This window comes from Dermacentor silvarum, chromosome 1, assembly GCF_013339745.2.
Source record: "Dermacentor silvarum isolate Dsil-2018 chromosome 1, BIME_Dsil_1.4, whole genome shotgun sequence".
Lineage (NCBI taxonomy): Eukaryota > Metazoa > Arthropoda > Arachnida > Ixodida > Ixodidae > Dermacentor > Dermacentor silvarum.
In genome coordinates, this window is record NC_051154.1 from 322,701,048 (window position 1) to 322,764,551 (window position 63,504).

The 63,504-nt window shown below is 46.5% G+C and overlaps 2 protein-coding genes and 1 long non-coding RNA gene across 3 annotated transcripts in view; 1 reads left to right on the plus strand and 2 right to left on the minus strand.

Annotated features, from left to right (window-relative positions):
- The window catches only part of LOC119442898 (uncharacterized), a 10,911-nt gene extending 2,847 nt beyond the window's left edge, over nt 1-8,064 (plus strand). Inside the window, exons 3-5 of the mRNA XM_049661928.1 lie at nt 146-265; nt 6,437-6,739; nt 8,006-8,064. Coding sequence (XP_049517885.1) covers nt 146-265; nt 6,437-6,739; nt 8,006-8,064 — 482 coding nt within the window. The remainder of the gene's footprint in view (nt 1-145; nt 266-6,436; nt 6,740-8,005) is intronic.
- A 20,404-nt stretch (nt 8,065-28,468) lies between these two features.
- LOC119442905 (protein argonaute-4) lies at nt 28,469-60,561 on the minus strand. The gene is made up of 4 exons (XM_037707967.2): nt 59,433-60,561; nt 57,650-58,573; nt 55,894-56,121; nt 28,469-28,780 (listed from the first exon to the last, which is right to left on the minus strand). The coding sequence occupies exons 1-4, from the start codon at nt 60,537-60,539 to the stop codon at nt 28,469-28,471; spliced, it is 2,571 nt and encodes an 856-aa protein (XP_037563895.2). The 5' UTR covers nt 60,540-60,561.
- Nucleotides 38,810-49,960, minus strand: LOC125942279 (uncharacterized). Its single transcript, XR_007464956.1, has 4 exons — nt 49,812-49,960; nt 47,763-47,890; nt 43,588-43,644; nt 38,810-38,936 (listed from the first exon to the last, which is right to left on the minus strand). It is a non-coding gene; the product is annotated as an uncharacterized LOC125942279 (long non-coding RNA).
- Nucleotides 60,562-63,504: the final 2,943 nt, after the last annotated feature.

Here is a 63,504-nt window from a genome sequence, read left to right on the forward strand (position 1 = left end):
AAAAAAAACACGGTGCCCATCAGCATCACTATCTAACCTGGGATGAGTATCTGGCCATATGATCATGCGTTAAAGTTCCTAGTAAAAGCGTGATAGTAAAATTTGGTGGTGTATGTATACTAACACAAGGTACATCTCCGTTCAGGTCTGGACCTTGTCAACGGATACAGCGTTGAGTATATGCACTGTGTCCTACAAGGTGTTTCAAAGCAGCTGACAGAAACAATTCTATCAAGTTCAAACTCTGATCAGCGTTTCTATTCTGGTAAAGTAACCCTTTCCACTCCCATTTAGTTTGTATTATATTGCTTACATAGTGAAATTACGAGATGCTTGGATTGTAGAATAAAGTGGATTCACACAGCAAACAAAATCAATTGGGATTGCCTGACCATGTGTCATGGGACTTTGCATCATCAATTTGATGCTTCTTTACCTAGTTCACAATTATCATAGATACATCTTAGGTGTCTTCAGTGGACAATTTTGGTGCATAATAATGCTGTAGTCCTGGCTACAAGTAATTCTTTGACATTTGAAAAGGCGCATTGCTGTCTTCATTGCCATTGCAGGCATGTGTTGATATAGGTGCAGTGTTTGTGAGTGCATTAACAGCATTGCATACTCAAGCTGTGGTCTAGGTGAGCTTTCATTTCACAGGATTTTATTCCTAATGAATTCGCTTTCCAAGGTTTTTTGCACTTGTCTGCATTCACACTTTTATCTTCCAGAAAGTGGCAATTGTTAGTATAGGATCACATGGGGGGGGGGTGTGCGACTCTACCTTGGAAAATATCCAATCGATCTGGATTGCCATATTTGCTTGTACATGCAACTCTATTACAAAACTTTTAAATCAAAATAGAACAACCGAACAGGCCGTCATATTAACTGCTTAGCTTCAGGAGCGTAGCCAGGCGGTGGCACACTGGGCAGTGACCTCCCCCTCCCCCCCACCACCCACAAAAATTGCTGGGTTTGTATGGTGCCTGCCCTGATCCCCTCCCTCCTCATACCCGGTCAAGTTGGAGCCGCCTGCCTCTCGTAAAAAAATTCTGGCAACGCCACTGCTTAGCTTTTTGTTTAACATAACACTAGCACTGCTGCAATGAATGACATACTTTTTCATCTATGTTTTCAACCATTTCACTCATGCCCCCCCTCAAAAAATATATATATTGTGGGCTAGCATGTCTGAGGACGCACCACCTTCCACTTCTACCGCTACCGTTCTGACACCACCAGCCACCCCTTACATCCTCAGCAGCCACCAGCGTGACCCCCATCTCTTCGCTGGTCTTCGTGAAGAAGATGTGGAGGACTGGCTCGACGACTACGAGCGAGTCAGTTCCGCTAATCGTTGGGACGACCTTAACAAGCTCCGCCACGTCTCCTTCTACCTGACGGGTGTGGCGAAGACATGGTTCTTCAACCACGAGATCGACTTTACTGACTGGGCTGCCTTCAAGCAGCGGCTGCGCCAAGTATTTGGTACACCGGCCGTTCGTTCTACCATCGCAAAGAAAACCCTCGATACTCGCCAACAACAGCCAGGCGAGTCTTACACATCATACATAGAGGATGTTCTTGCGCTTTGCCGCCGTATGAGTTCATCTATGCCAGAGTCAGACAAAGTGCGCCACATTCTGAAAGGCATTAGATCAGTCGCCTTCAATGCCCTTGCCATTAAGAACCCCGCTACAATCGCTGACGTTGTTACAACGTGTCAGCGCCTGGACGAACTCGAGTCTGTTCGCCTTCAGCCGGACGTTGGTGACTATTCTACTACGGCGGACCCACATCTGCGTGTCGTGATACGAGCAATGATACGCGAAGAATTACAGTCAATGGGCTTGTCGTCACCATCCGTGTGCCCCAGCGCGCCTTCTAGCGCAGCCTTGCGTGACATCATCAGGGATGAACTGGCGTCCTTGACCTGCTCCACGCACGTGCAACCCTCAGTCTCTCGTCCCCTGCCAACGTACGCGGAAGTTGCTGCCACGCCTCCAGGCAACGTCAACTCCACGGTGCCGCTGCGCACGTACGCGTCGGTTGCTGCCGCGCCTCCAGTAAACATTTCGACGATGCCGCCCGAGCTTTCATCAGCCCATTTGACTGCACTGACTCCCGGATCACCTAGCCCCCTGTACTATCCGCCATGGCGTCCGTCACGTCCCACGTGCTATTACTGCGGCTATCGCGGCCATATTTCACGTTTCTGCCGCAAGCGCCAGCAGGACGAGCGTCGGGGATACGACATCTCCGAACGCAACTTTTCCGGTGGAGTCTCTTCCCAACGCCGGCGTTTCTCTTCGCCTCCGCTCCGCTCTACTTCTCCGCCCGCATCGACTGAAGACCGAAGCACTTACCGTTCAGCCAGACGCCGCTCCCCTTCGCCGTTCCGCCGCTCCACGTCACCACTACGGCCCGTCTCCCTCAACTCTAACATTCGTCCGGAAAACTAAGCGATGCAGTTTTTGGAGGACAAACTGCATACGACACCAGGACTGATATTCCTCCAGCGCGCCCGTCCAATATGCTCTCGGTGTTTGTCCAAGGAGTGCCCGTCGATGCTTTGGTGGACACAGGTGCGACAATTTCTGTTATTCACGCTGATTTATGTTCCCGTCTTAGAAAAGTCACGACGCCATACGATGGACCGACGCTAGTTGCAGCCCAAGGAGACCCTGTTCGACCTTCCGCTCTTTGCACTGCCCGTGTTTTGATCGATGATATCCTGCACCATATACAATTAGCTGTGCTGTCCCCGTGCGCTCATCAACTTATTTTAGGGTGGGATTTTCTCTCTTCTGCTTCCGCGGCTATTTGTTGTGGCCAACGTGTCGTCCATCTTACGGACACTGACTACTTACTTGGGGAAGACAGGTACACGCCGTTGCGCCTGCTCGCTGCGGCAGATACCGAACTGCCTCCCGGCCGACAGCGCATTATTACCATTATGTCGACCGATATCGACCATGGTGACGTCTTGGTCTTGCCCTCTTCCCGTTGCCTTCATAAAGGCATCGCTTTTGCGCCAGGTGTGGTTCGATTTTACAATGGCTCGGCGCTTGTCACCGCCACGAACGCGACATCGGAGAAAATTCTCCTTCCGCAAAGCACCACAGTGGCTTGCGCGGCCGACCCAGGGCCTGTATGCGTCGTGCCCCTCACGACTATGTCTTCCAAAGACCCTTCTACTTGTGCTACTGCTTCTCCCTCCGCCCTTACTGCAGCCATCAGCAGTGACTTGCCACCTTCACATATGCAGCAGCTGCTTGCTTTGTTGAACAAACACGCAAATTTATTTGATATCCATTCGTCGACTCTGGGCCAAACCACAGCTGCAGCGCATCGCATTCAGACAGACGAAGCGTCGATAGTGCGCCGACGCCCGTACCGCGTGTCCCTAGCCGAGCGGAAAATCATAGAAGAAAATGTCGCGGACATGTTACAACAGAAGGTCATCCGGCCCTCAGCTAGCCCTTGGTCATCTCCGGTTGTTTTGGTGCGAAAAAAAGACGGTTCCGTGCGTTTTTGCGTCGATTACCGGGCCCTCAATAAGATCACTCGAAAGGACGTATACCCTATGCTTCGCATTGACGACGCCCTTGATTCACTACAAGGTGCAGAATACTTTTCGAGCCTCGATCTGCGTTCTGGCTATTGGCAAATTCCCATGCACGAAGACGACAAAGAAAAAACAGCGTTTGCCACCCCTGATGGACTTTACGAATTCAACGTCATGCCTTTCGGGCTATGCAATGCACTTGCGACTTTTGAACGCATGATTGATACCGTGCTGCGTGGCCTGAAATGGAAAACTTGTCTCTGCTACCTGGATGACATTGTCGTCTTTTCATCCACGTTTCCTCAGCACCTGCAACGCTTAGATGAAGTTCTGACGTGCCTTGCCGACGCTGGTCTTCAGCTCAACACGAAGAAATGCCATTTCGCCAGCAGATCTATTAAGGTCCTGGGGCATGTCGTGAGCAAGGAGGGCATACGTCCTGACCCTGACAAGATTGCTGCGGTCCTTCGCTTCCCTCGCCCAGAAAAGCCTAAATACTTGCGAAGCTTCCTTGGCCTCGCTTCTTATTTCCGTCGCTTTATACGAAACTTTGCCTCCATCGCTGCGCCACTACACAAACTACTTGCTTCCGGTGTACCCTTTCACTGGTCTCAAGATTGTGAAGCAGCCTTTGGCATGTTGAAGGGCACCCTCACGTCTGAACCTGTGCTTTGCCATTTTGATGAGACTGCACCGACTCTCTTGCACACAGACGCTAGCGGCCACGGCATCGGTGCCATTCTTCTGCAACGCAACAACTCTTCGCACGAGAGAGTCGTTGCATACGCCAGCCGCGTACTCACCGATGCCGAGAAGAACTATACAATAACTGAGCAGGAGTGCCTGGCGATTGTTTGGTCCGTACAGAAGTTTCGTCCCTATTTGCACGGGCGTCATTTTACAATTGTTACGGACCACCACGCATTATGCTGGCTCTCCACTCTCAAGAACTTGACTGGACGGCTGGGTCGCTGGGTTCTCCGCCTGCAAGAATATGACTTTGACATTATTCATAAGTCAGGCAAAAAACACCAAGATGCTGACGCTCTTTCTCGTTGCCCGCTTCCTGCGCACCCACTTGACACCTCGGCAACTGCGTCGCAAAGCAGCTCTTCGGATGTCACTTCTGCGCCGGTTTCCTCTCTAGCCACCATAGACCGCCTTTCTCCGGACGACGATCAAACATTTGCATTTCGCCAAAGGGCTGACCCATATTGTCGGCGTATGATAGACCACCTCTCTGGCGCTTCTCGCCCACCTAACGCGCGGCTTCGACGCCAACTCGCACAATTCAAGCTGAACAATCACGTGCTGTATCGGCGCATTTACCACCTGGACGGTCAACGCTGGGTGCCCATTCTACCACGCTCTCTTCGAGCCCATGTCCTCAGAGCATTCCACGATGACATGACTGCTGGCCATCTCGGTTTCCACAAAACCTATGATCGCATTCGAAGCCGTTACTATTGGCCTGGCCTTTCTACTAGTGTGGCGAGATACGTCGGTTCCTGTTCTCCGTGTCAGCGTCGCAAACTCCCAACCTCTGCTCCTGCCGGCGAATTACTGCCTATTCCGTGTCCTGACGCACCATTTGAGGTTGTTGGTATCGACCTTTACGGGCCCCTTCCTGTTACTGCAGCTGGAAATCGGTGGATAGTGACCGCCTTCAACCACCTGACGCGCTACGCTGAGACAACATCAGTGATCACTGGCTCAGCTTCGTAGGTTGCCGACTTCGTCCTTCAAGCTATAATTCTGCGCCATGGTGCTCCTCGAGTACTGCTCAGCGACCGTGGAAAGGTCTTTCTCTCGCAACTTTTAAACGAAGTCCTGCGCGCCTCTGGTACCACCCACAAAACAGCGTCGAGTTACCATCCACAGACTAACGGCTTGACAGAGCGATTTCATCGCACGCTTGCCGACATGATCGCCGTATATATTCAGCCTGATCACAAGAATTGGGACAAAATTCTACCTTTCGTCACTTTCGCCTACAACACGGCCGTTCAGCGTACCACCGGCTACTCGCCATTTTACTTAGTTTACGGACGGTCGCCTACTTCCCTTCTAGACGTTTCTTTCTTCGATGCTCCTGTCAATCCATCTGCATCGTCTAGCGAAGAATTCCTTTCACGACTCGCCCAGTGTCGCCAGCGTGCTCGCGTCAACACGGCGGCCAGGCAACACGACCGGAAGATCATTTATGACACCCTCCATCGCGTTGTGTCCTTCCGACCTGGTGACGAAATACTTCTATTGACGCCCCTTCGCACGCCTGGTTTGTGCGACAAGTTCCAGCCGCGTTTCATCGGGCCCTACATCGTCCTGGAGCAGACATCACCCGTCAATTATCGCGTGACTCCTGTTGTCGCCGCCACAGACCGCCGTTGTCGCAGCGCCGAGGTCGTTCATGTCTCCCGCATGAAACCGTTCACGCGGCGGTCTTCGTCCCCTTGACTTGCGGCCAGGATGGCCGCTTCCACGTGGGGGGGAAATTAGTGTGGGCGTTTATTACGCACGTCTTCTTCATCTGTATATTATCATCATCATCCTACGTTGCGCGATCCTCATCTTCAGTTATGTGTGATCATCATCATCGGGTGTGTGCTTTTGCTGGTTCGCTGCCGAGTACTCGGGCCGAATAAACGTCGTGCCAACAGAGACGCCATAATATATATATAATTTACAACGTATCTCTTAACTGAACTGAGCCCTAGATTTTAATGTGTCCTCGGAATCAAATATTCGACTTATGACAATTTTCGGGCGTGTAATGCTGTTTATTTTGATCTGTTTTGAGCACTTGTTGACCCAGATTTATTGGGTGACACCGATAAAAATAATTAAGTTTGGTGACATTTACAGGTGCACCATCAGCACTTTCCCGAATAGATGCACGGCTGCTGTCCATCAAGCCACCTCACTGCATCACACGACTGCCACGGTCCGTTCAAGAAAGATGCCATTGGAAGGCATCTGAATGGAGACACTGGCTCCTCTTCTATGCTTTGCCTTGCCTTAATGACATTCTTCATCAAGAGTACTGGAGGCACCTCTCCAAGCTTTGCGAGGGTATATATATCCTGCTTCAAGAGGAACTCACCATTCTTGAAATTGACAAAGCTGGTAAGATTCTAAAACAAGTGCCAGTGCATGCGTACAAGCCAAGTTGGAATTCAAAAGCCTATGTGAGCTTATGGTACTGCCTGCAGATACCCCATGCTGTACATTTACTATCAGTCTGCCTGTTGTACTGCAGTGAGCTAACCTGTTAAATTTTTAGGTCTTGTATGGCCAAAGCATGTGCACATAGCAGGGATCTGGAAGATGAGATGGCAGATAAGATGGAACATACCAATCACTGTTTTACTCAGAGTTAGCATAGTGAACATATACATTCGCCTGATGTAGCAAGCCTTCTTACACGTAGGAAAAACATGGCAATACAATTTAATGACATATGGCATGCATAACGCTACAGAATTTTTTTTGCAAGGTGCAAAGAGATCGAAAGGTCGCTAATGCAGCCAGTGGGCCTCAGTTGCCTGAGGCCCTCTATGTAGCCCATTGCTACAGGCGTGCTTGTGGGCGCTGTCTCCGAAGTTTCGTCGTCATCTGATTCCTCCACGTCGCTCTCGGCTCGCACTTCACGATCGATGCCCTCGTCCGTGCATGGTTTCGCAATGGCAGCATCTTCGTCAACAGAAATAAAATATTCCAGCCAATGTCATGGCTCCCCATCTTGGAGTCAACGCACTGCCAGAAATCGCCGCCGGACTGATCCTCTTTGGAAGGTTCTGCGTCGACGAAGCCGCTTTGCAGAAACAGTTGCGCACGCAAGTGGCCATCACCTCCGCCCAGGCCACCTTCACCATCTCAATGGCTGAATACAGTAGAACATGCGGCAAGTTGGTGGCTGGGCAGTCAACAGCAATGGGCGAGCGCTCCATAGTGCGGGGCCTATACGATGCCTTAAAGGAACGTATTATGCCTAAATCAAGAGGCTGGACTTTCGAAATTGTATTGGGCGGCAGAAAAAGTAGAGTCACTGCCGTCAGAGAAGTCAGAACGTGGTGCGCTGAGCAGTTGTCAAGCACAAGCATCACGCGCCTGCCTTGCCTCTGCATGTTGCAGTCCAATTTGCCGAGCCACTCTGCGAATAAATTGTGCATCATCGACGCCTTCGCATTGTGCCTGTAGTGCACGGGCACATAGTTCCGAAAGCAACGCGGCCTCTTTGATTTTGATTTTCCGAACACAAAGGGCACACGCCAGTCGCTGCCATCCATATTAGTGCACAGAAGTGTCGTAATGCACGCTTTACTGTGTTTGCCGCCAGCGCATGAGTCGCCTTTCATGACGTGCATTTTGTCTGGCAGCATCTGATAAAATAACGCAGTTTTGTCTGCATTATACACGTCCTGCTCCGCATAGCTTGCAATGACAGCTCCGTTTGCTACCAGCCAAGTGGCAACGTCTTGGTCGCTTGCTGAAGCCGCCTCGCCGACAATCAATTTAAAAATGATCCCATGCTGCACTTTGAATCAATGTAGCCAGCCATTGCCTGGGCAGAAGTCAGAAAAATCTAGCAAGAATGCGAAGTTCTTGGCTTTGCCCAGCATCATTGGTCCACTTATCGGAATGTTGCAAGCCCGTGCGTCAACAAACCACTTGAGCAGTGCATCCTCTATGTCTGCATAGGTGGCCTTCCGCAGGCGCTTTCTGTTGTCGGCATCGAAGCTGGCGATCTTCTCCTTGTTCTTTAGAATTGATCGCTTTGTTGCCATGTCCAGCACTTTTCGTTTTGTGACCGCGGCAGGCACAGCAGGCTCCCCCTGCCATCCTGAACTCGACTCAAACGCGACTACGACGAAGCGCTCGCGCCACACACACACACTGACGGAGCAAACAAAGTGCTGCAATTGATGGAGCAAATGTACACGTGCCTTAACCAACCAAGCAAGGAAGCATGGAGACTAGTGATGTCAGATGTCGTGGAGTGACACAGCCAAAACGGAAGGATGTTATAGCCCAAAAGTATCCAAACATTCAGTCAGGCATCGTAGCTTGTAGCCAAAACGAAGCCATCATTTCTGCTTTATAGCGTAAAATGGCAGAAGAACGAGTCATCAGAACAAACTAGTAATATTTTTAAAGTTTTCTTTATTTGCAAGTAAATGTGGTAACTGAAATTCTATATTTCGCCAACTTCCCCATGGCACACATGTGAAATCGAACTTACGTCAGCAGCCGGCCGGTGTCAGCTTAAGAATGCATGCATCATTTCTAGCTGGCCGGAGCGCACCTGCGGAGACAGGTGAATGCGAGGGAGTTGTGAGAGAGAGAAGAGGGGAGCAGAGTTTGCGAGGACGGGCAGGACGGCAATCTTGGAAGCCACACGTGGGCAGCGCGTGTCGGCTGGGAGAGGGCGTGCCTGCGGGAAGAGGGTAGCTGCTTTAAAGGGGCACGAAACGGGTAGTTCGCCTGCGAGGAGGCTCGGGAAAACGGTCCACGCGTGCAAAAGGGTGAGAGGCCGTGGTTATATCATGTATCGCAACACCGGGTTTACGTCGTCCTCCTTTCGCTGTAACCGATCGGCAGTGCTCAAAGACATTCGTTGTACATGCAATTTTGTGCCATTGAAATAATGTATAGTTTGACGGTCGCGGGGGGCTGGTTTTGTTCGTTATAAGCGAACGTTTGTCTTAAGTGGCGCCCTTATATGTATGCTCGACTGTATAACCTAACCTTAGATGGAAAGAAAGCCCTGGTTGCATGTGTTGAGACTGTCGAGGCTACATTTTCAAATTTGTAAAGGCACTGTATTCCTCCTAATTATCACTGTGGTCTTTGCACAAGCCCTGTGTGCCTGTTTACATGTCGGGCAGCATGAGAGTACATGTGTAAGCCTTCATGCATACTTTACCTAAAAAAATGCAAAAAACAAACACAAATTGGGTCATGGCCTTGGCTGAATACTATTTTACTTTTCAGAGTCTCTTCTGAAGAACTTCGTATCGAGGTGCGAGGCATTATATGGTGTGGCGTTCATGACATATAATGTCCATGCCCTCCTCCACCTTGGAAACTGCGCCCGTTCCCTTGGACCCATTTGGGCACATTCTGCGTTCGTGTTTGAAGGGGGAAATGGCAACATTCTGCGGCAGATTTCTGCAGCAAAGGGCCTTCCGGACCAAATTATAGAGCGAATCATCATGTTTCAGCAGCTACAGCATGTATTTGAAAGTCCACTTCTACCTTCTGAAGAAAAAAGGTTGTGCAATGGTTTCCTTGGATATTCACCTGTAAAAAACTTTTTCCGTGTGGATGGCCTATCACTCTTGGGCATAGGTAAGAACATAGTGCTGAGCGCTGAAGAGCAAGATGCAGTGTATGATAGGTGTGGAGTGGCTGTATTCACTGCTGTGGAATATGAGCGGTTTGTGCAAAACAAGCAAGTTTTCCATAGCACTGCATTCAGAAGACCGTCAAAATCGGATACTACCTTTGTGCGGACAGATGCTGGGTGCTATGCACGAATTGAAAAGATAATTGTGCTCGAAGAGACAGGCTGTTGTGTTGTCATCTGCAGACCCGTGATTACAGCAGACATTCGTGCCATTTCTCCTCACATAAAGGAGTGCTTCCTTTCATGTGATGGAACACGGAATGTGTTCTTGCCTAATGAAATTGTTGACAGCTGTCTATGCATATACTTTATGCAAGAAGATAAGATGTTCATTTGTGACCTCCCAAATAAGATTGAAAGGGATTAAAGGGACACTAACAAGGAAAACTAATTTAGCTGTGTTAGTAAATAACCGTTCCTCATTACCAAAAACAAAGTGTCTAAAGCTACGGCAAAATGGCAGATCCATAAGGTGAACGCTCTACTGCAACTGCATTCCGTAAAGCTACTCACTGCTTATCACAAATGTATACCACGCCTTCATCACATATGCATACCACCCCTTCATCACATATGCGAGGTGGCATCTGCATAAATAAGAGGGGGGAGGACGGGCTGCAGAGCTTTTTGATGCTAGTCAGTGCTAGCGCAGAAGAGGGCTTGTTATTTTAACGAAGATACATTTACAAGTGGCTCTGGGCATTAAATATGTTATAAATAAAAGGTTAGAAAAGAATAATGTATGTAAAATGCACAAAAATCTGCCTTCAGAAATCTTTTAATGAACAAAAATAATGGAGTACAGGCCCCAACATTTCCCAGGTAGCGGTTAATGTTACAACTGAGGATGCAGCGTATGAAACTTAGGCGGTATTGTTGCAGTAATATATCCAACCTTCATGCTGCAGTGTAGGGTTCGGTTTCCGTCACCTTATTTCTTTGGCTTATGTGTCCATCACAAGGGTTCCCAAACTCAGTTCTATGGAACCCAGAGGTTCATTGAATGGCATTTCATGGTTCCGGCTGCAGTCAACACGAATTGAACCCTGTGTTCCTTTCGGTGCATGTTTACATTAGAGTTTGAAGATTATATGTGAAAGCACAACATTACCACTTTGGTAGTATTCACGAAAAAGATCATTGTGGCAGTGGCAAGGGTCACTTGAGAGAACTGAAGGCGACTATAAGAGCGGCCACCAGAGCTAATTGTTCAAAAAGTGCACTTCTCTGCTTTTGTTACTTAATGATTCTGTTAATTTGAGGATTGCAGTTTCAACTTCGTAGTTGTCAAATAACGCTATGTGAATATATTTTTACGAATCATCTAAGTGGACCAGTAGTGGAGCATAATTGCATCATTGCGATGGGCATGTCATAGTATTGTGTTAAGGGGCACCAAATGGAATGCATATTCCTGTGAACGCGAGCATCAGCGCTAACAAAGAAGATGTTAGTGCAGTGTCAAGCACTTCAATCTACATAGGCTGTGCCAAAACAGGCATGCTGTACTGCAACATGCGGAATAAGTCCTGATGTGAGAGAAACATCTATTTAGCTGTTCAGAGTGCTTATGCTTGATGTATCCTAACCTGAAATAAGGCATAATGGATAAGAAATGTCAGGCATACTTCCATCATAACAATGCCAGATTTGAATAACGTACCTGTCAAGGAATTTGGTGGGAGATGCAGGACTTTGATTTAGTCGCAACTTACCAAGAAAAGCACTCATATCATGAGAAGATGCCGTGTATGCGTGAAAAGATGTAAAGTGGTGATGCTGTCTTGAAATTTTTGCACCAGCTTGCCATATGAGTTATAGATTTTGAAGTCTGTAAATTTTTTTCAGTAAAAACAGATGCATAGTATTCTGAATGAGCCAATGACTAGCTGAATTTAGGAAATTTTAAGAACCTTAAATTTAGTGAATTACAGTGGCTGTAATGCGAACAAACGCTTTGTGATCCGTGATGGCACACGGATGTCTGGCTGTGGCGTTTCGGTGTGAAATTCAAAAAGAAAACGCTCGACATTTTCTCTTCTATTGATTGCTGTCACTGCAAATCAATGAAACTAGTCTTTTCAAGACACTTATCATTTTGAGCTGATTCAGTATATCTCTTTAGTTTCACTTTAGTGTCACAGGGTAGGCCGTGAACTTTCCAAGCAGCTTTATGTACAAGACCCTTTTTCCAGAAACACATTTTTCTTTTTGACACCAAGCATTTTAATGTTTGTCATTTTATTCAACTTTCAACTCCTTGTCCCCATTTTTCTAAAGCGAAGATAGTTCTGTTGGAAAATTTGGCTATTTTGACATCCTTCAAAATCTAGTTTTCTGTTGTTGGGTGTAAATAAGTTTCTAGTAGAAAAGAAAACCAAATAGCGAGATAGGCAAATTGCTAATCAAAAGATTTGAATATTTTTGCATCCCTGCTTGAGCCACCCTGCATGCCTGGTGCTTTTCTTCTTTGAGCAAAGGATGCTATCACTTACATTTTGTTCGTGGTGCCAGCACCACTCGCATCGGTGTGAGCTTCTATAGCTGCTGAGAGATCGAAGTGGTGAAGATTAGATGGTAAAATTAAAAGGTGTATTTTAATTAGGGAACGAGAAGTGGCACTCTGTCGCCCTCAAAAGGAATGCTCTTCTAGAGAAGGCGTGTGCGAGGATGGGCCATGTCAGCAAATCTGATAGTAAATCGCGAAAGTATTTTTCTTTAGGCAGTTCACGTGTACAGTGTCCACTGCATCATCAAATAAGCTGCGAGTGGGAAAAAACAGACAATATCACACATTGCAGATAAAGCGAGCCCTACTGTATTTCCTGGTGTACAAAGCACTCATGACACGGCAAGTCTTCCAAGAGCACAGACGAAACACTTTCGCCCATACAAAGTTCTCCCATTTGGCAATCAAAAGTAGCACCACACAACTGCAAGAAATCAATCCCGAGAATCTAAGCATGGGTGGAATGAAAAACAGCAAACTTGTTAAAAACTTGACCACCAAAGGAGACATCCACATTGACACCAACCAGGTATAACAAGTCACATGTCACTCTACAAAATTTTGTGCTTTGATCCCAACAAAACATGTCCTTGTATCTAAGAAGAGTTTTAAACACCACGCTCATGACTGAAAGAGTTACGCCCATGTCAACTAAAGCCATGGTAAATACAGTGATGATAAGCACATGATCCCTATTCGAGGTGTGCAAGTTGGCAGCAAAGATTTTCCAGTGATCATAAAACATGTTCTTGGCTTCTCTATCTCCCTTTTTTTTGTTCACCTGCTTCATGTTTAACTTTGCACCAGGAACAATATGTTTAGTAAGCCTAAGCACCAACTTGCCCAAGAACAAGTTCTTTTGGAGTACTTTCCAGTGACCTCACCTCCATCGGCTGCACTGTCTCTGTAGCTGCTAATGTCGGTGGCATCTACTGAGTGCTGCCAAGGGGGGTGCACAAACAATGTCTCAGGAGTAAGGAGGGTAGTAGTTTGGGCGAGTTGGTAGCAATCCATAATGAGTAGTTGTGCATGCACAAACTGAATGACGGACAGGAATTTGATGAAGACAAGCACAATTTATTGTATGGTGCAGCATGCTCAGACATGCACAACAGTCTCAGAGCACCACTGATGCACTGTTTCCTTCGTAGCTGTCACCATAGATAACCAAGTTCCTTTTATGACAACTCCAATGAGGCGATGCTGACACACTCGACCCTTAGTTGGCTCATCTCAGTAGCCTCTGTGATCTCTCTCGTCTGATTCCTGTGTTTGGCGAGCTTTGAGCAATTTTCAAATACTGGCAGACACCCAGAATTCCTGCAAAGTACTCTTAAGTGCCCGTGCACTGTTCTGTGTACATTGTTATAGTGTTCATGGAGCCTATCATTTAAGCATCTTCTCGTCTGCACTAAATGTGCATCTTCCTGCATGAAATTGCCTAATCCCTGTCCATCATTCAATTTGTGCGCAACAATTTATTCTCAGAAAGTGTTGAAAATGTATTGTGGCGCCGCGTAGCATGCCTGTGTTGGCCATGGAGATGAGAGGTATAGTGAAGAAAACCAACATTCGACTGGGCTAACCCTGTACCTGTCCAGGACGGCCAGCTGTCCTGATTCACCTGCATTGTATATTTGAAGTAAACACCTTTTGCCTAAAAATATTTTTTGTTAACCCAGTATATTGGGTTTTCAACCTTCCTTGTATAAAAGGAGATGCTACGAATTGGAATTTTACTTGCTTCAATGTTTTCTTTAAGATATACTTATGGTCATTTCCACTACTTATGTCATTGCAGGATGTTTCAGCAATGTATATTGTGCTTTGTATTCTATTGGTTCACTTTTGTACATATTTTGTATAGGCAACATAAGAAAATGTATGGTGCCTACATTTATGTTGTCCCTTGCCTTTGTTATTGATTAGCTGGCCTGTTACCAGCAATACATCCCCGGTTTTGAGTTCTGGAATGTAATACAAAAAGTTCACTTTTAACCCCTTACTTGATTGTAGTAAAACAGGTGTTTCATTTTCTTTTATTGGTGTTTTCATCATGACTGCTCTGTGTTGATAAGACTACTTATTCTTTATGTATTACTTCACTTATTTGCAATAAAATGTAATACGTACTACAAAATGAAAACGACAATTTCTGATACAGAAACTAACAAACCATATGCACCTCTCTGCAATTGCTCCATCTTCAGCTGGCAGTTAACATTGAAAAGTAGCCTTTGAACAAATGCACCAAGTATGTTTCTTTATAATTCTTGCCCCCATTCAGTAACTACAAAATTCACATTGGAATGTCGCTCGATAGTACCTGTGTATAGTGCTATAGTCTTGGCCATCAAGTATCCGGGCTTGCCTTTTAATAGAGCATTTTTGCAATAGTGACTGATACTTGAACAGAAGATTTCAATTTTTTGTGCAAGTAATGTCCACATTACCGAGAAGACCAGATCATGCATTGGAATTGTGCTATCTGCCACAGGCAACCAATATTTTTCTCCGCAATGTTTGGTAATTAATATCTCGAAATTGGTGTCATCCTGATAATTCGTGGATCCGCCAATTGTGAACTCAATGGCTAGAATTTGGAAAATGGAATATGGGACAAAAGGTATAATTATATTTCTCTCGCGTATTCTTTGTTATTAAAAACCCGTCGCGGTATTTTTGTGGCTATGGCGTTGCGCTGCCCAACTGGAGCTGGTATAGTTAAAAACTTCATTAGTGAATTTTACTTGATTATATATATATATATATATATATATAGCTGAAATTAAGCATTTTTTTGCAAGTAATGTCTGCATCTTCGAGTAGACCAACTCGTGAATTAAAATTGTGCTATCTGCCACGGGCAACCTTTAAACATTCTTTAAAGTGTTTGCTGAAACACCCTGCCCATTGACCTCCCACCATCCACCCAGTACACCCACCATTCACCGAGCACGTACACCATTCACCCACTATTCAACCAGTACACCCATCATTCACCCACCGTTCACCCACTATCCGACCAGTGCACCCATCATTCACCCACCATTCGCTCAGGTCACCCAGTATGTACACCACCATCCACCCAGTACACCCACCATTGGGACAAGTCATCCAGTATGTATCCCACCATCCACACAGCATCTACCCAGCACCATCTACGGCACCCACCATTCACCCAGCATACCCAGGATGGTTTCCAGCATGCCCAGCGCACTTTCCAGCATTCCCAGCACGTTTGCCAGCATGCCCAGCATAAAATTAATGATGGGCAATGCTGGGACTTTCAATAGGGATGCAAACCGAACAAATAGAATTATAACGGGCTTACCTCATACGTACGCGTACGCGCAGCGTGCGTACACTGTTGAACATCCGTTGAGGGCAGGCGATCCCGTATCCAAGCGCATACGTGCACCCGTACACAGGACTTCGATGCCGCAGCGTGCAGAGTTTTGTAGACGAAGGGACACATTCCGTTCAAACATCCCCGCGCTCTGACGGCACTTGACGAGCACAGAAGCGTACACCACTCCGCGACAAATTCGGAACTTTGCCAGTCCTAACATGCCGAGAGTCGTACAGCCGAGATTCAAGCAGCCTAACCATCCATCGCGTCTGTTCTTCGCTCACGATGCGTCAATCTCTGTTCATAGGGCCTTGCTCCACTCTTGAGTACAAATCAAGACATATGGCGTTTTTCACTGGTCGATCTGGAGCAGGATTTTTTGCTCCACGGCTGCGAATCCGAATTTCACTGGTCGATCTGGAGCGGGTTCGCGCTTTTCACTGGTCGTTTCGAATCAACTCGCTCCGCGCCGGATCGCACTCACTTGCTCCGCTGCCGAGGCGCGAATTCGGGCGGAAATAGGAGAAAAAGATACGTCACTTCCGCTCGGTGGGGGACGGCGATCTTGGTGGCCATAGAAACATGCAGAGCGGAAGTTGATTTTTGTGATGTGTGTGCGCAGACTTCCGGTACGATCCAGCGCGGAGCATTTTCGCTCTCCGCTGGCAGATTAGGGTTGGTGAAATGCGAGCGCTCGCTCCAGGATTTCGGCGGCCGCTCCAGATCGACCAGTGAAAAACGCCAATATTTACGGTAAACTAACAAACATAAAAAGATAAACCGGCTGGCTACACAATGCAGCTTCGTCAACCGCTCGTCTTGTTACATCCTCCGAGATCGGAAGCGCCGCGCGTGGTTCCACCTGGTGCTGGGAGCGCGGAGAACAAAACAAAATCGGTTTCGTTTTCCCATTTATGCAGTAGTTGTTGGAAGAGTAAAATGATTGCTTGACAAATAATTGAACTCTAGAAGAGGAGATCGCTTTCTCTGCCACAGGGCATTGTATACATTGTATACATTGCCCAAAGAGATAATTCTTTGTATACATTGTATACAAAGAGATAGAGAAAGCAAGGAGAGGAAAGGCAGAGAAGTCAACCAGACGAGAGTCCGGTGAGCGTTGCAATTCCGTGCTAGAGTATAATGCGATGCGTCAATAAGCTCTAGTATAGTGTTAATTTGGACTAGCTGGTGCATGTAATGAACGGGCGAATAATGAGTTGTGCCATTACTTTTACCCACGGATAAAGCTCATGTAATAAATGGTGTTACATGTCGGGTTAAAATAGAAATAAAGGTTGAACCATTATGCCAACTCGGGACATGGCGTTTTTTTTTCTTTTTCTTTCTTTCTTTCTTTCCTTTTGACAGTACACACAGTGCTATATCCCTCATCTTCGATCACCTTCCCATAGTTTGCACACGTATTGGTGCGTGTTCGATGCCGCAGCGTGCAAAGTTTTGCAGCCGAGTGAAACACATTCCGCGCAAGTATACCCGCGCTATGACGGCACATTACGAGCACACATACACCACACAGCGACAAATTGGAACTTTGCTCATTCAAACATGCCGAGAGTCAAGCAGCGTAACCATCCATCGTTTCTGTTCTTCACTCACAATGCGTACATCTGTTATTGTACAGCAGAATTCCGTACAAGAAAGTGTGCGCTCGCCGGTCTTGTTTCAAGATGAAGCGCAAAATGATACATGATGATATACATTAATGACATAGCATTAAATATTAATTCAACAGTTTGCCTTTTTGCCGATGATTGTGTGATTTACAGAGAGATATATGGCTAGCCCTAACAACATTATAACACTGCAATCTGCCCTTAATAAACTAACGGAATGGTGCTGCAAATGGCAGATGCAAATTAACACAGAAAAGACCAATCACCTGAACTTCACTTCCGTTCCAAAGTCTGAAACTAATACTTATATTTTAAACAATAGCATAGTAAACTCGGTTACATCGGCTAAATACCTCGGTGTCTACATAAATTCTAGCTTAACATGGACTGACCATATAAAATATATCACAACTAAAGCGCAAAAGAAACTTGGCTTTCTGAAGCGACGCTTGCATCTGGCCGACAGGGACACCAGGCTTCAAGCGTACACTTTCTTCGTGCGTCCCTCCCTGGAATATGCATCAGTCATTTGGCATCCCTACCAAATCGCCCTTACCAATCTACTCGAAGCCGTCTAGAATAAAGCAGCGCGATTCATCATGCCATCCTACTCCCGATTTCAAAGCGTTTCATCTTTGAAGCTAACACTCAACATGCCGCCACTCGCAATGCGCAGAAAATTCGCCAGATTATGCTTTTTTCACACATTAATCACAGCAACACATCATTTGCCCAGTCACACATTTTACCGTCACCTCATACTTCACATCGCATCGATCATGCCTACAAAGTTAACCCTATCTTTGCTTGGACGGAAAAGTCCAACAATTCACCGTTAACCTTATCAATAAAAGAATGGAATCAGTTACCCTCCAGAATTGCCACGACAACACACAGTCTTCCTTATTTTATTCAGCATTACTAACGTATTTACAATCCTAGCACTTTTAGTAACATTTTTCTCTCCCAGAGCACTTATTCGCTTTCGCTATTTTGTTCTTGCTTCGTTGAGTGTGAATTTTGTAAGAATATTTACCTTGTTAATATGTTTCACGACTTGCTGTACCCCAAAGTGCTGTATTTACCACCCGCGATGCTCCTTCATTTGTGAAAATTGTGTTCTGCTTTATGCCCCCCCCCCCTATGTAATACCCCTGTGGGCCCTTGGGTATCTAAATAAATGAATAAGAATAAATGCTTGCGATTACATCTTACCGCAAAAATTGACAACACTGTCAACAATTGAACAGTGCAGAATATGCGTAATGGGGGTGTGTCATTGAATGGCAGTTGACAGAGATGAGATATTTTGCTAATACTATGGGGCGATTGAAACCAAATACTGTACACTTCAGTAAAACCATTCCACTCCTGAGTTAATTCTTTCTCTCCGTCTAAAATTTCATCTATAGCCGCAGTACTTGGATTTATAGGCCGCCAGTTCTCTTCGCGGCCATTTCTTGTTAAATGTAAACGCAATCGTGGTCATTATACTGCGTTTCGGTACTGATTTAGAGTGCGCACAATTTTTGCATAGCGCACCAATGTAATTGCCAATGCACCAGCACCTGAACGGCGCAGGTTTGTTTACGTTGTCATGTATGGCCACCGCTCTTCGTTCACTAAAACTTATATATATATATACAGTGCTGACACCAAATAAACGTCAGTACAAACACAGGTGCCATTTGCATTGCAATAAAATATTCTTAGAGGAAACTTTGTGAGTACAAGCATTCACGCAGACAGCGTGTATAGTTTTCCTGGCAAAAATTCGGATGATCACACAACAAAAATACGGAATTCTGTCTGTTTCGTACAGAACAGTGTAGTCACCGTATTATTACGGAAAAATGACCGTAAAGCTTTAAACGGGCAGCACTTTCCGTATTTTAACGGAAATTTTGCTGTATTTCTGAAAATGAGATATTTTCCGTATTCTTACTGCAATTTTTCCGTATTTATTACGGAAAATGTCCGTAAGACTTAAAAGGGGGAGCACTTTCCGTATTTTAACGGAAATTTTGCTGTATTTCTGAAAATGAGATATTTTCCGTATTCTTACTGCAATTTTTCCGTATAATGACGGAAATCCTCCGTATATTGACGGAAATTTTTTACAGTGTAAGCAGGTCTCGCGCAAAGCAATGGTGTCTGGAAGGCGGCTTCGGTGGTGCCCACAAGAAACGGACATTGTTAGCAGAGTAGCTAAATTAACGGTAAGGGCGTAATTAGAACCAATATAGCCGAAAATTAGCCACATTATACCGTTGACTCCACAATCTCCAGGATAGGCCTTCCTGTTCTGCTGATGAAAAACAGAAACAAAGGGTCAACCAAGTGCTGACGCTAAAGAAGACAGGGTCGACTTAATTGCGCGTGAAATGCGATGAAATGAGAAATGAGTGAATAATTAACAACAAAAAGGCAAATAAGCAAGACATAGAGGTAAATCCAGCGTTAAATCAATGAATTACTTCAACCATCATGTAATATCGGCGTCGAATTAAACGCGAACAGCGGAGTGCGTGGCCGAAACATAACTGAAGGTACAGTGCACGCCATCGGCCAGTCATCACCATTGTCGGGCGCGCACATCCGGTTCTACCACACTGGGAGACGATCCTCCCCCTATTCGGCGATATTTTTGTTTCTGTTCTGATTCCGTTTTATTTGAAAGTGAGAAAATAAATATCAAAGAGAACAAGATCAAACCGTGTCTCACAGCTAACGTTAGCCAAGCGGTTATAAGAAAAAGAATTACGGCAGAGACCATCTTCAATGATCATATAATTCAATGCGAAGCATTACTCCCCTGTACATGGCGCAAAGACCGAACGAGCTCACGTCCTCCCGGAGAAACGCTCGCTCGTGGACCGCCACATGCGCGGTCCGCGACACCCTGATGTCGGGCGATGGAAACCAGAGGCGGTCAAAGACGCTTGACGACGAATAAAATTCCTACTCGACAAAGTGCTTTAGAAAGTACGCGTCTGCGTCACGCAAGTGGCGGATCTCTAATCGGCGCCGCTTGGTCCCAGCGGCCTGTTCAGCGACCCCTCTCTTGGCGTGCCGCTGTTCTTCGACCGCGCGTCATTTCTCTTGTTGCTCGCGGGCCGCGCGTATCTTGTCGGCCCGTCTCTTCGCCTCCTGCCGCGCCACTTCGGTACGTATCGCATACCTATGTAATCTCTCTAAAGTGTTTGCACTGTGACGCTCCTCATCCGCTTGATACCTTCGAGGGCCCATTGCTGTATCTGCAAGTAGAGGCATATATGCGCCACAAAGTGCAGCTAGCGCATCCGAGCCACGTCTATCAGTGGCGCGCACACCCGTACCGGCGAGAGCGAGCGGGCGCGCGGGAGAGAGTGTGTGCGTGAGCGTGGAGCACGGTGTAAGAATATGGAGAGGTGCTGACACTCTCCCCCCAACGCGCGCGAAAGCGCCGCTCGTTCGCGTTCAGAGTATGTTCGGCTTGGTTGCAGCTGGTTCGGCGCCGTCGTAGAGGGCGCTGCGGTATGCGGTCCCAGCCTCGGCGGGAAGGCGCGTGCTTCGCTGTCTTTGTGCGCCTTGTTCTTGCATGTGCGGCCGTGCTGTTTTGAAGGCACACTTTTTGTTCACGCGCCTTTCATCATCTTGTGCTTGTGCATTGTCGCCACGGGCCCTCGACCAAGGTGGAAGAGGCCTTCTGAGAGTTTGAAATGGGTAGAAAGTGCTTCGTCACGAACTGCAATTCTGGATACTGAACTTGTGCGGAGCGTGTGCCTCTATTCAAAGTGCCGTCCGACAGCGGTTGTCTAGAGCAGTGGCGCCGTGTAAATCTGAGGGCAGACCGAACTCTAATGCCTACCGACCATGTTTGCGCCAAGCATTTTTCAGAGGATATGATATCGACGGCATATTACGCGGAGCTCGATAAAATGGTGCTACTTGACGCGCCAAAGAGCCCTGTTCTGTCTGCAAATACAGTTCCCACCTTATTTCCGAACTGTCCAAAGAACCTCACACGGTCAAATAAACCTCGAAAGCCGCTGCGGAAGAGAGAACCTCCTGTGTGCCGCAAAAACTACTGTGTGCCACAGCAGTCTGTGCAAATTTTGCTGCATGTATAAGATATATACCGGGCGTCTTAACTATCATGCACCAAGATTTAAAAATATGAAAATGTCACATAGCTGGACAGAACCAAGGCAATGCTGTCTGCCGTCTCTTGGAGATACTCAGATTATTTTTTGCATTCCGCCTTATTACATAATTATTTTCATAAATGATTAATCTACTTTTGTAATGCTATAATTAGATAAAAAAGTGTGAACGAGAGAATTGCACAGCAACATGAAAGATTCCCGATAGAGCTTTTTGTTGCTCAATACGTGATACATAAAAGTGTTTTCTGAGCGTGAAAGAAACCCGCGAATAGACTCAAAAATGCCTCGAGGCATTTTTCGTGTATTCGTGGGCTTCTTTCACGCTCGGAAAAATGCTTCTACGTAGCGCGTATTGAGTAATAGAAAGCTGTGTCGGGGGTCTTTCATGTTGCTCTCCAATTTTCTCATTGAAACTTTTAATAGAATTATAATATTTGAGAAGTTGAATAATTAATTAAGACTAATCATGTAATTAGGCCAAATGTAAAAAATAATCTCAGTATCTCCAAGGGACGGAAAACAACATTACCTTGGTTCTGTTCAGCTACGTGACATTTACATGTTTTTAAATCTTTGTGCACACTGTATAATACTGCTGTTTTCTGTGCAGATGTGTGCCTGATTTTCAAATTTGTGCCATCCTGGATACTGAATGTTTTTTTACAATGCGCGTGCGGTGTATATTACACGCTTGCATGTGTTTATTCATTTTTGCATTGTGGGAGTGTGTGAGAGCGTAAGCTTCTGGGAAGGCTTCTGGGATATTAAAATTATCTAGCTGCTTCATGCACATTTTTTAATTATTTTGTCTTTGCAAAATAAAAAATAAAAAGTCTATGAGATTAATGTGTGGTGGGTATAAGTGTAATTGCGGACAGGATGTAGCATGCATTGTCAAATACGCTTACATTGGCTCATTCTCTTACGCAATTTAAGAAAAAAGAAAGTCACCTCCTAGATCCTGCAAGAGTCACTCGCTCCCCAAACGACGAAAGCCAAATGAATATTATACACAGTCTATGTTAAGTGGAATTGAAATAAAAAAGATTTTCACAAGTAAACTGTATTAGTGATATTGTAATCCAAGATAAAACGCGTGCCTTCGTCCCGCCTGATAAATTATCTTTTGAAAGATTTCTTTACATAGCTATGTGCTTTCTCATCATAGATTCTCATGAACACCCACTTTGCTCTAGTGCGTTGCATATCGCAAGCTTGCGCCGTTTCATTCCTAAATTATATCGCGCCCACACTGAATTCGCGTGACGATGCTTGAACGGTTTTCTGAGTTTGAATTTTCCGATGCAGTCACTATTTTCTTCTGATCAAGGGGTGGCACGCGGGCTTACGCTTTCATTTTTTTATGCTTGTATGCATGACTAGATCGGCCGCTACAAAATGTGCGCGCGAGCGGAATGTGAGTGGGCGTTGAGTGCTGCCCGATCGATCCGTGTTCACGTCATTCACGCCCTGCACAATATACGTTCATGTTAGCAAAGCATTCAGCCTGGTAAACTTATCACCTTAATCTGAAATAACGAATTTCCTTCGCGCTTTGAGTTTTACTGGCACCACTATGAACGAAAACTTAGCGGAGGCAGAGGAATGCCAAGCCGGCGGCGCCGCTAAGCTGGGACCGCTGGCCGCGGCGCCATCTATCTGCTCGCAGCAGAGCTACTCGGTGCGCCCGCGCGCGCCCGAACATAATCTGGACGCTCGCTCGCGCGCTGTGTCAACACCTAAATATTCTTCCACCGTGGCGTGGAGCAAGGTAGAGCCGAGCTAACAGCGGCCAGCGAGCGGTCGCATGCGGGTGCGCTCGCTTCAGCGACTAACTCTGTGACCTTGGTCATCCTTGCGTTTGACCTTGGCTACGACAAGGCGAGTGAGTGCTTCGCATTTATGAAGCTTTGCCCGAAGATCGAAGCACTGACTGTGATAGCAAGGTTTTAGCGTTGCTCTTGAGCTTTTCGGACGTTGTTCTAACTATACACGGGTCCGACTAATGTGGACGCGACATATGCGGGTGCGCCAAAATTTCTTGCACCCTTAAAAACTTTGATACGCCCTGCATGGATTGTAATTACATCGCAAAGGCGCCACTACGCTGCCCGTAAAGGTGCGCGCCAGTAAAATTACATCGCTTTCATGTTTGAGCACTGATATTGTTTTGCACTTTTATTATGTAATAGTCTGAGAAGATATGAGACAAAAGGCATGCACTGTGAATTTCATGTCTCATGACATTTCATGACATTTCAACGTTAGCCAAGCTGTTATAAGAAAAAAAAACGTGGTGCAAGATACGGTTAGAGTAATTCTTTCCTTTGGTGCTGCCGTACTGGGTTAAAGCCCCAGGAACGCTTGTGAAGCCATCTGTATCTTACTGCGCGAGACAAGAAGAATTGTATGCTAAAATTCTTCGAAATATTTTTATGCTCGCAAAATTTTCTCTAATACTTGGATATTTCATCATTCGTATCTGCATCAGTAGGCACTTTAAATGATAACAGCTTTGTCACCGCGCGATTCACAACCGATCCCCCTCAATGGGTTGCGCCATTTCACTAGGGATCAAGAACATGGACATACCTACGGTACTCGGTCTTCAGATTATTGACAAACGAACACCGTATTTTTGTAATTGTATCTTGTCCAGTGTTTTTTCTTCATTTTATTGCAATAGCAATTACATGGACACTCCAAGCAAATTTTCACGGCCACCGTGGGGCTTCGCATACATTTAGGTATCTGTGTGATATATGCTTATCCGCGCCGTATATGCGGTTATTTTACTGCACCATTCGATCACTAAGGTTGCTCATACTAGTTTTTACATTCTTGACTAAATTATTCCTCAGAATTCTCAGAATGGCAGCCCAAAAAGAAATGTCATGAGACATGAAATTCACAGCGCATGCCTGTTGTCTCATATCTTCTCAGACTATTACATAATAAAAGTGCAATACAATATCAGTGCTCAAACATGAAAGCGATGTAATTTTACTGGCGCGCACCTTTACGGGCAGCGTAGTGGCGCCTTTGCGATGTAATTACAGTCCATGCAGGGCGTATCAAAGTTTTTAAGGGTGCAAGAAATTTTGGCGCACCCGCATATGTCGCGTCCACATTAGTCGGACCGGTGTATAGTTAGAACACCGTCCGAAAATTTCAAGAGCAACGCTAAAACGTTTCTATCACAGTCAGTGCTTCGATCTTCGGGCAAAGCTTCATAAATGCGAAGCACTCCCTCGCCTTGTCGGAGCCAAGGTCAAACGCAAGGATGACCAAGGTCACAGAGTTAGTCGCTGAAGCGAGCGCACCCGCATGCGCCCGCTCGCTGGCCGCTGTTGGCTCGGCTCTACCTTGCTCCACGCTCACGCACACACTCTCTCCCGCGCGCCCGCTCGCTCTCGCTGGTACGGGTGTGCGCGCCACAGATAGACGTGGTTCGGTTGCGCTAGCTGCACTATGTGGCGCATATATGCCTCTACTTGCAGATACAGCAATGGGCCCTCGAAGGTATCAAGCGGATGAGGAGCGTCACAGTGTAAAGACTAGAGACTACATAGGTATGCAATACGTACCGAAGTGGCGCGGCAGGAGGCGAAGAGACGGGCCGACGAGATACGCGCGGCCGTGGAGCGCGAGCAACGAGAGAAATGACGCGCGGTCGAAGAACAGCGGCATGCCAAGAGAGCGGTCGCTGAACAGGCCGCTTGGACCAAGCGGCGCCGATTAGAGATCCGCCACTTGCGTGACGCAGACGCGTACTTTCTAAAGCATTTTGTCGAGTAGGAATTTTATTCGTCGTCAAGCGTCTTTGACCGCCTCTGGTTTCCATCGCAGGATATCAGAGTGTCGCGGACCGCGCATGTGGCGGTGCACGAGCGAGCGTTTCTCCGGGAGGACGTGAGCTCGTTCGGTCTTTGCGCCATGTGCAGGGGAGTAATGCTTCGCATTGAATTATATGATCATTGAAGATGGTCTCTGCCGTAATTCTTTTTCTTATAACCGCTTGGCTAACGTTAGCTGTGAGACACGGTTTGATCTTATTCTCTTTGATATTTATTTTCTCACTTTCAAATAAAACAAAATCAGAACAGAAACAAAAATATCGCCGAATAGGGGGAGGATCGTCTCGCAGTGCGGCAAAACCGGATGTGCGCGCTCGACAATGGTGATGACTGGCCGATGGCGCGCACTATACCTTCAGTTATGTTTCGGCCACGCACTCCGCTGTTCGCGTTTAATTCGACGCCGATATTACATGGCGGTTGAAGTAATTCATTGATTTAACGCTGGATTTACCTCTATGTCTTGCTTATTTGCCTTTTTGTTGTTAATTATTCACTCATCACTCATTTCATCGCATTTCACGCGCAATTAAGTCGACCCTGTCTTCTTTAGTGTCGGCACTTGGTTGACCCTTTGTTTCTGTTTTTATCAGCAGAACAGGAAGGCCTATCCTGGAGATGGTGCAGTCAACGGTATAATGTGGCTAATTTTCGGCTATATTGGTGCTAATTACGCCCTTACCGTTAATTTAGCTACTCTGCTAACAATGTCCGTTTCTTGCGGGCACCGCCGAAGCCGCCTTCCAGACACCATTTCCTTGCGCGAGACCTGCTTAGTCCAAGCTAACTCGCTCCATTACCCAAAAGCGTGTCGTACGATGGCTTTATCCCAACCTGCCTATATTTATGGCGGTGCACTCTTTAGAGTGCTATAGAGCAATGTGGTTAATTTTTGGCTAGAATGGCGCTAATTACGCCCGTACGGGTAATTGTACCTACTCTTCGACTATAATAATGGCTTCTTTTGTTGAGACGAACGTTTTGATACCACTTGCGACTCGCTGCGACGCTCTGGAGGCGTGACAGGGCCGGTTTTATGTGTGTGCGTGCGGGTGTTTATTAGAGCGAAAGCTCTACTGCGGCATGTCTCGCAAGGTCATTTCTCGCGTCGCAATGACCTTGAACCACCGCAGCGCAACTGTGGCAGGTGTGACGTCACGCCACGTCATCCGCTGCGGAGAGGCGTTGCAGTTGCGCTCGCTCGGAACCTCGCCCTTTCGGTACCACGTGACTAAGCGAAGCTGTAACGGCTGCTTCGCCGCCGCTTAGTCGCTAAGTCTCGCCATGGATTGCGCGCCGACTGGACCATCTCTGCGTGCCTTTCAGCGCAATCGACAGGCTGAATCCAATCATCCAGTAGATATAGGTAGACAGCAGGCTGCGAAATCTCATGCAATGGGAAAGTCGGTTGCTGAAATGCAGGAGCAAAGGGAGGCCAGATTAGCAGGTTATAGAGGAGCTTACCAAGCGTGGAAGCGTCCATTAATAAAACACTATGTGCACAGTCTTCGCAAAACCAAGCCAAACAGACCTTTCGTTCGTGATAACTAGGTTTACAAGAGTTAAACGAGAGCTAAACAAGAGTTAAACGACAAACACTGCTAGCGAAGTGTTTATCGTCTCTGTCAGGTTTTGTCCTTCGCGCTGTGCGTCGTTTTACCAAGAGTTAAACCTCAGCCACTTTTTTTCCGCGTTTGTGCGCGCTGCGTGCGAGCGTGTGCGCGCACTGCGTGCGTGTGTAAGTGGGGTTGCAGGATACCCACGTTCCAAATACGCCAAAACCATGTGAACTCTTCAAGAGGTAGCACACGCATCTTCTGTCTGACGATGAAGAAAGAAGAAATTGCCACGCGACTGGCCGCTCGAGGCGCTTTGCGTTCATCCGCGGGCTTCTTTCACGCTCTAAAAAAACTTGCAAGTATTGAACAACCGAAAGCTGTGTCGGGAGTTTTTCATGGCACTCTACAATTTTCTTTTTGGCCCTTTGGAAATTAGAACAGTACTTCTCGAGTTATATAATTACAATTAATTAAATCTCGGTAACGAATATATTACTAGCCGCTATTCCATTCTATTGGAAACAATATGCGCTAGGTTTTCTTCGAGTAACTCAATTGCTCTCTTTTTCATTTTTTTTGTTGGTGCATAATAGTAGGGACACCCTGTATACGCAAAATGGAATATGGTCACGTATTAACATTACGTTTCAGTCGTGTAGCGCGTGCACGTAATTGTTGAAATTTAGCAGTTGCTTCTTTTGTTTTTGCTGCGTAAAACATTCAGGGCTCGGCTGTCGGCACACTTGCGCCTGCGCAGTCAGCGAGCCTAGTCAGACGCGAGAAAAATTGGTTTGCACCACGACAGTTCGCTTTTGGGAAAACTTTATTGTCCCACTGACCAGAGTGCAACAGAAAAAAAAAAGAACAACGGCGTTTTACGTCCTCCACCTTGCACACAAAAAAAAAACCCAGGAGAGAACTTCCGCTGGGAAAACCTGCAATAAAGGAATATCAGATGTATTGAGGGGCACGTAACTTTAATTGCAACCATACGCGATATGTCTACCTCAATATGTTCGGGTGAACAGCGAATGACGGCGATCTCGATTAAGTAACTGATAAGTAACTAATGAAGGTAAACGTTCGTGCACAATGAAAAAAATAAATGCCTATCACTAGCATGGATGGTAATCAGCATAAAGTGGGAGCCATTCGCGTAAATCCATGCGTTGTTTTAAGATATGTTAGGTAAAGTAGGCAGACTCTGGCCGCAGAACAGCTGGCTCATGCGGTATCTGCCCTTTCGAAGAGCACGATCACGTGACATAAAATTGTATGCGTTGTTGTCTGTCTAGAATTACCACAGTTCAGAGAACTCGAACGAATATGTTGAAAGCAACAGTCGTACTACGAACGATACGAGAAAGCATTGTTTGCGTCAAACACACCAACTCACAGACCTCAGGGCGACGGGAGCAGCAGCACCTCAGACGAAGTACATCGAGGTCTGGAGTGCGTCCAGGACCCGGATGGCCTCAACGTACTGGCTGGTAGCAATCTTGTCCCCACTGCCCCCAGAGCAGTCACTGCTGGAGCTGGACACGTCCACCTTGCTCACGATGTGGTTCTTGGCCCGTGACGCGGCCAGGTGCGCGTAGTAGACGGGCGCAGGGATGCTGACGCTGCGAGCGCATCGGGCGTACGTGTGGCAGAGGTAGTAGCTCAGCTTCTGCAGCTCGTCCGCCGTGAAGTTGGAGTCGTCCCACACGATGTAATAGTGCGCAGGGCGGCTGGTGCCCTGCAAACAACCACGCGAAGCACTTCGAGGGGCTGACCGAGGTTGCATGCTGCTGGCACCAATGCATCAGACACCCGTAACGAATCAACGTATATGTAGCCCCGTGTGTGCTACAATCCTACACATCAGTCCTATACAGAGCTCCGTTACCCAGGAAATTGCGCAGTCAATCAACAAACGGCGCCTAAATGTCGCGGCATCACGAAACTCGAGGTACAAACGAACGTGTAAGCAGGAACAGTAACAAGACCGGACGGCTTTTAATAGTCACTGCTTCTTGCTCTCTACGTTTTTCCCAAGTGCCGATATGTCTTGTTACGTTGTCGTCTTTGCCGAACTATAGACACGGCAATATGCTCAGTCCAACAATTATACGCCATCAAGCACATAATTACTTAATTAGAGCGAATATAGCTATGCCTTTTTCCTGGGGTTTAATTGGCGCATGTGCTCGGTCGGCTTCATGCCAAACGGACCGATCCTATACACAGTCAGTTGAGTGCAATAGTAAAATGTGGTCATTCCGAAGACTGCGTGACGAGTCGGAACTGATCCCGGACACGGTATAAATCGCGGTCGTGTGGTGGGGGTCTGCGCGTCTTTCCGGGCGGGTACGTATTAGCTATGCCGCAGTACGCGTAGTCGACGATGAACAGTTTTATAGCCCTTTATTAACCGCGTCACGAAAAATTCGTTTAACTTCCAAAATGGATTCCAAAATGGATGTTGGACCTCCATAAACTTTCATACCCTAGAAAAGCCTGTTGGTCGAGTTTCCGCTGAAACACTTGAGGTGCTTTAATTATTATATGGTATATATGTGGTTAAGAAATATGGTGATGAATGTAGAGAGCAACTGGAATATGTTTAAGACGACAATTTTTAACCTATAACAGAAATATGCACCTATTCGAGGAATATTCTCAAATAAAATACATCTTGGTACAACAAGTACATCAGCCAACTTGCTAACGAAAAGAAGAATTTGTTTTTCCAAGAGTGAAAATCTAGGAACGTTTCTCATTGGTTATCTTACAAAACAGACGCTTCAGCGTGTTCTTATTTCCACTTAAAATGCAGCAAATTTTCATTTGCCTACTAACGCGACAGGCTTTTGGAGTACGGTAAAACCAATAACACCCCAAAGTAGTGCCTCAATAACCCAATAATATTAACCTAATAATAACCCAAGGTTCTGCGCCTCTGTTTTGAATGATGCTTTCGTTCAGTCATTTTCTTCCGCAACACTTTGTCACATATGCCCAATATGCAGAGTTTCCCAAGGATCCGGTAGTTCTTTTATTCGGTTGGAATCTCAGCACTGATCGACAAACTAAAGCTAAATTCCTCTTGTTAGGTAAATCATATTAATATGAAGTTCTTAAAAACATTTATCAGAGTGCTGCTCAATTATTCTAGAGTATTTTTTTCGCAATCATACGACTCAGGTTATTTACCCGAAGACTGAAAAACAAGTCGAATCATGCCAATTTTCTCACTCAGGACAATGTAACCCGGTAAAATATTTCACATACGTCAGTTCCATGTAAAATTTTTGCATATTTTTACACATCTTGTCAATTTTATATAGAACATAGTTTTTTCTCCACCTTACAACGTGCCTTCCGCAAGTGTTTCTCGTGCAAACTCAACCGACTCTGGCTTTATTGTGGATTGTATTTAGTTTTACCGAACTATTTGATAATATTAATCACTTTGCTGTTACATAATCCAAGTGCGTTAAATGCTGACCCGGAAGTACTTAACTGGATCCGTGAATATCTATCCTGCCGTGTCCAGTATGTTACAGCTAACGCTCTCCTCCAGCTCCTGTCTGTTCTGGCGTAACCCAAGGATCAGTCCTTGGCCCTATTATTTCTCATTTATATTAACGACTTGCCTAATAACATTTATTCCAGAGCTTGTGCGATGACGATTCTGTTATTTACCGGAAATTAACGATTCAGACGTGACACTACATTAGAATTATCTAGGTAACCTAACTCAGTGGTGCCACACGTGGCGCTTGGAAATAAATACTGATAATTACAAAAGCATCCGCGTCACTAGGCGTGATGTTCATTCTCCGTCCTATTTCCTTAAAAATACCTCCCTGCAAATTACATCATCCTATTGCTACCTTGGTGTTTACATATGTGGCAACTTGTCCTGGAAGCATCTTGATGATGATGATGATGACCATCCTCATCAGCCTATTCATGTCCACTGCAGGACGAAGGCCTCTCCCTGTGATCTCCACTTACCCCGGTCTTGCGCTAGCTGATTCCAACTAGCGCCTCCAAATTTCCTAACTTCATCACCCCACCTAGTTTTCTGCCGTCCTCGACTGCGCTTCTCTTCACTAGGTATCCATTCTGTGAATCTAATGGTCTACCGGTTATCCATCTTAGGCATTAAATGGCCTGCCCAGCTCCATTTCTTCCGCTTAATGTCAACTAGAATATCGGCTATCCCTGTTTGTTCTCTAGCCCACACCGCTCTCTTCATCTCTCTTAACGTTAGGCCTAACATTTTCCGTTATATAGCTCTTTGTGCGGTCCTTAACTTGTTCTCGAGCTTCTTTTTTAACCTCCAAGTGTCTGCCCCATATGTTAGAACTGGCAGAATGCAATGATTGTACACTTATTTTCAATGACAGTGGTAAGCTCCCATTCATGATTTGGCCATGCCTGCCGTGTGCACTCCAAACCAATTTCATTCTCCTGTAAATTTCTTTCTCAGGATCAGTGTCCCCTGTGAGTAATTGACCTCGATAAACGTAATCCTTCACAGACTCTAGAGCCTGACTGGCGATCCGGAATTCTTGTTCCCTTGCGAAGCTATTGAACATTATTTTTGTGTTCTGCATAATAATCTTCAACCCCACTATTACAGTTTCTGGGTTAAGATCCTCAATGATTTGCTGTTATTCGTTCCCGTTATTGCTGAATAGGACAATGTCATCTGAGAATCGGAGGTTGCTGAGGTATTCACCATTGATCCTCACTCCTAAGCCTTCCCAGTCTATGAGCTTCGATACTTCAAAGCATGCAGCGGAGAGATTGTGTCTCCTTGCCTGACCACTTTCTTGATACGTATCTTTCTTCTTTCTGGGATTTTACGTGCCAAAACCAGTTCTGATTATGAGGCACGCCGTAGTGGAAGGCTCCGGGTTAATTTTGCCCACCTGGGGATCTTTAACGTGCACTACAACGCAAGCACACGGGCGTCTTTGCATTTCCCCACCATCGAAATGCGGCCGCCGCAGCCGGGATTCGATCCCGCTACCTCGTGCTCAGCAGCGCAAAGCCTTAGCTGAATAAGCCACCGCGGCGGGTGATAGGTATCTTTCTACTTTTCTTGTGGAGAATCAAAGTTGCTGTGCAATCCTTGTAGATATTTGCCAAGATATTTACGTATGCCCCCTGTACTCCTTGATTACGCAATGTATCGATGACTACTGGCATCTCTACTGAATGAAATGTTTTTTCATCACCTATGAAAGCCATATAGAGAGGTGAAGTGTACTCCACAGATTTCTCTATTACCTGATTTATGACATGGATATGATACATCGTAAAATATCCCTTCCTGAAGCCAGCCTGTTCTCTTGGTTCGCTGTAGTCAAGTGTTGCCCTGATTACATTGCAAATTATCTTGAATATTTTATACAATACCGAAAGCAAGCTAACGGGCCTGTAATTCTTCTATTCTTCAACGTCTCCCTTGTTATGAATGAGTATAATTTTGGCGTTGCATATAAAGGCCAGCAAAGTTTTCAAGCATGATATCTCCTCCATCCTTGAAAAAAATTGACTGTTATTTCATCTTCGCCAGCAGCTTTTCCCCTGGTGATGTCTTGGAAGGCCCTTCTAACTTTATTGCTAGTTATAGAAGGAGCCTCTGTATCCTGTTCACCCCTACTTCGAGTGAAAGTAGCTTGGCTGCTCTGGGTACTGTATAGGTCAGTTTAGAATTCTTCCGCTGTTTTTACTATGTCATCGAAATTGCTGATGATATTACCTTGCATATCTTTCTGGGCATACATTTTGCCTTGTCCTATGCCAAGTTTTCTTTTCACTGATTTCATGCTACGTCCATATTTTACTGCTTCCTCCATCTTTTCCACGTTATAATTTCGGATATCCCTTATTTTCCTTTTATTGATCAGTTTCGACAGTTCAGCGAATTCTATCTGACCTCTCAAGTTTGCCACTTTCATGTTTGGCCGTTTCTTTATTAGGTCCTTTGTTACTTGGGAGAGCTTACCTACTGGTTGCCTTGGTGTTTTACCTCCCACTTCAATTGCTCCTTCTGACATCAGCCTATTTGCGGTTTCATTCATTACCTCTATGTTGTCTTCATTGTCCTGTTCTAAAGCTGCATATTTGTTTGCCGGAACCAGCCTGAATTTGTCTGCTTTTACCATTACTGCGTCTAGGTTGGTCTGTTTCTTCTTGACTAATTTTATTCTTTCTTTTTTCAAATTGAGGGAAATCCTAGACCTTACTAACCTATGGTCACTGCACTTTACCCACCCTAACACTTCTACATCCTGAACTACGCTGGGATCGGCAGAGAGTATGAAATCTATTTCATTCTTTGTTTCTCCATTAAGGCATTTCCAGGTCCACTTCCTGTTGTTGCGCTTCCTGAAGAAGATATTCATTATTCAGAGCCTAGTCGTTTCCGCGAATTCTACCAACATCTCTCCTCTAGTGTTCCTAGAACCGATGCCGTAGTTGCCAATTGCTAGCTCACCAGCCTGCTTTTTCGCTACTTTTGCATTGAAGTCTCCCATGACTACAGTATACTGCGTTTTCACCTTTTCCATTCCTAATTAAACATGTTCATAAAAGTGTTCTATTTTTTCATCGTGTGACTGGAGGTTGGGGCGTAGGCTTGTACTACCTTCATTCTATACCTCATATTCAGCTTTATTACGACGACTGCTATCCTCTCGTTAATGCTGTAGAATTCATCAATGATACCCACTATGTCCTTATAGATCAGGAATCCTACTCCAATTTCTCTCTTATCTGGAAGACCTCTGTAGCAGAGGACGTGGCCGTTAGTCAGCACTGTATAAGCCTCACCAGTTCTAACTTCACTAACGCCTATAATACCCCAGGTAATACCTGATAATTCTTCAAATAGCTCTGCAAAGATAGCCTCACGGGAGAGGGTGCGCAGGTTAAATGTTGCCAGGGTCAGTTTCCCGTGGCGGCCTGTCCGGACCAAGAGATTCTTAGCACCCTCTGCCGCCTCGCATGTTTGACTGCCGCCTTGGTCAATTGCTTCACCACCACTGGGGACCGAGGGCCATGGAATAGTTATTGGAGTCATTAGGAGGTAGTGGCCGAATACTGCACCAGGGAGGCCAATTCCTGATCTGGTGAGAGAGTGACTTTGTCGGTGATATTTTTTTGGCGCCGTCAGGCGCTACTCCATGCCTGAAATGCGCCAACGAGAAGAACATGTTTTGTTGACAGGGATGGTGCCGCCATCTAAGAGAGGTGAAGCGAACTACTGCAACGTGATATTCACGAGCGCTGATGGGCAACGCGTCGTATTTCTGGGCTTTTACGTGCCAAAAGCAATTCTGAATTATGAGGCACGCCGTAGTGGAGGGCTACGTACTAATTTTGACCGTCTGGGGTTCTTTAACGTGCACTACAACGCAAGCACACGGGCGTTTTTTCGCATTTCGCCTCGATCGAAATGTGGCCGCCGCGGCCAGGTTTCCAGCTTGCGGCCTACCCCTCCCAGTCCCGACCCAAACGCGCGCATTCCAAACCGGGTTACTCGAAGCATACCCATAAGCAGCTCCACTTAGAGCTCACTAACGAGGGGTGCGCGCTAGGGAGCCTATATAAATTAGCAGGCTCCCTAGTGCGTGCGCACTCGCGGCGGCGCCCAGCGCTTTTCGCGCTAAGCCTTCCCGCTTGGCGCATAGTCCCTTAGGTGCGGGACTATGCTGGGGAGCATATTGACCCTTTTCGCGGCGATCCCGTGGCCGCTACCATGTTTGATCACGTAGTGACGCGTACATTGCTAGTCTCAACTGCCTCCGTTGCCTCCGTGTTTGCAATAGATGTGTATGACGTCAGTGCGGCTTAGCAAACCTCTATTTCGGGAGATATTGTAGACTGTGACAGAGTGGACTTTACGTAACTTGGCCACAGCTTCAGGGAACATGCAAAAGCGCTTTCAAAGCTCATTAAGCTACGTCCAAACGGTGCGAACAGCGTCTATGGTGCTTGCTCTAAAATCAGGGCTAATTATGTATTCCAAACTATCCAAATTATGTATTTGGATATTAGGATAGTTAAATTGTGATTTTGATTAGCGGGGGGCCCCATTACCGACGCATTGTTGATTGCGGGCAAGCATTCGGTGGCGAAAGGCTCTGCATAAGGATCATAGTGTCGTTGGCTGCGTCGTTAAGCGACCGAGATCGTTACTGCTGACATTATTAGAGGTGGGACAAGGAGCAAGCAGCAGCAATCACTTACTACTGTCAGTTCGAGTCTCATGCCGCTGGCGAGGGGGCTTCCTGTGCTTCACGACAGGTCGTTGGCAGAAAGTTGTTGGATCTGCGTTGGGCTTCAGATTTTTTTCCCAAGTTCTTGTAATAAGCGTAATGATCTCTTAATACTTCAAGCGAACCAAACGTTAGGCTACTTGAAAAGAAAGGTCTACCTTGCCCCACTCTCACTAAAGTTGTTACTTTACTCTAAGAACGTACTACTCCAGTATTATATATCATCGTTTGGACAAGCGAGCGAAGACGATGAGGGCGAAGTGACGCGACCAAGCACTCTGAGCTGTTGGGGACTCGGGGTAGCGTTTAGGCCGGTGATCATCCATAGGGACGAATACGTCCGGCAGTAAGAGCGAAAGAAAAAGGGTTTATTCTACAATATTGACAGTGGCTCCAGATATAGTAGCCCACTCCATGTAGGAGAATTTTGACTGACTCACTCACTACATAGCTCAGCACACATGAGAACAGGTCAGGACACACCCACTGAACCAAATGTGTCCGCTTGTAAAGCAGTCGTCTTGCCTAGTTGACCCGACTAGCGAATCTGACGACCTTGGTGCGGCCAACCAGAGGGGCTGTATTGTTCACAGAACTCCGCCTCTAATGGTGCACCCTCATATTTGCCGCCACGGCGCGGCCATATGGGAAACCGAGATCGTCGCTGTTTCCACGGTAGTAATTCCACAAAGTTTGCCCATTCGCATCAATACGTGGCATCTGCGTGACGGTCAGCTTGTCATGGTCGGTGTCGGGCACTGTCGCCCTCTGGACGGCGCTGATGAAAGGGGCTGCCTCGGGGGCCACACCCAAAGGAGGCGCCCGGCCTATTCGGGACGCAACAGACTGTTCCACCACCGAAAGATCCGACCTGAGGGTCACCAGCCGTCAGGTTGCCCTAAGCGTCGGTGGTCATTCGCGACCTCGCGATTTGTCCTTGAAACGATGGCCGATGGCACACTCGAACTTGAGGTCCCAGCATTAACTTTGTTGTGGCCTTCTCCTTGGGAACACACAAGCACACATACGACCACAAGGCCCAGGAAAGCGGCATGCTCGCGCCGAGAGTCATCGAGTCTAGCGAACAAACCAACGCACCGACCTTATCTACCAAAAGCACGAAAGCAGCTATCAAATCCCTAAACCTTCGCTGAAGTCCACAGTTTTTATATGAGCCGAGGATCCGCAACCTCCTCGCAACATCTCATACGAAAGAGTCATTCCCAGTGACAAAGCACCACATGGCGCGCATGCGCCGGAATTCCGCTTAAATCCACCAGGCTTGGCTTGACCCAATAATTTGGAAACCTAAATTTTTGCCGCCAAAGTGAGCTCTCATGTACCTCTGAGTTCTACAAAACCAGATCGTCGTGCTGCATAGAGTCAAGGTAGAATACTCGAAAACGCCCTCAATAATTTATAAATGAAATTTCACACGCAGCACAAACGCCGTCAACCGTCTGTTCGTAATCTACGTCCATTATTAACGCACGTATTAGTGCCACTGAGAGCCTCTTTGACTTTATGGATGTACTATCAGAGTCACTCACTTTGGGGTCAAAACTTATACTTGCGACTCAGGCACTATCCTTTTCTTTCTCGTTCGCAAAAGGACACGCACTACAGAAACAACAAAACCAAATCTTGCGGAAATTACGCGCTGAAAACTAGAAAAAGATTCGCGCTTGTTTCTAAGTACTTTCACGCACTAAATGAAACTCAAACTGTTGTTGCCTTCCAAATACACGTTAGAGAGACGCGCCAACGCTTTGCTTCTTGATGTCCGCGCATGACACGCCTTAAACGAACGGTACAAACACATTCGAAAAAGGTAAAGTTACACAACAGCTCCTTCAGATAACACGTTTTACTTTCAAAGAAAAAGTCTCGCGAACAATTCCAAAAATGAACTGACAATCAAGCACGCCACTACAGGCTTCAAACAAATAACGTGGACTTGATGTTGGAAGTGTAGATGACACACACAAAAAAGGAGCCTATCTGCTTAGAAACAAAAGAACGACATTGTTGCTTTGTGCGACCCCTGGTGACATGCTGGAACACCAGTGCGGTGGGGGTCTCTATACGTGCCACTGGGTGGAGCTGGGTCTCTCCCATGCCTCTTTGCTACCACCAACCCAGCGTGGCCATGCCGATCATGTGACCCGTGCCTCGCTGACCAATAGCGAGTATTCCCCCACCATAAAACCACCTGCAATAAACGCGGGAGGGCAGTCTCCCGTCAGTCTCGTCGAAGCTTGTCTGCGTGTCTTCACTTTACGCGCCCTCCCGGCGTTCGGCCTCTCCGTCAGCCCGACGCGCGTTACGCCGCGTTCCTGCCCTACACAACAGACATGTTGAAAAAAGTATCGTAAAAATTAATGCGTGAGCAAACCATCTCCTTCGGAATATTCCTGAGTATCTAAAATAAACGAATAAAAAAATCTTGAAATGTGCTTATCGAAACGATCTTGAGTCTCAACGATATCAAAACGTTTGACCAAACAGTAAAAATAAAGAAACATACAAACTGTTGTCTCCACAAAACCAGTATTGCCGCTTTTCGTTCCGAATAGCAGCCTACGGTTGCGTCAAATCTAAGCCGTACTCGAGGCGGGATTCCCTACCACTGTAAAAAAAAATTGCTTCAGTTTACGGTGAAAGTTGAAGGTAAAAAGTTGCCGGACACTTTCCGTAAATGAAAAACGGAGTTTCCGTAAAACGGACAGTCTGTAAAAATTTTTTCCGTCGAATGAAAAACGGAGAGTTCCGTCAAATGGAAAACGGAGAGTTCCGTCAAATGGAAAACGGAGAGTTCTGTTGAATGGAAAACGGTGATTTCCGTCGAATGGAAAATGGTGATTTCCGTAGTTGTGATCACAGAATTGTCTGTATTTTCCAAATACAAAACGGTGAGCTCCGTAGAACGGAAATTCTGTAAATTGAGCCCCGTACTTTCCTAATTAAACACGGATAGACCGTGGCGAGGAAAGGTAGGCACATAAAACACACAAAAAGAACAAAAAGGAAGACAGAAGCACCTTTTTTTTTGTTCTTCTTGTGTCCATGTTTTCTCTATGCTTGCGTTCCTGGCACCATGAATCCGTACGAACTTGTTCAGCTTTATCTTGCTTCGTATCAACAGCTGAAAATTTGTTTTGTAAATGATGATGCGGGTGTATATGTCCAGACAATGAGAAAATTGTTTGTTTCATTGAAATAAGTTATACCAAGTTGTACATAACAACATGGCTAACTCGCATCAGATATAGCTTGAAATGGGGCAGAAATCAATGCACATAAGCGGACATACACCACGCTCAACATGCTGTGTGTGCACGTTTCCTCCTTGGGTAACTACTGTCTTTTACACCGCGTCATTTTCGTGTCAGTGTTGCCATGTTGCATTTGAGTTCTGTACATGACGTGTACAAAGCATACATACAAATTCGTGCCCAAAAAGCAACAAGCCACCTGAATCTGAACGAAACTGCATGTTTATTGGGCTTTACTGAAAAAAAGAACTTGCAAGACACTAGAAATGGCCTGACTAGAAGAAGGATTGGTTGAGAATCGGAATGACTAGTTGCTTGCACATGCCTCCTGCTTTGCCTGAAAAGGGAAAAGAACACCAATCAATTAGGACTCTTTATTAGTAAAATCTCGTTACAAGAGACACTGTTACAAGAGACACTCGGTTATGAGAGACATTTGAAAATGGTTTGGTTGGTTTTCCTATGTTCGCCATGTTAACAACATTGCATACAAGAGACATGGTTACAAGAGACACTCGGTTACTAAGGACAACTTTTTATGTCCCTAGAGCAAATTCTTCACTATTTATAAGAGACACAACCCAGACACGCTCACGTAATGCGGCTAACATCGTACTAACCGGTATGTGCTGCAATTTTCATTCCCTTGGCTCGATTTTGTTCCATTCCGCAGCTGGCTGTCATTCCTCGCATGGTTGAGACTACCAATTTCACAGAATTTTCTGCGATTATGCTTCCATAATCGCTGTCGCGCTCCCACACCGACTCTGCGACAGAGTACCATTGAGTTGGATTTCCGTCACAGCGCCTGCGGTGCTGGTCGCTTTGTATGCCGGTAGTCATACTCCGGAGCCATTGCCATGTTTCCATGAGACAGCTCTGTTCGCATCAAAGATGTGTTTAAACACTCTTTGGTGCTGATGTATAATAAAGTGGTGTAGTCCGACTCCTCAGTATTTTTAGAATTTTTGGTTACAAGAGACCTTGGTTACAAGCGACATGTTTCCCGGGTCTCTTGAGTGTCTCTTGTAACAAGGTTTACTGTACCACCATCATCACCGTTTTTAGTCAGATACATCAACAATAAATGATTTCCAAGTCACAAATATAATTACCAGTGCTCTGGTCAAAACAAATGGGTCATAAAAAAATGTCATACTCTGCCTTGTTGGTATATGTTCCTAGCCTTATAACATGAAAAGCTTCAGATGAAACCTCCCCAAGTCATTTGATGGCTCACTTGGAACAGGCAAAGCTCTCACGTGCACATTGACATTCAGAGATTACATTTTCTGCATGTAGGTAGAGCTACCACGACCACATACTGCGGACCACGGCTTTCAACCTTCACTGCCCTAACAGAAAACCTTGCAGATTCCACTGTTTTCCAAAAACAATGAAGCACTCTTGAAATGAGCTCAAACCACTCATGTTGTACAATTCCGATGCAAAACAACCAAGCCAGAGGTACTGTCCAGATGACAAGCTTATAAATTAGTAACAATATGAAGAAAGCATGCCTTGCACCACAACATGCGCGCCTTTTAGCCTCTTTCAGATTTGGTTTGTTTTGTCATGAAAATAGCAATGTGCAATATACTTTTTACTTAAGCAATGATAATTGAAAGTTATGTTCGTTAGTGCATCAACATACTATCTCCATCTCCTTAAAAAGTTATAATTATGCGCTGTGTTCACCCAAAAATTTGCCGTTTTGTCAGTCTGTGCTTTTCGAAGCAACCTGTAGCACTTTCGCGACGTAAAGGAACCTGCAACAAGTACACATGGACCCCATATGTGGCAGCTACATGCAGTACACCGTTTATTCTGTCCATTCCATGACTGGCAACCCCACAACGAAACAAATTATGCAACATGTCCTTCCAGACAGCATTACTTCCGTGACGTGCTTAATTTAGGAATTTTTTAAGAATCCCGCCTCTCCTAAAGAAATTTTAAAGTAAAGCTGAAACTAAAGCAATGCCCAAATATGAGCGCTTCTCGTGGATTTTGAAACTCAATGAGGGCAGAGCAATTTGCCCCAAATGTCTGGGACTTTAATGGCAACAGGATGGCCAAATTCCGTGCTGCTAATAGATGCAGATAAAAACACACATATGTGCAACGTTGTTTTTTCAAAGGTTTACTTCTTCATATCGTAGCAGGGATACTCCGTGGTAATTAGTTGGAATTCATGCTATTTGCCTGCAGTCTGTGCCAAAATATTCTTAGAGCCATAGCCACAACACTTTTTCTTTGGGATAATTCAAAATGCGGATTCAGCAAAATTACAAAAAAATGCTTCCAATTGAACAGATGCTTCTATATTGTATTTTCCAAGACAATTCTTTTTCTTGCGAAACTAACGGTGAAGGTAGCTATGGGGGTTTGTTTGTATGGCATCTTTTATTTTGTTGTAGCGCAAGGCTGAACAATAGGTACAACAGAAAGGCACATTTGGCATGCACACAGTGTTATCTTCCAACAACAGATTTATTTCCCGTTCTCGTCACTATATATACCCTCAAAACGTCATACAACATAATATGTGTAAAGGCTCGGTAAACATGAACTAAAGAAAACCTGGAACCACACGCATGCAGTTTTTTTAGCCACAGAGATTGAGACATGTACACGTTTAACACGAACAAAGATGTGCAAGCTCTTTCGAGGATAATGAAATTGAAGGCTTACTGATGCATGCGTCACCAAATGTTGATATGTTTCTAGTGTCTATAGTTAAGCGCATCATCTTGCTACTGCTTCTGTTCATGATAACTGCTTTTTTGAATCTAGGTTTGCACTTGCATCTTTGGCAATGAAGAACAAGAAAACTGTCAGCAGCCAGGGTATTTAGTTTGTTATTGTGTTCTCATAGCCTGTTATTTATACATCTACCAGTTTGATCAATGTAGGACCCTCCACACCCAAGAGGAATGTGGTATACAACACACACGATATAATCAATGAATTTGCTTTTATGTTCCTTCTCGCATGCAGTATCCCAAATTCTTTCTGGCCTTGACTTCCTCATAAATTTATTAGGCGTCGAAAAAACAACATTGATGTCACTCCTTCCAGCAATCTTTAATCTGTGGGAGAAACTATGTATGTAGGGGATGGCAGCAATCTTTTTCTTTATGTCGGTACTTGTACGATATACCTGCTCGGAACCTTTTTGCTGTGCCTTTTTAAGCAGTCCTACTGCGACTGACACGAGCACGTGGCTCGGGTAACCAAAGCCGCTTAAACGTGAGACTCGCCATTCGAAGCTATCGTGCATTAGGTGCAGGATAGCCATGTTGCGGGAAGATTAGATTCCTTGACATTCATTTTGTGCTCACCGATAACAAAACCTGCTGGTGTTAAGAACCTAGGGCAAGTAAGCCCCTTTTACCAATTCATTCCCCGCATACAAAACTTGCGAAGAGGAGAATCACGAAAGTGTGTTTCAGTGAAGCGCTGTAGAAGCCATGCCAGCACCTAATGCACAATAGCTTCGGATGGCAAGTCTCACATTTAAACGGCGCTGGTTGCCCGAGCCAAGTGGAAAAAGGTTCCGAGCAAGTGGATGGTACAAACACCGACATAAAGAAAAGAAAGGTTGCTGTCATCCCCTTTATACATAGTTTCTCCCACAGAATAAAGACTACTGGAAGGTGTGACATCAACATTGTTTTTCCAGCTCCTAATAAATTGGGTAGCCAGTGTAAGAAGACAAGGCCAGAAAGAATTGCGGATACTGCATGCGAAAAGGAACATAAAAACAAATTCATTGATTGCATCACATGTGTTGTATACGACATTCCTTTGAGTGTAGATGGTCCTACATTGGTTAAACTGGTAGATGTATAAATGACAGGCTACGAGAACACAATAACAAATTAAATACCTGGCTGCTGACGGTTTTCTTGCCCTCCATTGCCAAAGATGCAAGTGCAAACCTAGATTTAAAAAAAACAGTTATCATGAGTAGAAGCAGGTGAAAGATGATGCGATCTTTGTTCGCGTTAAACATGTATATGTCTGTCAATCTGTGTGCCTAAAAAACTGCATGCGTGTGGTTCCTGTTTTTTTTAGTTCATGTTTACCGTTTTTTTACACGTTTTGTATGATGTTTTGAGGGTATATATAGTGACGAGAACTGGAAACGAATCTGTTGTTGAACGTTAACGCTGGCTGTGCGTCGAATTTGCTTTTCTGTTGTCCCTGTCGTTCAGCTTACGCTACAACAAAATAAAAGATACCATTGATTTCATTGTCGTCAGGCTCGGGCACCAAATAAAATTTGTTCACCAAAATTAAGTGGTCACCAGGCATGTCTAGTTGAATTTATCTGAACATGCTCTACTGTCGGTGGTGAAGATGTTGCCAGTTTAAAGGGCTGCAAGAAGGCACTAGTTATGTTTTCTAGGGCAAGAAGGCAACAGTGTATGTTACCTAAGGCAAGTAGTCACAGGAGTCCTGGATCAGTAGAAGAAAATTTAGGGAATAATAATTGGTTGGAACACGTATGTCACGCACTTCTGAGTCACGAAGCGCTTGTCTTTGTCTCCCTTTCTTGTGCCCGTGTATTTTTATTGCGGTAAGTTACATGTGCATTTGTGCACTATGATGACGAACTTGTTTTGGAAAAGTTCAAATGTGTACCTGACGTTCGACTAACTTTTGCATGTAAGTAAAAATTATGACCTTGTCGCTGTGAACAGTCATCTGCACCTTCTGTACACTTGTGAGATAGGGGTAACAGTATTTGAAGGTTTGTGCATTAAGGCAGGAGAGCAGCAGTTGCTGGATGGCTCATAATTTAATTTGCGGGAAAATTCAGCAGTGTGCAACAATTGTATCACTAATGACCTTGAAAATCTTGTTAGTTCTTCATTTGTAAATACCTGTTGTCAAACAGTCTGCTGACTAAGGGTCTGAACACATTATACACAATTATAGCAGGTACTACTACATGAAAGAAAACCTGTAATAGAACCTACCAAATACAATATCAGTGTTGTGGCAGGTCAAATGGCTCCTCAATGCTTGTGTCCTTCCTGGGAGAAGGAAAAAAATGTTAAGCTTACACTGACAGCACTAAACCACGCAAATGTAACTGCCACAGAACATGAGGAGTTGTAACTAGATACAGTCAACCTGCTTAACCATCTCATAGACATTCAACGACAGAATGTACCTTCATGGAGCCTCTAATCTATGAAATTCATGCTGTAATACAAACATGCTAGTAGACAGAATAAAAATTGCATCTATGAAAATTCTCACGAAAACTATATATCCTAGCTACCGCAGTCCCCTCGTTGTGAAGTACAAGTGACGGTCTAAGCTACAATCAGAAAGTAGAAAATTAGGGATCCTTTTTATTAAACAACTAACCATATCTCTACCTGTACTCAGCAATACAAAGGTGAATCACAAGTACTATACTGATAAAGAACAGTTCCGAACTGCTGCCAAGTGAGTGCAATAAATAAATGATTTCAAATTTATCTTCATGTAAGACTAGGCGTGTTAATTTTCTTTACATTACACGAAAGACTGGTCAGAAAAATATTGCATTCAGTCAATATTGTGATTAGCAAAACAGTAGTAAGAGGTTAAGGTGGGAGACCCTCAGGTGGTATGTTGCGATGTTTCGAGAAATTGTTTTAAGGAGCGTCTTTCCTTAACCCTTTCACATGCCAATCAGTTGTGTTGATTGAAAACTTAGCTTCACCGCATTTCTTACATTTTCAGATTCATAAAATGCTTACAGATGCACAATAGATTAAGTGTTTTCAGTTCTTTAGTGAGTTTGTCAAGTTTATAGAATGTGCACTCCATGCAAAAACTCAGTGCAAGTACATGAGATTTGCAAACATCAACTATTTCATGTCTACCAGGCTTGAACAGCACCTATCCAGCCACTCAAAAATTATGACTGGTGCAACACACTGTGAAAAACGATGAAAGAAGTGACATATACCAAGCAAAGAACCCAACCATCTACCTTCATACTTACTTTACTAAAACAATTTGCCTGTGTAATTCAATCTTGCAGCACTATTTCAATCAGAAGAGTTTCAAGATGTACGGGACACATTTTAAATATCCTTACTTTAATCAATGCTATTGCTATTAAGACACTATCTTGGTGTATTGAATTGCGTGCATAGTGTCTGAAAGGATTAATCATATTCGAGTAATCTTTACTAAAACTCAAGGCATAATACTCATATTTCTTCTTTCTGGGGTTTTACGTGCCAAAACCAGTTCTGATTATGAGGCACGCCGTAGTGGAGGGCTCCGGATTAATTTTGACCACCTGGGGTTCTTTAACGTGCACTACAACGCAAGCACACGGGCGTTTTTGCATTTCGCCTCCATCGAAATGCGGCCGCCGGGGCCGGGATTCGATCCCGCCACCTCGTGCCCAGCAGCGCAACGCCTTAGCTGACTGAGCCACCCCGGCGGGTATAATACTCATATTTGTTTACAGTTTTGTGATGAGACAACACGATAGATGCGGGAGTTAAAAAACATCTTTATAAAATGCTGTAGAAAGCAAATTTCTACAACCTCTCGCAATACCGAGCTATTTCCTATGAGTGTTCTGTAACATGATGCAGTGTTTTCACAGACATAGCTTGAATCGTTGTATCTCAAGTTTTGGAAGCAACTTAAGAATAGCTATAACAAGCAGATCTGAAGCCCTACCCAGACTGCACTGCAGCCACTTACTTTCTTTAACACCAACACGTGTAATGAATAATGTCATCCATATGGCACAGTTTCCGATTATATTCTCAAGCATGAATCTTATAATTGCAAGTTATGCAAGAGTGTACCTATGGGATAACTTGGGGACAGCACGAAAAGACAGGAGAAGGCTAGACAACACGAACGCAGGCAAAGAATTTTGTTTACAGACAAACATCTATATATACTAGGCCTGTGTGTCCTGCGTAGTTGCAGCTGCAGGATAGCGGGATAATGTAAACAACCGCACAGTTGATGAATTGCTGTTCTGCCTTTTGCTACACTTTGCGTCAAGGCTCGTTCCGAGTCAACTTTTCGCACAATGTACCCCGATTGCTCGACGTGAAAAATAAAAGGAAAGTTCCAGCTTTCCCAACAGTCTATTTGAGACTATGACTGACCTTGTGAATATGATATAACAGTGGCCACCACACTGCAAGCAAATGTTAGACATGAGTTCAGAAGCTCTCCTCCACATGGTGATGCCTCGATTTCTTGAGGACACCTTTTGGTGTTCCTGTGATGAGCTTCACAGCCAAAGAGTGTGCCGACGCGGAAGGCAGAATAGCCTCCTCCAAACATTGGGCATAGCTCCAGCACACATAACACTAACCAAAGAAAACCCTGCGGTCCAGAAATGGAAGATCACTGTCTAATGGTAGTTTTTCTCCGTACGTGAACTCATCTAGCACTGCAGAGAAGACAGAAAAAAAATCACTCTACCCATTTAGTAGCCTTACTTCACCTAATATAGAGGAGAAAGTTGCTAATGAAGCAAAATAACTTTACTACACTGGTGCCCACAATAGCTAGTGTTTTACGGTTACCTGACAGTGTTTTTGTCTGTGAGAAGTTGCCAAGCAAGGCTACTCAAGGAGTTCAGCCATTTTTTTTAATGTCTCCTCCACAGTGCCAGGTGTGCTCATGGAAGTAAAACTGCTGGAAAGCAAGCTCCAATATCTAGCGTGAAGGTTTTCTGTGGTGAGCATTGTGCTGGATCTATGATCCACACTCAAAAGTGTCTTGGCCTTTCCTATTATCGCAGTTGAACACTGAAGCGTGTTGTTGCTACAGGAACGCAAGGGAGCACTCTTGGCACCACCACGAAGTGGAGGGGAGCTTCCAGACCCAAGTACGGTTGCTTTTAACAGTGTGTTCGCACTGCCTTTCGGCATGCGTTGCCAAGAAGCATTTAACGGAGCTGAACATAGGTGAAGTCTCCAGTCGGAGTACTTCAAGGAAGCCAAGGCCTACCACTGCTATACAATATGTACACAAAGGAAGCTGTCAATTCAAGCAAATTGCTGGGGACAGTTGGAACTACATTTTTATTTTCAGGGCCAAACAAACTGGGCAGGTACAAAAATGTCAACCGGACCAGGCCAAGACGTGAAGTTTGCATCAAGAAGTATGTGCTGGAGGTCATAGGAAGTGCAGTTGGTGCTGTTTACAACATCCTACTGCCCTGCAGCAGCAATTATGTAGGACAAACAGGACGAAAACTCAAGGACTATCTTAGGAAACACTCACAGACCCTCGATACAAGATGGGGAAGCAACATAGCTATCGATGCTGCTTTGTGCAGTTGTATATCAAGTTTTGAGCAAAGAAGAATCCTCATGGCACATGTTCAAAACATACAAAATTCGCAGACTAGCCCCCACATATGCTAGTGTGTAATCACTTAATCTTCTAGACAAATTGAGGTATTCATATGAACTGCGAGAGCGTTCTGAACTGGGCTGGTTGGTGCATGTTTAGGAAGGAACTGAATAGTGCCATAGACAGGATAAAGGGAATATGTTGCTGTGCCCGTTGCCTTCACTTTGTTCTGGCAGTAGTGCTGTTCATTCCCTTCAAAATATTCATATATTTTGGTCACCTGACCACGTGACACAGCTGCGTGCTCAGGCTATATTTTACCTTGTTATGATACTTTCCAATGTCACACGCAAATCCGTCGAGGCATCTTCACCTATTATAGTAAGCTGAACAATGGCTAACAGTGAGCTTAACTGTGGCTACACTTCGTTACCATGGGGCCCATGCATGACAGTGTTACAGGTCAGTATGCAGGTGTTTTTGCATACTCATAGAGGCAAACTGGACAAAGAATTAACTTATTGGTGCGTGTTTTATCTGTTGCCTCAAATCCCAAATTCCGGTGCTATTAGTGTTTTTTGAACACCACTCATGTGCATCCTAGACAAGTCTGAAACAATACCACTTTTAAGTCGACGTCCTCATGCTGAACCAATTGGTTGCCCCAGGAAAAACAAAACATCATTTATCTTTTGGATGCATCTGCAACAATTATTATACTTGTATAGGCATTGTCATTCCAACAACATTTGTAGTCAATGTCCATTAGGACTGCATATGCATGACTGATATACGATAGAATGGTCCAGCTTACCAGAACAAATAGCACCAATGCAAGACTGCTTTTCCACTGGTGTTGCAAGCACGCCCCCATGGCTGAGAAACTGAATGCAAGGCGGCACACAGACATCCTTCACTGGTGCAACAGCTGCAAATGAAATACTGATATCAGTTACTTTCTGACCGGTCATCCAAAGCAAAGCACAAACATTTTTATATACAATTACACCAGTAGCGTACCCAGGATCTCTGCCAGGGGGGGTTGACAGTTTGCCAATACCGTCTAAATAGCACTAATTTCCATTTCTTCATGGGAAATTGTCAAAAAATGCGCTTTTTGTGAGTGTGCAGACGATTACGCGTCTTATATCTTATGGTATCTTCGACTGGTCACCTCGGAGCGCTCTAGAGCGCTCTCTCGAGCGGCGTTGTCTTCGGCTGGTTGAAAGAGGGTGCGTGCCTTGCGTTCGGCTGGTTCTTTTCGATCGCTCTCCTCCCGCGTCGAGCGCTCTGAGACGCTCCGAGACCTGTCGTCGGAGCAGTCGCCGAGATGAGAGCGTTTCCAGAAATGTCATCACAGTACAGCGTCGCCGTTCTTGGCGACGTTCCATTGTAGCCTAGGCAACCTAAGCCACAGCATGCTGGCGTCTCAACGAATGGTCGTCCCACCGGCGCATCCGCCGGTTTATCTTTGGATAGGCGAAACATCGGACGTTAGCACTAGTCACGTGGTATCGCATCTGCCATTTCCTCCTCCGAGAGCGAGTCACACGTTCGGCTTGCGCGCTTGTCCTCTACCTCCGAGTTCGGGGAACGCCAGATCTGCATCACTCTGCTTCGGGGGATGGATGCGACCAGTCGAAGATACCATTAGTTGCAGTACTCAAATGCGCAAGGAAAGAAACGGGGTTAAACAAAATAGGGGGGGGGGGTTAAGTCGGCCTCAGGGGGGGGGGGGTTACAACCCCCAACCCCCCCCCCCCCCCGTCGGTGCGCCACTGAATTACACTATGCATATAAGCTCGTCACTCAGTTACTGTTATTGCTGTGAGATAGCTCACAGTATTTTATAAAGTGCTAATGGCCTCGTTTAACTTATTTGCAAAAAAACTTTATGAAGCACCTTCTATTCGAAAAATTAGCTGACAAAATATTTTGCCCTGCATAACTTACAACACATGCACGCAATTTAGAATTATTGCAGTATTGTTATGCAGAATTATTAAGCGGCAATCCTCCGTCCCAGAATACGTGATATCCTCACGTACTTCGTCAGAACGTTAATCGTCAGCCTGGTAGCTGTCAAAAAAAACTAATACAGATTGCCAGGTAGAAAATAATCCGTTTCCTTTGCAATGAACCTTAACGGGTATCACGCGGACAACTTTCAATTGCGATCGTGCACGAGTGCTCGGGCTCTACTACAAACGAAAGGGCACCGTGTGACACCCGTGTTACCTAACACTGCAGATGGCACAAGGTTACGGCAATAAGCACGCTCCACCGTCATTTCATTGTAATGAAGGGGCATGCACATCAAACATGCTCTATGAGGTCTTCATACATGACCAATCTTCCAATCCCGGGTGTGAACACTGCGATTAGGCACGCCCAGCCAGGGCACTGCGTCCGAAGCTTATAATAATTGCTAAAAATTTCACTTTGATTCAATGCGTCACCGAATATTGGTAACATAGCGTTGCACCGCGTCGGAAGCGATAGTAATGGGTACAACGCCTTCACTTAATTTTGGAACGCCGAGCACACAGCACAACACACTACAAACTGGAATGCTAACGTCAGTAAACCAGCGGCCACATACAGACGACAAAGGAGCTGCTAGAGGCGTCAACGCCGCTAATATTGCCTACGCGTCTCAGCTGTAGTGAGTATGCATTCAACACAACAAATGCAACACCCCTTTATCACAGACTCGCAATGTCGCTTTGTCAATCCTCATGGCCAAGGAATCTCGTTAAAAGCGTGCTCACACAACACAATTGAGCCCATCACCGGCCATCGCGGAGCATTTCGCACGCGCAACGTGCACCAATAACGAAAAAAGGACACGTAAATCACTTACTTGTGTAACAATCCAGCGCCGATTCCTTCCTATTTAGAGTGAAATCACAAATGCGCCAGGAACACCACCTCCACCGTCCGCCATTAGCGACCACTCGTACGGTTGTTTGTGCCGGAGAAATGCAACCCAGCGTGTAGGCGCGATGAAGGTGTGGTAAGCAGCGCCACCGCTCAAACACTACCTGCTTCTTTTTGTGTGTTTACTATACTCGCACGCGCATAATGTTCAAACAGCGTTATCTATGGTGATATATGTAACTGGCAGTTAGAGTAGACAGTGTCTTTTCGTTATATTCTTTGCGTGTTCATTTTTCACTCGTGACATGTTCAGTTGCCCTCCACATGAAATTACGGACGGCTCTCCGTATTTCAAAAACGGAGCTCACGTCCGTCTTTTTTACGTAGAATCCTGCCGTTTTTTAATAAACGGAGCTCACGTCCGTCTTTTTTACGTAGGATCCCGCCGTTTTTCATAAAACGGAATGGTCTGCGTAAATTTTACGTAGGTTTTCGCTGTAAAATTACGGAAATTTTTTACAGTGTATATAGCAGTCCACTAGGGAATCCAAAGGGCACGTATGTAATTCTCCTCTCTGCTAACCCCCCGACACTTTACAGGCAGGCATCATGCCTTCTGGGCGTCGTGCGACGACTTCGCTGCCGTGCGTGACCAATCGTGACCGCGCGTCTCAACCACGAAGTACAAGGCTTCCTTTGGAAGTTATGCTACGAGACAGATTGGTATGCGAGATCCATGATTCTCATCTTCAACAACGGTTGTTAGCTGAGGATAAGCTAACGTTTAAGAAAGCGTACGAACTCGTTTTGACTGCTGAATCAGTAAGAAATCAGCAGTGACAGATTCAAAGCACTCAGGAACAGGCCGAAAATTTCTATATACATTGTCAGAATGTTCGCGAGTGCTCTACAAGCAAGGCGCCTCAGTGCTTCCGATGTTTAGCAGACCATACCCCCGAGAAATGTTACTTCAAGAATGCTACGTGTAATTTCTGCCGCAAAAAAGGTTACATCGCGAAAGCTTGCCTGTCGAAAAAGGCTAAACCACCGAAGTACCAATGCAGCCATCGTTTAGAGGAGGACGAAGTTTTAGAGGAACAGCAAGGCGGCCTCTATGCTGTTTTTCAGAGGGAACTAGAGATGACAACCACAGGTAGGTTCGTCGTGACAGTATGACTGTGTGATCGGCCACTCAACATGGAAGTAGACTCGGGAGCAGCGTTTTGTATAATAAGTGGAGTGACGTTCGCTCCCATCTGGCCTGACGATGTGCCCGGGTGTCAAGAGAATGCAAGCTCGCTTTACGGACAGGGCCGGGAGAATGTTTGGACATCCTAGGCTCCGTGTTATCAATGTATATTTCAACAACAACAGGGCACAGCTACCCTTGCCCGTGGCTGGAGGAGTCGGAGCCAGCTTATTAGGAAGAAATTGGTTAGAAAAACTGGAAATCACGCTGCATGGACTGAACAATATTGTTACACATGTAGCAATATCACCGAAACAACAATCGATGCTACATTAGGAAGTTCTCTGCGGTGTTCGATGAAGCTCTCACTGGACATTCAGGGCAACCTGTACGCAATGACCTTGCTTGAGATGCGCCACCCAAGTTTTTGAAGTGCCGGCAAAAGTCTTTTTCAGTCATTTTTTCCGCGAACATCTCGGGAATGGAAGCACCTTTCCCGAGACATTGTTACTATTACTGATAACAATGCCTTTAAACTAGCACTACCTAATATTGTATAAATAGCAGCTATTTTGTACTCATCACATATTATTACTGTCTACTTTTCCTAACCTGACTTTATGTTCATTTCGTTTGTACCTTAGCTAACATTGTATTAATACCAGCCATAATTATTTCTTCTTTTTTCTGTAACATACCGCATTCTTGTAACCTTTTGAATCTGTTCATACCACTCCCCTCTGGAATGCCCCCTGGCTTTGAGGTTAATAAAAATAAATAAAGTGCCATTTGCATTGCTAGATGCCGTATGTCGAGAATTCGACAAACTCCAGGCTCAAGGCCTGATTGAGCCAATCTCCACCGTTGGCTGGGCGACGCCAGTGGCCGTCGTGAGGAAGTACAATGGATCCTCAGGGTTGTGCGGGGATTACAGGAGCACAGTTAAACGCAAGCATCAAGCCAATGGCGTATCCTTTGCCTATGGCAGCTGAGTTGCTTGCAACTCTTCGAGGAGGACAGATCTTTTGAAAGATTGACTTGACACAAGCTTATCAGCAGGTGCACGTCGACAAAGGCACTTAGGAGATGCCAACTATCAACACAATTAAAGGCTTGTACGCAGTGAAGCGTCCACCATTTGGCGTTTCGGCCTCACTATCTATATTCCAACGCTTCATGGACACTCTTCTGGCTGAAGTGGCTGGTGTTTGCGCCTATTTAGACGATATCCTCATCATGGGAGCGTCAAATGAAGAGAATCCAGATCGACTGGAAGCAGTGTTGCAATGTTTGCGACAAGCAGGTCTCGAAGGAAACAAGGAAAAATGCAGATTTGCGTTACGCGAAGTGCAGTTCCTGGACTACAAAGTGAGCGCTAAGGGAATTGAGCTAACGTCTGAAAAGGTTGAAGCAATAACGAGTGCGCCAGAACCAACAAACAAGTCCAAACTACAATCATTCTTACGAACGATAAGTTTTTTACAGCCGGTTCCTCCGAGACAAAGCGTCCATCGCCGAACCTGTTCATCGTCTATTGGATAAAGAAGCTAAGCGGAAATGGGAAGCCCCGCACAAAGCCACTTTCAACAAACTTAAAGGAGCCCTGAACCATTTTTTTTTCGAAGTGTAGAAATACATTTGAAGGGAAGGGAAAATAGGCTCTTTCAGAAATACTTTGCCGCAGAAAGTAATTCAATGCGTTCTGCAGAAGCGGAGTTATTGGCTATAAACACGGCCTCCGCTGTGCTCCCCATCTTCCTTCCATGCCTTGCTCTGCGGAGGCTACGGCGGAGTGGGGCCACAACGCTCCGCCTTCAAAATGTCACCGTGGCGCGCAGTTCAAATTTCATTTTGCATGTTAACGTAAACGCCAGAACTTCCGATTTTGGTGCCTATACTACGTGCTAAAACGGAAGCCAAACGCAGTTATCCACAGCGAGCAGCCCGTGGACTCGTGGCGGCAACCCGCGGCGGCCGCGGTGTAGCCGACCGCAGAGACCAATAGCAGCCGCGTATTAGAATGTCCTTTATTACATAATAAAACACACAGAAGAGAGTGAGGATCATGAATTCTGTTGAAACGAGAGCGCTTGAGAAAAAGGTAACTTCGTGCTTCGCTTGCGAGCTCCACGCAGCGCCTACGACAGCGAAATTGGGCTGAGATGTTCATAGCAGCGTATTCTACCCGCGGACTATGGTATTTCGCCAAACACGAGGGGTGGTTCAGGCCCCTTATGGACGCACTACGTGAGTGTACGTTTCTTGCGCATTATGAAGAATATCGTCCACTGATGCTGAGCTGTGATGCTTCGGCTTATGGGTTAGGACCAGTTCTTGCGAAGTTCGACGGAAACGGACACGAAATGCCAGTAGCGTTTGCGTCAAGAACACTCGGCAAATGAGAGAGAAACTATTCCCAACTAAATAGAGAAGGGCTTGCAATTGTGTTTGCCGTCACGCATTTTCATCAGTAGATTGCCGGTGGGAAATCTACTCGTAGTGATGACCATAAGCTACTTGTTGGAATAATGTGTCCTAGGAAGCACATTCAGCAAGTATTATCACCCCGGATGCTTCGTTCGTGCGTGATTTTGAGCGCTTATGACTACGAGTTGTACCGATAAGAAAAAAAAAAACATCAGAATGCGGATGCGCTCAGTCGACTTCCTCTGGCTTTCGATGTCCATTAGCTTGCGGCACAAGGTGACGTGTCGATCGAAGGGTTGCGCAAACCTTCAATGAATGCCGAGGAGATAGCAAGGCTGACAGTGGAAGTTTCCACGCTTTCGCAAGTTTACAAGGGCATACACTTCCAACCCTACAAGAGTCGGGTACAAGAACTTTCCACGCATCGTGGTTGCGTATTATGAGGCACACGAGTTGCGATTCCTAACGCTTTGCTCGCAGTCACCTGTGGTGGCATGGATTGGACGCCGACATCGAGACTAAGGTGTGGTTGTGTGAGACATGTCAGATGCACAGCCGTCTTCCTCAGGCAGTTGCAATGCCGGAATGGCCCCGTTCAAATGAACCATGGGAGGTCGTTCATGTTGATTTTGCAGGGCCGGCGAACAACCACAGCTTTTCAATCGTAGTGGATGCCTTCTCCAAATGGCTTGAGGTAGGACAAGTGAAGTCACAGTCTACTTCCCCATCCACGGATGTGCTACGATCACTGTTCGCCACTTTTGGTATGCCGCAAGTGGTAGTTTGTGATAATTGCACATCATTCGTTTCGTCGGAAATGCAAGGCTTCTTCGAATTGAACATGATGAAACATGTAACGTCAGCTCCATACCAGCCGGCTACAAATAGACAAGCAGAGCGCATGGTAACAGAAACGAAGATGGCACTCAAGAAACTGACGGATGGAAGCCTCTCCTACCGGCTGTCACGGTTTTTGTTTTAGCAGCACACGAATTCAGGCCTGCAGAATTAATGTTTGGCAGGCAGCTTCCGTTTTATATGGATGCGCTACACCCCCGATTAGACACCGAAATGGGAAGGTGAACGACATGAGAAAAGATTATGCGCCAGGTGACAAGGTGTGGATAAAGAATTTCCTCCTAATGCGTACCCGGATATGCCCACTGAACCAGGAATGCCTGAAAGAACGCAGCGATCAGAACAGTCGCAACCCGTTCCTGACTGTATACCACGCAGTCGCTATGGTCGTGTTCTGAAAGCGCCAGAGCGAGTAGGCATTTGAAGAGGTCCACATACAATTGACTGAGATTATATATCAGCACTTTGACAAGTGAGCGAAGAAGAGGTGAGTGAAGTGGCGCGACCAAGGAATGAGCTTATGACCAAGCAGCCTGCCTTGCAGCGTTCTAAAATGCAATAAAAGGCACTTTACAATACCCAGCTAGACTACGCTTAGCCTGTATGGGATCCACCCAACAGGACACTAATAACAATCATTTGTTCCCACAAACGGAAGGGACTGGAATCACTTACCCGCCTCCATAAAGTAGGTGTGCGTGTGCATGTGTGTGCGTGTGCAGGTGTGTGAGTGTGTGCGTGTACGTGTGTGTGTGTGCGTGTGCGTGCGTGAAAGAGAGAGAAAGATAGAGTGAAAGAAAGAGAAAAAGAGCAAGAGTGAAAGAAAGAGATATAGGTCCGTATGCCACTCACTTTGCTTTTGAAAGTAATCTACGATTCGACACCGCGTAACGTAGCGCCCCTCCTGGTGCTTTCTTTCCCTAAGATGCTTGCACCCCTCTTTAGGTTTAATGTTTGTGCTCCTCATAAACAAGAGTTGGTACAGTGGTGTTTGTTAGAGTCTGTATTCTTCGGCCCGGCTACACCACGGCATAAAAGAACATCGCAAAAGTGGCAGCACCTGCCGCGAACTTAGTGTCCAAGGTAACTCACCCGTATGGAATCTATTCTAAGACTGTTATGTGCAATACAACGGCTTTGTCAAGCAAAATCTCTAGCGCAAGTGCCATTGTCATCTGGCAACTTTAAAGTAATCTCTCTTTCTGTTTTTTCTTGTTTCGTTTTTCAATGTTTGGTTTTTACGTCCCAGAACCACGATTTTATTATGAGGCACACCGTAATGGTGGACCTGGAAATATTTTATACCACCTGGGTATCTTTACATGCTCGGGACAAGGGCACGTTGAAGATCCCCTGGTGGATCCCCTGGTGGTCATGTAATGCGCGGGACACGGGCGTTTTTGCATTTCGCCCCCATCGAAATGCTGCCGCCTCGGCCGCGATTTGATCCCGCGACCTCGTGCTTAGCAGTGCAACACCATAGCCGCTAAGCCACCACGGCAGGAAATTTTTGCCCACGGGTAAAACGCTTTGCGCGAGGTGCACCGGAAGGATCCCTGGCAAAAAGCCATTCGGAGACATTTGCGCGCACCTGGATGCCGAAGTGGCTGCAGAGGAAGAAGTCAAAGTCCAGCGGGTGCGTGACCACGGAGTCGACGGTGGTGCCCGGCGGCACGTTGCGGAACTTGCCGACGCCGTCGCGGTCGCTGGCCGGCATGAATCGCGTGTGGTGGCGCTTCTGCACCACGATGAAGGTGAGTGCCGGCTCGTACGACTCGTTTGGTGACAGCTCCTTGCACGCCAGCCGGATGGCGCTCACCTACGAGATGGACGAGACGTGCCCTTCTATACACATAGGTCGCCATTTGTTATCCACGGCGGGAGAAGAGACGCCAAGTTGGCTTTAACAGAACGACGAATACGGCAATAGTTGGTGCATGTTCGCTGTTATTTCGCTATTCACACTAACGGGAACAAGACGAACACTGACTGGAAACAAAGACGCACACTGACACGAACAAGGACGTTTCTTCGTGTCAGTTTGTCTTTTTCGGTCCTAGTCGGAGTCCGTCGTGTCTCCGTTAGTGTGCATGGCGGAAAAGCATCTATTGAAATCTGGCCCTGCAATCGTTCAGCTTTACCGCAGGAATGATGTAATATAGCAAGTGGATTAAACAAAAGTTTGTGCTTGTGACGTTCTTTTGGTCTTAACAGGCTTTATGTGCCTTTACTACATATAGCCCACATTTCCAAGCAGTCACATTTTTCTGCGCACATGCATAATCATGAAAATTGTTGCATTTGAACTCAGCAATACTGTCTAGAATGTGAGAAAGTTCAAAGTCACATAATTCCCATGCTTGCCGCGTTTCCAGTAAAAAAAAATAGATTCTGCGGTTTTACGTGCCAAAACCACGAGCTGCTTATGAAACACGCTGTAGTAGGGGACTCCGGAATCCTTTTCACCCCTGGGTTTCTTTAACGTGCACCTAATCTAAGTGCGCGGATGTTTTCTCATTTCGCCCCACTTCAAATGCGGCCGCCATGGCCTGGGTTCGAACCCGCGACCTCGTGCTTAGCAGCCCAACATCAGGCCGAGTCGCATTTGGCATTTCCTTGAAGCATTTTTGCAGGAAACTAAGGCGCGTAAACAGCTTCGATGGCTGGATATTCGGTTGTACTACTGCGTAGTTGCAAAAGTCTGATGGAATTAACAAAAAAAGTCGCAGTTTCGCCCGAAAGGCGAAGCATCTATTGCGATAGCAAATTAGTATAGACAGCTATACGAACTAAGGATAGTAGTTTTACCTAACGTACGAAGTTGTAAAGATTCGCTTACTAACTAAATAAACGAGCACGGTGTCACGCGCGCACAGGTAAACATGAACACATCTCGCTCGAAGATCGCGGAAATTCGTCAAAACGCTGGAGTGAGAAAGCGCGCCAGCGCCAGCGAGCAAATTGACCTTCGCACTGGCTCTTGCTTTAACGCGAACTAAATGGTGAATACAGAGCCCATGCGAAGCTGCCGGCACTCGGCGCATGTACTTTGTACCTATCGCAGATCGCTTTCAAGACGAGGCTCCCGCGGCGCACACTTCAGCCACATCGCAGATCGCTTTCAAGATAGGCGCCCGCGCGGCAGCTCCGCCCGCAGCAGCCGCAAGAGCAAGAGACGCTGCGAGACGGATTCTCAATCCGTGCCACAATTTCAGCATTGAGCGTGCAAATCTGCGTGAAACAGATCATTGGCTCGACTAGCAAGACCGTGTTGCTCTATTTCTTGTCTATGTGGTGCTCGAGTGCTATTGAAAGTCGCACCGACCCGCTACGTTGGGCACTCTTACCTCGCGGTTTCGGACTTGGAGGAACTGTCCCTCGCTGACGCCATCGCGGTAGAAGATGATGCGCTCCGGCTTGTGCCTGGTGGCGCGGAAGAAGGCCTTGAGCATGTCCTTCACCATTTCCTTGAGGTCTCTTATGATCTCGACTCGTGCCTTGGCCTCGGCGTGCTCCATCTGGATGCGGACGGCGGCGTGGAACTTGGACGGGATCGAGTCGAGGCTGCCCACGCAGGCGGCGATCGAGGGCCGGATTCTGTCGCCGGGAGACGGGTGGGACACGTCGGCGCCGATGATGATCACGGGCTTCTGGAAAAGCGCGGGCTTCTCTTGCGCCAGCAGGCTGTTGTTGGTGCCGCCCATCTTGGCGTTGATCTTCTGGCATAGGTTCTGCACGAGCGCCGCGTTGCACTTCTTCACAACGTTGTTCTCCAGCAGGCACTGGGTGCGCAATCCGAGCTCGGTCTCGGCGACCTGCTTGATCTCGGCGTAGTTGGTCGTCTTGGCGATCACGATGACGACCATCTGCAGCTTGCTGTGCTTCTGCTGCTGCTCGGCCAGGATGGAGCGGATGGAACGCCGGTTGTGGTCGGGCGCCGATACCTCGAGCGGCTGGTCGATGCGCATGCCCAGCTCGAGGCCGATGCGCGTCAGCATCTTGACGAAGTTTTCGAGGCTGTCGCGCTGCGCGAACCGGCTCAGGCTGACCAATGTCCAGCGGTCCATGGTGGCCGGCTTGTAGAAGTGCTGGCCACGAAGCTCCCACGTGCCCTCGCGCGGCTTGCTCAGGGAGTTGTTCGCGAACACCAACGAAGGGGGCTCGAGCACTCGGCCCTTGAGCTGCGTTGGATCGGTGCTGATCTTGATGTTGAACTCGCGCAGGTAATCCTCGGTGCCATTGACCAGGTCGCGCACGGACTGGCGGATCTCCTGAAAAATCACGATGAAGCGTGAAAATTTATTCGCGCGAACCCGGCGATGGAGACGAGTACGGACTTGGCTCTCATGCAGCTGAACCTTGTATACAGAGTACTTATTTTCTCAAGAGACGTACCAACAGTCTTCGGCTAATTTGGGTTTAGTTCCCACAAATTGGAATTTCAGGTGTCTCAAGCAGTTACGAATGCGATACTATATATACAGGGTGTTTCTACGAATACTAAATATCATTTCAATATAGCCGTTTTGAAATAATAGAACAGTTCCTTCTGAGACATGCCTTAAGTGGTGACGACCATGAGGTGACGGGTGATACATGATAAATAGTCGGCAATCAACAATTCATAAATTTACTTTTGCTTTTAGTTTCAGCTGGCTCATGGTAATTGGGAAATTAAAGCTATCTCTCCGTGCAAGCCATATACACTCTTGGATTTGGGAAAAATGCGATTACCCGCGCAACTGTTGCACAACGAAATTCGACCATCAGTGCGCGCGAAACCTAAACTGGGAGGCTGCAGCGACCGAAAAGCTGCACCCCTCTAGGCGATGTTCTGTTCACGTCCCCAAGTAGCGCTGGCTCCCCGCTTATGGGTCTAAAACTAAATGAGCATAAAAGCCAATTCTATTTTCATCATTAGAGACTAATTAACGACGTATCACGGCATGCATCCGAAGGAACCGTCTTTTTAATACAAAACGGCAATTTTTAATTATTACGTAAAGTGTTCGTAGATACACCCCGTATACAAAGTTTCTGACAGTTAGTGCTCGGATATATTAGGATAGGTTACTCTCCCCCTTATGTTCGCCAAATGCAGAGACTGGCTAGGGCGAACACAACGAATACCTGAAAGCGCTTGGAAGGCGGTTTGGCCGTGCGCTTGATCATCTCGGCGGTCTGGTTTTCGTCGAGCTTCTTGCGGCAGTGCTGGCCCTCAACCATCTCGCACACCTCGAGCGGAATGAAGACCGGGTGCTCGAGGCTCCCACTCTGCACGCAAGGAAAGTGCGGGTACGCCAGGCGGCTGTAGCGCTTCCCGAAGTACTCGGCCACGGAAGTCCTCTTGCCACCCTCGCTGAAGAAGATCTCCTTTGCCGACTCCTTGGTGACGCGCACGACCTTGTACTTGCGCGGGTAAGGCAGGTGCGTGACCTTGATGCGCAGCCCCTTCAACTCCTTGTTAAGCCGCGCGTGGTGGAAGTCGCGGAGCTGCTTGAAGTCGGCGGGCGCCACCTCGCGCCGGTTGTCGCTGAAGATCTTGCACATAAAGCTTACCAGCGGAAGAGACTCGTAGAAGGCGGTCGCCGACAAGTCCACGTTCAACATGGGCTTCCACTGGGCCGGACGCACGCTCGTGTAGTAGCCGAACCAGACCTCGCGGCCGCCGCCCAGCGCGTTCAGCTCGTGCGGCGGGGGCGGTTTGAAGAAGGACCGGCCGACGGGCGTCATCTTCATCGATGGTCTGTGGCGAACAATGATGTCGATTGCCTGCAGCACCTCCTGCGGCACCGTGTTGACGCGATTCTGGTACACGGCGTGCAGGGCGTCCAGGTTCACCGTGGCCGCATACTGGATCTTGACGATGAACTTCTGGATCCTCTGGTCCTCGTCCAGGTCGACGGAGAAGGTGCGCTCGCGGAAGTTGAGCTGGTGTCGCGTGTACAGGTTCTTGCGGCCATCGAAAGCCGGGATGCAGTTGGAAAGATCGTGTTGGTACTTCCGGATGAGCAGCTCGATTACTAGCCGGTTGATCTTGGTGCTGAGGCAGCGGTACTTTTTCTGCTCGGGCACCTTGGCCCTCGCGGAGGTCTCGCAGTAGATGTCCACGTCGTAGTGATAGACGTTGCCGTCGGGGATCTCGATGTTGAAGTGGTTGGCGACCAACTGGATCGGCCGGCCAAACTTCCCGTGCGCGGGCCGCCGAGGAAAGTGCGAAGGAAGGGACCTTTCCATCTCCTGCAACACAATTGTGCGAGTTTCATCTATCTAGAGAGCTAATCGAGTTTTAGCTTGACCGTAAACATGTTATATGCGAAATAATAGACGAGAACATTAGACGAGTAAACTTTCGCCCGACGGTGCTACGGCGACTTCTGACAGCGGCGTCGATGTGGAAAAGTGAGGCCGCGCGGTCGCGCCGTCGCGCAGTTTCCGCGTTGTTTACATTGTTGTGAAGCCCGAGGGTCCGAGAGGCCACGTACGAAGGTCCCATGGCCGGTGTCGTGCCAAGTGCCGGGAGAAGAAGATATCCAGAGAGTTGAGAAAAGCGTTTTATACACATATGTACATGTTTTAAAAGCAGGGCTCCATGGTGATCGGAGCTTACTACAATCTAAGTCCTTGCATGTTCGAGCGACCCTCACAACATGCACTCAAGCTCCGCTTTTCATGCAGTTAATTTCCGCCTTTCACTCGTTGAAGGAGTTCACTGTAGTTCTTTTCGGCCAATAACGACCTTCGGCCTGTTCGTAATATCCCGCCCATGATGTGGCACCGTTCCGCCGGGCTCAGTCTCCAATGTCGCCTGATCGCCCCCGCACACCAGGCAACGGGTGGCATCTTGGCAATCAAACCTCGACGTGGTTTTCGCGGGAAAGCTTGAGGTGACGGTGAGTTTGACAGGCTCTCGAGACTGACCTTCGCAGAAGCCACCGTTTCCAGGAAAAGCGGCTGCTGCTGTCGTCTCGTAAGGAGGCTCCAGGCTTGCGCGTCACAGTCTGCGCCGGGCCTCGTCGTAGTTAGTCCGGGCGGGTGCTGGTGCTTCCCGGAAGCACCTCAAAAGCAACGTTGTCGTCTTAGCGCCGCCCGACGCTGATGACTCATTGCATCCTGGGGTCCCAGAATTCGTCTCGCCCATCAGCTCTGTGCAGTGGAACGGCCGAAGATGCGAGACATAATTGCTCGTTCATTCGCCCCAGGTGACGCTGAATTAGTCGCCAGCTACTTGGCCTCGAGAAAACGACAAAGCGTGAACAGCACTCCACAGCTGCACGTCTGCCAGTGAAGAATTCTTTGTCCCGAGGGACCGTCAAGCACAAAAACATTGTTTCGCCCGCGATTTCCTACGCGGCTCGTGCTCACGGCGCGCCGTTTTCGACGGTGACACATCGCCTGCTTGCGCAAGAGCGATCCAAAGATTGCAATGCGGTTTCAAGAAGGTTCCCGACGATGACAGCTTTTTTCGTGGCGGAAACCTCAAGAAAAAGGAGCGTCTGCTTCCACACGTGTATGGCGTTGAACAAATTGTCGACGGTGATGCGACATTGAAAGCCAAGTGCCTGTTGCCGGTGCCTGACAACATCGTATACGACGTCCAGTTAGAGGTATACACACCGAGTTCAGTGATTTAGTCACTTTTATTTCGCTATGATGCAGTCACAAAGTGGTCATGCATGCTTGTACAGATGTGCAGTGACTATTGCCGTTGGTTTCGTTGGTAGCTGGGCGCGCACATACAGCTGCTTTCATTTTAGCTCCCAGGGAGTGTCTTCAGCACTGTGAGCACAGAAAGAACGCATGCATTAGGCACCAATAAGCATGGCACTACACTCACGTAAAACACCCTCTCCTTATTCTCAGTAACGTGGCCTAGCGTATAGCTCATTATAGCCTCCTAATTAAGTTCAGGCAGAGTCACAAATTAAGACGTTTTTGGCAAACTGTACACGCCTTTAACATGCACTGATTAGGAGATGTTGCGGGAATCCTCCGGTCCTATGACCGCCGCACGCGCAGCGAACGTCGCGTCAGGCGCATGCGCGCCAGGGAGAGTTAGGAGAGGGGAAACTTTCCTTCCGCGGGCGGCGCACGGGAATCGCAAGCGCTATCAGCGCCACCGCGTGGGTCACGTGAGATCCCGCTGACATCGCCCAGGTCTCTTTTGTCCCCAACAAGCGGCGATAGCGGAAGTCTCGCCGCCGCTCCCGTATTGCCGCACGTGGTTAGTCAACCGCGTTCCTGCCGCGGCAAACGCCGTGGCCACCTGTATTCCCCAGTTGGTAAATTGGAAGCCCTTCTTTACCTAGTGTATTATTCTCTTCGAGGGAACCCTCAGTGATATAATAATAATAATAATAATAATAATAATAATAATAATAATAATAATAATAATAATAATAATAATAATAATAATAATTTATTTCCCATGAAAAGAATTACATGGTGGGGTTCTGGCAACTTGACCAGCCCAAAAACCCATCAAAGGCAACAGACATATAGCGAGCAAAGTCAACAATATAGCGAGCTGGTCTGCTTGAAGTGTTAGTTGCAGTCGTAATAAATGCTTTCCGAGTGTACACGTGGTTGTCGTCTATTGTTTCCTCGAGCTTGTACCGGACCGCGGTTGATACGCAGGTATGCGCCAACCGCGGGGTTCAGTGTGCCGAGGAGAGCCGTGGGCAATGGCCTCATATCCAGACAATGTTAGTGCCTGTAACTTGTGCTGCCTACTAGTCACAGAACATCATTGCATGGCACGAACAGAACAGCATTAATATAACGCTAAAGCAGTTCACTTTCCAGAGTACACAAAAACCTCACAGCGCACCAGCCAAAACACTCATCTGCACAAAATTAACAATGTAAGTACTACAAATGCGCATAATGCTTTATATCATGCTGTATAAATATTTAATATATACCACGCCTTATTCAATGCAGATGTTAAGAGTCATTGCAACTCACTGCATGAGTGAGCAATGTATCTTTTCACTGCTCATGAAAAATAACTCGTACAGACTGCTCCGCGAAATGAACCCAGACCACGGTAACCAGGGAAAACCTTAGGACCAGCAGCACGAGCGTAAGCATTAGCGATACATGCCTCATCAAAGCAATCTAGTTTTTTCGTCGAGCGAACGTCCCCGTCGCAGCTAAAGTAAGCTCAAATCGATGATCGGCTACCACATGAAACGAAGAT

Coding starts and splice junctions, on each gene's coding strand:
- LOC119442905 (XM_037707967.2), bottom strand. CDS start 60,539: ATGGAAAGGTCCCTTCCTTCGCACTTTCCTCGGCGGCCCGCGCACGGG. Junction 58,574..59,432: donor CGCCTTCCAAGCGCTTTCAG/GTATTCGTTGTG, acceptor GTGATTTTTCAG/GAGATCCGCCAGTCCGTGCG. Junction 28,781..55,893: donor GCAGCCACTTCGGCATCCAG/GTGCGCGCAAAT, acceptor GGTTGTTTGCAG/GGCACCAGCCGCCCTGCGCA.